Consider the following 72089-nt stretch of genomic DNA (forward strand, 5'->3'; position numbering starts at 1 on the left):
ATGCAAACAGCATTTGTGTGTGCCTGTATTTTTTCAATAAAACCCAGGCTTTATGCTGATTACTACCTTTGGAGTCACGTCTGCCCCCGTGCCCTGCCTGCATCGACCTTCTTTCCCTCCCATAAAACAAAGGTTGCTGGGGCTGCAGCTGCTGCCCTGTGGTGTTTTCACACCTCTTAATAAACATAGGCTGCTTGCAGCTTCCAAAGAGGAGCTGGAAGTCCTCCAACTATATACACTTTACGGTCATGTGTCTTAGGGGCTCATTAGGATGGCGGAGGGTCCGCCACCGCCAGCTATGCTGTGGCGGTCCCTCTGTCATCAAACAGCCATTTACCCCCACCACATTAGGATGGCGGGGGAAATCGGTGCGGCAGTGTGGCGGTCGCAAAGACCGGCCGCCACGGTTCCGCAAGGCGGACCTTTTCGGACCGCCTAGCAGAACTAAACTATAAGCTAACATTGCAGCAGTGCCTTGCAGCCACAGCCGTAGGGATTACGATATCCCTTTCCGCCACGAAAAGAACTGTGGAAACTGATTCAGGGTCTCGTAGTGGGCCCCCCTTCATCTCCAGACCTCAGACAAGTGCACTGGGGGGCATCTATGATGTCCCCCTACATATCCCTGCACCATGTGGCAGGAACCGCATGGTGCCTGTCATGTAGTGCAGGAATATGCAAGTGCCTCTCATATGCATTGTGGCGGGGGTTGCTGTACGCATCCCCCGCCACAGTGCAAAGTATGGGCAATGCGACCGCCACGGTGGCAGTCGCATCGGGGTTGCGGGACCGCTGCCTTACAAGCGGACGGTCCCAGTCCCCGCTACGATGGCGGTGGACTCAAGTCCGCCCACCATCGTAATCGGCCCCATAGTTAGGCCTGGGAAAAAACGCTGACATTTTAAACATGTACACGTTTCCTGACTGACCCGGGACTTTTACACGTTAGAGGTTCAAGAACTCTAAGGAATTATCACTTTTTAATAAAATCGATACGAAGAATCTAATAGCAGCGTTGCTGAGTTTATGTATCAATGCTTACTTTCTATTATAAGATTTTAAATAAATACAGAATATCCGAATGAGAAGTTCCTTCCTTTGGTTTCTTTATCAGCATCCACGCCTCTCTATTAAAAAGTGAGATTGTTCCTCTATATCCTGGGGTCTTCCACATTCTACAAGACTCAAGCCTAATATATTTTTAAGACAAGTTTATTGGTGGCAACTCCTGACGAAGGCACCCACAGTGCCGAAACGCGCGTCGAAGAATTTATCTCTGCCACTCATTGTTTTTAAATCATAATAGATATTCTTTGTAATATGAATTTAATTATGTTAGAAATTTGATGCATTTTTTAATGAAAGGTCAATGTATTTGCTCTTTTGATTAAACATTATTGTTTTTATAATTTACTTTTTATACTCATTTCCTGCACCATATTTGTACTTGTATGATTATATGTTGCCTGGGAACTATACTCTCCATTGCACGTTTCCTAAGTTGCCTTCCCTTTCACACAATGACTTTTAACACACATTTGCGCTTGTGACAATGCAAGGCTCATTTCTATGCAACTACATTGCTTACAAATTCCACTTAGTAAGAACATTATCATAATACCTTGAACATCCCGTACAAGGTCTGAACATATATTGTGCAAATGCGGTTGTTTATTCATCCATGCGACTTGCAGCTATATATATAACATAAATAATGGCTGCCTGACTAGAGGTCTCAGTTCAGAGCAAGGATGATTTTTGTTATAAATAAACAAACATTTCTGGCTTTTAGGCAGAGAAGCACTTGCTGTCACTTGCGAGGTCACTACATGCTTAAACGTCAGACCGGCTGTTTGCTGATCCCTCTGCAAGGAGGGATGTCCGACTCGTGACCAAGACGGGGACCTACATTTTTTCCCTTCAGTTAACGGGGGTTGAATCATCCAATAGGGGATTCTTGGCAGAACGCATACACACCCTAGACACCTATGCTAGGGAACACATAATAGGAGTGCGCTATCTATATACTGTTTTATATGCTTGCATATATACATTGTTTAGCAAGATGGTGGAACTGTTCATCCTGTTCACTGTCCTTATATTGCTAATTACTCTTATCTGCTTTTGTCTATTGATCATTGCAGCACATATACTCTATACAAGAATCACTATGGCTCAATAAACATTGAAAAATGGCCCTGCATGTATTCCTTGCATATTTCACTGAGATAAAGAGAGCACGAGTTCCTGAGCGAAAGGATTCTAGATGTGTTACCACAATTCCTGGGAGGGATCAGTTTGGCATGTTCTGTGGTTGCCAAACACGTTTGCTAGCTATCTATGTTTAGGGGTACTTATGGCAGCACTGTGAGCTAGCTGGCCTTTAGTGCAAATATAAATGACCCCCTGTAATACTTCTAGAACTCCTAGGACAGGGTAATTAATACAGCAGAAGGCAAAACTCCTAGGCAGTATAAAGAAGACTAATTCAAACACTCATTAACTCAAACAAAATGATAAAGAGAGCTCAGTGCGAAAATACTTAAACTACATTAAAATATGTTGGAAATTTATTTTATTCATTTATAATCAAAAAGGTTGTCGTGCACATGATAGTATACAAAAAATTGCATAATTCTGATACAACATCATTTCAGTAGGTTACAAAATAAACCCAAATGTCACGCAATCAAAAATTGACAACAGACAAATTATTACTACATATATTTCAACAAAGTGAGGACAAAAATGAGAAAATATACTGAAAAAATGACATGGACAATTGATATGAGGTGGCTAAGAGATGGGTCTTCTCAACGCATGTTTTGGCCCTGATAGCCCACGTCTGGGCATACCCTGCCAACTTAGGGCGAATAAAGCAAAACCAAAGGGGATGATGGACGGAGTGTTGAACATTGCAAGCACTCATCCCCAGTCAACTGGTCTGGGTTTAATCCATCAAAGCAAAACCAAAGGGGATAATGGACGGAGTGTTGAACATTGGAAGCACTCACCCCCATCAACTGATCTGGGTTTAATCCATCATCATTCTTTAGCTCACTCTGCCACCCCAGTTCAGACATAACCATATGCAAATCAGTCTGACCCTGTGCCTCATAGGAACAGTGCAGACAAATATTACAAGGTGTCTGGGCAAGGGCGGCGCATTCACACAGTTCCCATACTTCCACCCGAAGGCAGGTGTGAAAGCGTCTCTCTACGGTAGGGTTGGTGCACCCGTCAATGAATCGAGGAAACGCAGCTACTGCTGCTCGTCTCTAACACTGCTGAGGCACCTATTTAACAAATGCATTAATTACCCAGTCTGCATTTATGGGAATGAAGTCTTTCTTATGCCAAAGAAGCTGTTTGAACTAGCGCCCCAGTCTGTTATTTATGGGAATGAAGGCTTTCTTATGCCAAAGAATCTGTTTGAACTAGCGCCAAACCTACTTTTGTAGATGTACCCCGGGTCTCGTCGGGTCCTACATGGACATGGTTTGTTGGGAAGGACCTGTGTCAGGTGGGCCCAGGCTGTGACAGGATGTTTTAATTTCCTGCCCGCCCCCGCCCAAGGCACCCAGGAATTAATTGCTGTTCCTCTGTACGCCCTGCTGCATGACCCAGTGAAGCTAAATAGGAAGCCGGTGTTCGAGAATCAATCGATCACCTGTTCACCTCCTCCTGACCTCGACATGTACTGTTGCTCTGCCCTGCCCAGGCAGAGCCCAACTTGCCCCCAGACTCACCACGCCACCCTGAGTCTCATGGTGAGAGCAGGTGGCACAGGCTGTGGCAGTGCACCATGGCTCGCTCTCTGGCTCTCGTAAAGAAGACAGGCTAGCGATCTCCGCTGTAACACGCAGGCAGCGCCTCTCAGATCATTCTGACTTTCAGGAGACCAGACCAGGTAAATTAGATATTAATTTAATAATCTGCTGCTGAAATTCAAAATGTTTATTAAGAGAATGGGGAGGGGGGCTTCAGCACAACATAGCGCCTTGCAAATGGGTACACTAAATGTGTCTGTCTGTGCTGTAAATGCAGGCCACCTCCGAGTTTTGTCTGCACTAATAAATCATCAAAACTGATAATTTAGGAGGAGCCTAGCGCGCAACCAAGATGGCCGCGTAGGTGCGAGGCTCCCGAGGACCTCCGCGACCTCCTACGAATATCCTGACATTATCCTGCCCTGGATGAGGGGAATAGGTTGGTGAACCTGAGCTGAGGTGGCACCCGTTTCCCGCTTCCGAATCGGACCTCGGACACCGGAGTGAGCACCGATTGAAGTGTGCGGCCTTCCCCTCGCCGGACCCCGGATTTGCGCAGTGGGGTGATCCAGTGACAAAGTGAACAACAGCGGCAGGCAGGGCCTGGCGACTCGCGTGCCCCGCACTTTCACTTTCGCTTTCGCACCACCTTGTTGTCTCTGCAGGGTTGGGTCGCGGAGGCCTTGGTGTTGGTGTGGTGTGGCCTTGCTGGGAGACCCTGCCTGCCTGCGGGCTGTGATCCACCCCGCTGCCCCGAGGGGGCCCCCCCGGAGCCTGTGTCTGTTTTCCTGCCCTACACGACGTGGCTGGTGCGACTGGGAGACTGGCGGCCATGGCCACGAAACAAGATGGAGACCGGGTAAAGACCAAATCGACCCGGCGCGGCGCCGTCCATCAGGCCAACAGTATGGACCGCTATACCCTCCAGAAGGGATCGCCCGATGGACCGCGCAAGCCCCCTGAGATTCCTCCTGATGCCCCAGACCTGCCCGCAGATTTGACTCTGCGAGATGTTATGGGCGCCATTGCCAAGATGAAGGCCTCGGTGGGCCAGCGGTTTGATACACTGGCGCAGAAGATTGACTCGGTCCTTGTGGATGTTGGCCTGGTGAGGGCCGATCTTTCCAAAACCAATGACCGAGTAGATTCTTTGGCCCACACCGCATCGGGCCTAACGACAGATGTGGCGGCCTTGCAAACGGAGGTGCGCCGGCTTAGTCGGGCGACGGCGCTAATGGATCGACGCCTGGAGGACTCCGAGAGTCGGGCACGGAGGAACAACATCCGCATTATCGGGGTGCCCGAGGGACGCGAGGAGGCGGCGGCGGATCTTTTTGTGGAGGACCTGATTGCTACCCATCTCCAGCCACGGGGGCTGAGTAAATTCTTCGCTGTGGAGAGGGCTCACAGGGTTCCCGGGGGTCGGCCGAATGTCGGAGCCCCTCCGAGACCTCTCATCGCCCGGATTTTCAATTTTCGGGATAGAGACGCTATCCTGCAAACCTCCAGACTGCATGGACCGGTCAAGCTAGACAATATGGAGGTTAATTTCTATCCTGATTTCACTCCAGCGGTCCAGAAGCAAAGACTGAGCTTCCTAGGTGTCAAACGCCGTCTTCGGGACCTAAACCTCAAGTATGCCATGCTTTTCCCGGCCAAGTTGCGTGTGGAGGTGGATGGTCGCACGCATTTCTTTGATCGTCCCGAGGCGGCCGGGGACTGGCTGGATACTCTGCCTGGGGATCGTGATCGGGGGGGCGGGGGGGGGGCGGCGGGGGGAGACGGCACGCTGGATCAGGACTGAGGGTCTCATAATGGGCCTCACTCTGGACGAAAATGATGCCACTTTTAATTCTGCGTCAGTTTTTTGTAAGTTCCCCTCCTATGGAGGTTGTGTTGGGTCTCTTGGGGGTTCTCCCTCCTCCTCTAGGGGGCTTAGTTAGTCTATTTACACATGGGGCGACAGGCACACTGCACGTTGGGGGGGCTGTTTGGGCTCATGCAGGGGTGCAGGGAGGGGGGAGTTCTGTTGGGGTGGGTGGGTAGGGATGGGGTGTTGTTCGTTTTTACCACAAGGCAAACGTATTATTGTGTTGGTTTTAAAGTGCTCTCCGGGGTACGAATGATGGCTTTTGTATATGATGGGGGGTAGGGAACTAACTTTGTTATCCTGGAATGTGAATGGACTGGGGGACAGGATCAAACGGGGTGTGGTCCTGCAATTTTTGAAGCGAATCTCGCCTGATGTAGTCTTTCTGCAGGAGACACACCTCATTGGTAACTCCTTCTGCGCCATGAATCGGCGTGGCTATCGCCTAGTGGCTCACTCGGGCTTTACGTCCGGCTCACGGGGTGTGGGCATCATGGTGAAGAACTCGCTCCCGTTGGAGATTGATGAGGTGCTCCACGATGATAGGGGACGCTATACGGTCTTGGTGGGAAGACTGGAGGGCAAAGTGGTTGTCTTTGTGTCAATATACATCCCACCGGGGCTGCAGTCGACCACTTTTGCGGACCTTGGGCGCCTTCTCCTTGGCCTTCCGGGGGGGCTTTTGGTTGTGGGGGGGGATTTCAATGCGGTGGTATCTGGATCTTTGGATCGTCACCCCCCTAGGGACCTCCCCCGGGCACAGGCGTGGCTCCCCGGCCTCTTAGATACATTTGGATTAGTGGACTGCTGGCGTTTAAAACACCCCGCGCAGCTACAGTATACCTTCCACTCGGGAGCCCATGGTAGTCTCTCACGACTAGACTATGTCCTCGTCCCGGCGGCCTATGTTGGGAGGGTGGGAGAGGTACGCCATTTGCCACGGGGTATTTCGGACCACTCCCCGCTCCTACTGCACTTTGATGTCTTTCCGAGGGGTGAGGGTAGGGTGGTCCCAATCAATCCTTGGTACCTGCGCGACCCCTCCATTCGCGCTGTATTGATTAAATCCCTTCAGCGATATTTTGATGAGAATGCGGGGTCTGTGCCTTCGGCCATACCGCTATGGGAGGCCTTCAAGACAGTACTCCGAGGAGAGGCCCTATCCCTCATTTCCCATGCCAGGAGGCGCGAGCGGGAGGAGGTGACCCGGATGGAGGCTGAAATAGCCGAGTTGGAGGGGAGTTTAGAAGGTGGGGTGACGGATGCTGCATTACATGTCCTCCAACTCAAGCAGGCGGCCTACAGGGCCCTCGTCACGGAGGCGGCCAGGGGCCTCAGTAGAGAGCAACAGGGGCGTTTGTATGATGTGGGTGATAAGGCTGGTAAGCTTATAGCGTGGTTGGACAAAAAAGAGAGAGCGAATCGTGTGGTCCCGCTGATTGAGAAAACGGATGGTGTGTGTGTGACTGAGCCAGAAGAAATTGTCTCCTGCTTTGCGGATTATTTCCATGGGGTGTATTCCCCGGTGTCTCCCTGCTCGGAAGAGGATTCCCTCGCCCTGCTCAGTGATATCGCGCTGCCCTCCCTTTCTGGGGAGGACAGGGTGTCGTTGGACGCCGCTCCCACCTCCGACGAGATTGCCCTCGCCATACGCTCGGTCGCTTCCGGCAAGGCCATGGGTCCGAATGGTCTCCCTATCGAGTTGTATAAGTTACGACCGGATACGCTGGCACCCCACCTCCGGGCTATGTTCCTGGCGGCGCACTCGGTGGGCTCCCTCCCGCCGGACCAGCGTCTGGCTACAATCGTGGTCATCCACAAGGAGGGGAGACCTCGGAACCGGGTTACATCCTATCGGCCCATTTCGCTGCTGAATGCGGAGCCCAAGATTCTCGCTAAGGTACTGGCCAATCGGCTGGTCGGCGTGGTGGGCGATCTGGTTCATCAGGACCAGTCTGGCTTTATTCCTCATCGCAACACGGCCCTTAATTTGCGGCGTTTGCACGGTGTGCTCGCACGTGCCCCGTTTATACGGGAGCCGGCCATTTTGGCGTCCTTAGACGCCACCATGGCGTTTGACACGCTTGAATGGCCATATATCTGGGCGATGCTTGCGAAGTTTGGATTTGGCCCAGGGTTCATCAGTTGGGTCAAATTGCTATATTCGGGCCCATTGGCGCAGGTGGTGGTGAACGGAAGAGTATCGGCTCCGTTTGAGCTGGGCCGAGGCACTCGACAGGGCTGCCCCTTATCGCCGCTCCTTTTTGCTCTTGCCTTGGAGCCCCTGGCGGAGTGGCTGCGGTGGGAGCCTTCCATCCGTGGTCTCCGCTGGACCCCCGAGTATGAGGACCGCGTATCCTTATACGCTGATGACATCCTCTTGTACCTAGCTTCCCCACGTAAATCACTCATAGTACTAGTTGATGTTCTGCATTCATTCGGTCGTAACTCCGGTCTGGTCATCAACTGGGCTAAATCGTGTGTGTATGTTCTTTCTGGGGAGGCTCCTATCCTCCCGCGGGGCTGTCCGATCCAGGTCGCCCCGCAGGGATTTAGGTACCTGGGTGTCTTCATTACTCTGGACCCGGAGGCTCGGTATGATCGGAACTTGCTTCCCCCCCTCCAGCGTCTGAAAGAGGATGTCGCGCGCTGGCGGCGTCTGCCGCTTTCGCCGCTCGGCCGGGCGGCATTGTTTAAAATGATGTCGTTGCCGCGTTTCCTATACGCGTTACAGAACACGATGGACCTTGTCCCAGCGCGCTACTTCCGGGAAGTGGAGAGTTTGCAGCGCCACCTGTTCTGGGACGGGAGGCCACGTATTGCCCTGGCTAAGCTGACGCTCCCCTGGTATGATGGGGGGATTGCCCTCCCGGATATTAAACGGTATTATTGGGCCTCCCAGCGAGCCGCAATTAATCAGGGCCTATATGGGCCAGCCTTAAACCCTGCGTTTGAAATGGATAGGATGCTACTTCCAGGTGGTGACTATAATCGAGCGCTCTACTCTAGCGCGCCCGACGCTCGCCTGACGGGCCCCACGCGTGTCATGGTGCAAGTGTGGCACGCGGCTAATACTGCAATGGGGTGGAAGGACCGTTTGACCCGGGCGTCACCACTATACGCATCTGAGCGGTTGGGCTCCTTGTGGACCTCGAAGGGCTTTGAGAAGTGGGATTTAATAGGCATCAGCAGAGTGGGGGATCTCTGGACGAGGGGAGGATTTAAAACGTTCGAGATGCTGCAGACGGAATTTCAGTTGCAGGGCAGCGAGTACTTTCGGTACTTGCAGGTCCGGCATGCGCTGGGCTCCGTCTTTCCGGACGTTGCCTCCATCCCGGAGTGCTCCCCCCTGGAGGATAGAGTGCTGGACGGACACGTCCCTGACAGCACGATCTCACTGATCTATAAAAAAACTAATCAACGATCGCTCAGACTTGCTGACTGCCCTTCGTGAGGCTTGGGTAGCCGATGGGCTGGAGCTGGACGACGAGGACTGGATCTCCGCGGTGGCCTCCCCGAAAGAGGTGGCCATACCGGCTCGCCTTCGTTTCGTCCAGCTCAAGATACTCCACAGGGTCTATATGACGGGGCCAAAGCTCCTGCGTATGGGCTATGCTGAGGACGGTTTGTGTAAGCGTGGGTGTGGTGCGCTGGGGACCTTTCTGCATATCCTTTGGGAGTGCCCGCAAGTGGAGGGGTTCTGGCGAGGTGTGCATGAGGTGCTGCGAGTGGTCACGCATGTGGCGCTGTTGCCCGAAGCGAGGAGATGCCTGTTGAATGTGTGGGAGCCTACCGATTACTCGGTGCCGCAGACGTGGTGGGTGACTCTGGGATATATGGTTGCCAAGCGTGATATTGCCCAGCTGTGGGGATCCCAGAGCCCCCCGACAGTCTCGGCCTGGAAGGAGCATATGGACTGGTGCATGTTTCGGGAAAAGGTGGTGTATGTGGCGAGAGGTAAGCCTGCGACATGGGTGAAAGTGTGGGGCCCCTGGAACGCCTACCGCGGGGGAATCTGTGCTCCACCCCTACTGCCTGATCCATCGCCGGCCCCGTCCCCTTAGCCAACTCATCCCCCCGGTACCTGGGCATCGGGTGTCCCCAATCCTAGTTCTGATCTCTCCCCCCCCTCTTGAGATTCCTATGGATGGCTAGATTCCCCCCTCTAGGGGAGCACGTGTTGCTATTTCGATTGAGGATTGCCTTGTGGGTTTGTTTGTGTTTGCTGTGCTTTAAATTTAAAATGGAACCGTATGATGGGGGCTGCATAATGTGACACGCAACGATGTTATCTCCTGTAAATGCTCGGCAGCGGCACCATGTGTTTTACAAATGTATACCGTATGCTCCTTTTATTGCTAGCGGCCGGCCGGAAGGTTGTAGGCCCATACTTGTACAATTTTTTGAGTCCTGTAATAAACGGTTTCAAAAAAAAAAAATGATAATTTAGTTAAAGGGTTTAATATCCTACTGCAAAGGAAAGTCCAAGTCTACCAGCGTTATCCAATTGTAATGAGCTATTATATGTGGATAGCTCAGTGGGTTGCTGCTTTTGTCACAGAGAACCCTTTGTTACTTGTGGTGCAGCCGCATCTGAAGCTGAGGTTGGGGTGCTATTTATTTTTTAAAAAATATTGCTTTAAAAGCAGCTGCTGCAGAGTTCGACTTTCGTATTGCTCAAATCAGTGTGATTTCTGACATTTGTCTGTATTCGTGGACTTCATTGCATGATTTTGGCCACAGCCCACAAGACAGTGTCGCTCTGTCATGCATTTAGACGTTAAACGTCTGTCGTAAATCCACTGAATCTATAAAAAATGTCACACTTAAGCAATCTGAAACATTAGCAGCTATGCTCAAATAGGTGTAATTGCTGAAATGTACATATTTGCCTTTTCTCCACTAATTGAGTTTGCTCGCGAGAAAGTGTCCCTCTCAGTCCTTGAAATGTCACTCATAATTACACTGAAATTATGAAATTGTCACTCATGGCAATCTGAAACCTTGGCAGCTGGCTAAAAAGCGAATAACGTTATGCAGAATCCTCGTCTCCGCGTTCCTATCAGAAGTACAAGTTTCCTTCACTACACTAGCACATTTCTCAGTTCCGTAGCACTCCTGGGATATTTTAAAAGCTGCGATTAGAGGGCGGGCGGAAGGTACGTATCTGAAACGTCACCACGACCTTTGCTTGCGGATTTCCTCTTCCGGGAATGCTCCAATGGCTGTGCTCTTCGTGGAGGTCAGTGTCTGCGGCGCCGCGCATGCGCACTGCGCTCCTCTCTGACCTCCAGGCGTCTTTCCTGTTGGTCCGGTGTCAGCTGCTGTCCGGGCCGAGGCCTGTGGTCGGGTCTTGTGCCCCCGAGCGTGCGTCTGGAAGCCGGGCCCGGCCGGGCGAGAGCGTCGCTGCCGCAGGTAAGGAGGGGGCATATGTGCGGGCTCGCCTGGCGTCGCCGCTTGTGCCCCGGTGCGGGCGGCTCGCAGACCCGGGGAGGCTGCAGGGGCCCTGGAGGGCGGCGGCGAGCCAAGTGTCTGGCTCGGCTCCTCGAGCCCGTGCTCGAGCCGAGGCCTGAACATGTCTGCCATGGACTCATCCAGCGGCCGCCCCTTCAAGCACGATCCAGCTGCTCTCCGAGGCTCACAACGCGAGGAGCTGTGACACGAGCATGTCACAGGAGAGCACCGCAGCTAGAAGCGCATAATAGGAGTGATCGCTTGTGAACTTGAAACCCTTCCGTCCCCGTGGCATAGACCCCGTGCAGGCGGGAGACTCCCGCTCTCTGAAGCAAAATAAACCTTTTGTGCTCTCCCGCCTTAATAATCCACATTTGTAAAGCGCGAACAATCACCAGTAAGGGTCTCTAGGCGCTGGGGCCCGTCGGGAAGATTAAGCAAGCTATTGCCCAGAGTCACATGGTGCTGGGCTAATCAGGCGTTGGGGATCGAACCGCGATCCCCAGATTCCGGAGTCAGTTGCCCTGGCCGCAGCGCCACGTCCACGCCTCATCCCTCTGTTCAATAGAATTTGAGTGAAAATACATTCTCCAAATTTATTATTTTTAAATCTCCCTCTTGCCTCTTTTAAAATGTTGTCATATAGCATTAGTGAACTAAGAGGCAAGACGCTTGCCACGTGAACCGTGTGTGGACAGGTCATTATCAGGCAACATTCTAGTCTATTATATAAAGTACAGGTTTTTATACAGCTGGCATTCTGACTTATACTAACACTCTCGTCCATAATTCTAAAGTAAAGGGAGTTTTGGGTAAATAAAATATGTGCCCAAGATCACACAGTGTTAGATGGGAAGCTTCGATGTATCCAGGATCTCTGGTTTCACTGTGTAAAAATTAGCCACTAAGTGGGTATTTATTTGGTCTTCCTTTTTAAGGTTAATGATTTGTTTTTACCCTTTTCTGCAGTTTTTATTTGTTACATGCTCAACCCAAAGTTATTTACATGACCACTAGTTACATTACACATGGTCACATTAATTTATTTTAGGCACAATAAGATTAAGGTGTTTGCCCGGAATCACAGGATGTTGAGCTGACGCCGAGAGTCGCACTTGGTACCCAAGTTTCAAAGTCACATTCAGGTAGAGCAAGGATGGCAGGCAGAAGCCACAAGAAAGCTCGGCTCGTTATAGGCTTGAGGTTCCAGCAGAATCTTGAGCTGAGCCAGAGGCTGGCTCGGGTTTACAGTGGCACGTCCACCTCTGTCTTTAACTTGAAACAGCGACAGGTGCTGAAGCTTACAGCAGATGCGAGTCGAAACCTCTGCTTCATCTTTATTTATATGCGGTCACGCATCGTTTCCATGTTCAAGACGACTATAACTTATTTGTGTGATCTGTTAAGTTCCTGACAAAACCAATAGAATTTTTTTAAAAATGACAACTATTGTGACAGAGCAGTATCCATTACAGTTTCGCTCCTGGAACATTAATCTTTATGTACTTTCAGTACATCTCCCTCACAACCATAAAGTGCTTATTCTATTGATTTTTGTCAAAATAATGCAGTACGAGGAGAACAACAAACCAAGATGTGAACAAGTGGCCAAGTTGCTGATGACGGTATAGGGAGACATCCTTTGAATCCTGGATTCTCCATTTGTGTGATTCTAGGCAAAATCCACTCTGTATCTGATTCTCAGCAGGTGCCTAGAAATGAGTGTTCATTCGAGCAAAGAGCATGTGCAAGAAGTAATCTCCTTTATGACACTTTAGAAAACTATTTGTCTTACACATTAAGTTACCCATCTGTGTTATTTATATTTTATGAGAGAGATAGAGACGCTGCTTTCTGCTCACTAGTCCTATATACACTTTATTTTGGCATTGTTTCGGCGTGTCAAATGCCAGTTCAGAGTTTTAAGTGGTTCATATTTGGGGGTGGGAAATAATTTGACAAGTCTTATTTCAATGTTGAAATTAGATATACAGTTTTATCATAGCTCCTTTAACGTTATTATGAATATATTGCCATTCAACAATACTTTTGTATTTTCTAAATTTGCCAAGAAGCAAATGTGAGTGAGTGAGCCGTGAGTCTCATGGCTTACTGACATATTAGATTAGGGGAATAACTGCCCAGTAGTAATACACTTCAGTGTCCTTTACCATCCAGATGTTAATTTCAGGCCGCATGCTGCCAGTGAAGTGCAGGTTAGCTACATAGAGATCTGGGGTTCAAATGCAAGATGATGAATACTCCCAAAATCTTCCACATGTATCCACAATTCAACCATTTTGTGACCGATGTCAGTTGGGGACATAGCAGTGCCCACCGGCTGGTGGAATTTGAAAGTGATGCAGCGTAAAACCAGTGAATGAATTGTGGTGCAAGCGAGGCCAATGATTGAGGGTATGTTTCGTGGGGACGGAGGCATGGCACACAAACAGTCCACAACGCTGCCTTTCATGAGGCTTAGCTGCAGCTCTTCAGATAGTCTCTCTGCATTCATTCTGTAAACGGAATACATGAGGCGCAGAAGCATGCGCAGTGCATTCTGTTTAGAGCACATACTATTTTGCAAATGCTGCAACCCCTCCCTTTCCAAGTCGCACAGTGTGACGACTTGGAAAGGGAGGAGTCGTAAAAGGCTGCTGATATTGGACAAGCAGCTCCGGGAGTACAAGGCTGATGCTGTAGACACCCAGTGCTGCATTGGAATGTGACTCTTTTAAGCTTCATTTGTGTGCAGGCCCAGAGCAGGGACGTAGAAATTAATAGAATACTTGTCCATGGGACTAGTTGGTTTATAAATCCACTTGTCCTATAACAAAATCCACTATATATAATCTATTTCCCCCCCCCCCCCCCTTTTCTCCTCGGGCTGGCTTCACTGTGAGTGACAGCATTCTGCTCTTTCACAAGGAGCATGTTGGCACACAAAGTAGATTTGTTCAGTGGCAGTAACTGCTGTGGCAACGCATGTTTTTTGAGACCAAAAACAATATTTGCTTTTTGCCAATGTTTGTTATAATGGTGAGGCCCACGCAGCTCCCACAAAATAAGGTTTTTACAAAAACCATGCCAAACCAAGACGTGCATTGACCAAACCAAAAGGCTGACCACCGATTTTAGACCTACTGGCTTTGCCAATGCTCGTTTATTTTTGTTTTCCATAATCTTATTGAAACTTGTTACATTGATTTTCCATTATGATTATTTTGGGGAAATACTATCATGCATCAACACATTTTGCTAAATGATACTGCAAGGAAATGGGACCTAAAAGTTTACAGTAGTTTAGCAAAATGTTTTTTTCCTAGTTGCATTAAAAAAAACAATCATTTTATTTTAAAAGCAACGAATCGTCAATCTTGCTTTGAAGCTTCTGCATATATTTGCATGTGATCAGAGAGCATTCTGGGAGCATTATACATAGCCTCATATTGCTACACATTGAAAATGTGTGTACACATTTTTACACTGGAACTACTGTCAGTAGTGCAGCCCGAGCTTACAACATTTCCTTAGAGGGCTCACCCTAATGAAGGCATTTCATTAATAAACCTTAAACACAAGTTGGAACAGCATTAACATATGGACAAAAAGATTACCTTAACTGCAGACAGCGCCCTTCCCTGATCCATAATATGGAACTGTAAACTGGCAACTAAAGGGTTTGAGCTGCTTGAGGTTGGGCCTACTTGTCCCAGGGACAAAATACACATGAAAACTTGTCAATGACCCCAACAATATGTTCTGGGCGTTGTGGTATTGGAATTCCACATCCCTGCCAGAGGACCCTAATTATTGCAGAATCGGGCTGACAGTAGGTCAGCCCATACTGCTTAACGTTCACATCCATCAATGCTGTCAACTAGCTCTTGTGTACGTGTCTACTTAAAACTGCCTGACGTCCGTTTTGGAGAACGGAACAGGCTGGCCATGACAGTGTGTGCTTTTCACATAATTTAAGTAGGATGGTAAGTGCTTTTAGCAATTGCCTTCCATGTCAGGTTTAATTAGAAGGGTGTAGCCCCATCCAACCACTCCCAGAAACCGCCGCTGCAGCAGTGAAATCTGTGATCCGTTTAATTAATATATGCACATTTCCTGCAGCTTACCTCCTACCAAGCGAGTTAGGTAACATGGATTTTTCTTTGTGTGCATGCCACCTTGCATATGGCTCGTACGTAATTTAAGGTACTCCTGTTCACTTAATTATAATCGCACATCGGTTCACTCATGCTCCCCCCTCATTGTCTTTTTCTTGTTCCATACAGGATGTCCCGTTATTGTCATTCCTGATGACACCCCTACATCTTATTGTACATCCTGTATGGATATCACAATGCAAGAGCATAAGCAGCCAGTTTCAATTTGCCAATATTAGCATGCTTTTCCTGAAATTGGTCTCCGAGCATGCAATTTCTGTTTGACCATTCAGTGGAAAGTTTCCGTTTAAAGAACCCCTGAAAGGGGTCTTTTTACAGACTGCATTTTGAAGTATGTGAAGCAGAACTATTCACTAACCTAGGATGGAGACTTCCACTTCAGCGTCCCCTTTCTTCTCTATTGAAAAAATCTCAATCAAAAAGGCAGAGATCTCTGCACTTGTAAGCCTACGTTTGACTAGTAAATGCACGAGGGCATGGGGTGGCTAGAAAATGGGGAATTTTTACTATATAATGGGAGGGGGTTTAGCAAATTTTGAGAGGCTTTCAGGGAGTGCAGCCTATGGTAGGTAGCAGCAGGAATGAGATGCAAGTAGCACCGCCAAGAGCTCCCGCAGTAACTGTAGGAGTTTAAATAAAACTCTGAACAAGTTATAGGTAGAATGATAACGGATAACTTCCTCAAACACTGGCTCAATTATGAAAATAGGTAAGTGAGTTTAACTTAACTATTGTTAGAGCGTTTCAAAAATATTTTCGCTATCACTACGGTCCTGAAGAAAGTCCACCGATCTTTAGAGACACCTACAGACTGAAACATGTCGACCACCAACGCAGTAATCATTTAGGTGCAGTGGGCCATTAATACACCCACCCAAGCACCACACACAGTTTTTTAACTTTACCACATCCTGGCTAATAAAATACAGTACACAGGAAAGGAGGTATTTTTAACGTCACTTTTTTCGCCAATACACAGGAAATCCCGACCGTCATAAGAACCAGATGGTCTCCCTCCAGGTGGAGGAAGGTTGACTGCCTGGAGAACGGGCAACTCAGGCGGGAAAGGACCCAGTGATAAAACCGATCACCTAACCGCTCCTGGCAGAGAACCAAGATTTGCCGCCTCTCACAAGATAGTGTATGAGGGCCTTTTTACAACACTTGGAGACCTTGGCATTTCCAAGACACACTATTCTTTCCCTTTTTGATTATCGACTAAGCATAGAAGCAGAATGAATCGCTGCTTCTTCCTCCCGAATATTGATCTTTGGGTATATGAACCATCAGTGTCCCAGTCACTCACAATCTCCCCTTCATACCACTTTTTGCTGCAGTTTTTCACACTGTTATCCCCCATGTCCTTTTCTCCCCACATCTTGCATGTACGTTTGGGATAATGAAAAATGGGCATGTTCTAAATTTGAAGGAGCTGCTTAGGAATTCTGAAACAAAGGTTTGACCACTAAGGGTGATGTGGCATGTCTAGGGCAAGAAGTTGGCAAGGAAGAACCAGAGGAGAAGTTGATGGAGTCAATTAACAATGCCCCTCCGCCCAACAGTAAAGGAGATACAAGGGCTCTTTTATGCCTTGTGGAATTTTACACAAAGTTTGTGAATAGCTTTGTAGAAAATACTTACACTGTCAGGCGATTGCTAAAGAATAAGTCTAAATTTGAATTGCCAGTAGTGTTGGGAAGGGTTTCGTGAACGAAATAAGGACATTTATAGTGCAATGCCTGAATGTGGTTTCAATCCTGAAAGGTGTAGTAACTATTACTGCAATTGGTACTGGTTAAAGAACAGTCCTGACCCAAGTGGTAATAAAGGATGTGAAATAGTTATCACCTTTGTCTTTCGCTCTGTTTCACCTGCGGAAATAAAATATTCCTTGCTAGAGATAGAGAGAGAGAGAGGGCTTTGAACATTTCCACCAGTTTCAACCAATCAACGGGTTGGTGAAGTGCAACTACTCACCCAAAAGGGTCTCAAGGTGGCGGGGGGGGGGGCACTTGGAAGTTCAGTTATTTGTCTAAGAGCCAGGTCTTGAAGTCCTTCCTGAACTTGGAGAGTCTGCCAGAGGTGAAGAGGGAGGGCATTCCATTCCTTGGCCGTGAGGAAGGAGAAGGAGTGACATCCTGTTCTGGTCTTCTTAAAGCGCGGCACTGTCGCAAGGGAGAGCTGAGCTGAGCGAAGGGATCTTTGGGGTGTGTGGGCGAGAAGCTTGATGGTGATTCTCTTCTCGATGGGGAGCCAATGTAGTGTCCGCAGATGTTGAGTGATGTGGCAGGGGAGAGGTTGGTTGAGGACTAGTCTGGCGTTCTGGGTGTTCTGGATTTGCAGGTGAGGTTCTTGTTGATCCCGGCATAGATTGTGTTGCCGTAGTCCAGTCTGCTGCTGAGGACATGGGTGTCGGTCTTCCTGTGCTTGAGATGAATCCAGTTGAAGGTCTTTCGTAGGAGGCAGAAGGTGTGGAAACAGGAGGAGGAGACTGTGTTGATTTGACAGGCCATTTTGAGTTCGGAGTCCAGGATCATTCCGAAGTTGCGTGCATGGTCGGTGGGGGAGGGTGGATTCCCGAGGGTGGGGAGCCACCAGGTGTCGTCCCAGGCATCGGGATGTGAGCCCATGATGAGTATTTCGGTTTTGTCCGTGTTGGGTTGTAGACAGCTGTTCTTCATCCACCTGGCGACAGCTTCCATTCCTTCTTGAAAGTTTTGTATGGAGGTGTTTGGTTCATTGGATAGGGAGAGGATGGTCAGTGTGGGATCTGAGAGGAAGGGAGGGAGTCTGACCCGCTGTGTCCTGCTGTAGAGGAAATGAGCGGATCCAGCTGAGGGCCATGCCCCAGATTCCTGCGTCGTGTAGTCTGTGGGCTAGGATGCGGTGAGAGACCGCGTCGAAGGATAGGTCCAGGAGGATGAGGGCCACAGTCTCTCTTCTGTCAAGGAGTAAGCAGTTGTCTGTTGCGGCGAGAAGGGTGGTTTCGGTGCTGTGGTTTTTCCTGAAGCCGGATTGGGAGGAGTTGAGGATGTTGTTTTCTTCTATGCAGATAGAGAGCTGGCTGTTGACGGCTTTTTCTATGAGTTTCGCCGAGTACGGGAGTAAGGAGATCGGTCTGTAGTTTTTGAGGTTGGTGGGGTCTGCCGTGGGTTTTTTCAGAGGGTTGATCTTGGTGTGTTTCCAGTTGTCGGGAAAGGGGGGATCTCGAAGGAGCTGTTGATGATTTGACGAAGCTCAGGCAATGATGTCACCGGCTCTGTGGTAGATGTGCTGGGGGCAGGGGTCTGTGGGGGCCCTGGAGTGGGTTGGAGTCAGTCTTCAGGGTGCCTTCGATGGTGAGGGGTGTCCAACTGTCTAGCATAGGATGAGTTGTGTAGGGGGTGGTGGGTGTAGGTTCCTCGTGTAGCTTGTCTTCGAAGTTGTCATAGATGGTCTTGATTTTGTGGTGTAAGAAGGCGCTGAGTCTGTCGCAGAGGTCCTGGGAGGGGAGGGGGGTGTCGGTTGTCTCACTGTTGGGTTGGGTGAATTCTTTGATGATGCCGAAGAGTTCCTTGCTGTTGTGTGCGTGCGCGGAGATTCGACCCTGCAGTGCTTTCTTCCTAGTGTATCTGATGAGGTTATTGTGGGTGGCGGTGGCTGCTTTGGCTTACATGGCCATGAAGTTGATCGACTAAATCACACTGTACAATATGTGGGGAAAAAAAGTTGCTGACTTAAGTCTGATGCCATTACCTATCAAAAAAGTACTAAAGAATGGATGGGGATTTTTGTTGTTGCAGGATTATCAGGGATGTGGGATTCCTATAGCCCGACGCCCAGAACATATTGTTTGGGGTCAAGGGCAACAAGTTTTAATGTGCATTTTGTCCTTGGGACAAGCAGGCCCAAACCCCTGCAGCACAAACCCTTTGGCTGACAGTTTGCAGTACACCCTAAGGGAAGGGCATGCCTGCAGTTAAGTTAATATTTGTGTGCATATGTTAATGCTGTTCAAACTTGTATTTGTGGTTCATTAATTGAAAGTCTTTATTATTAGGGTGAGCGCTCTCAGTAAATGTAAGTTCTGACTGCACTACTGACAGTGGTTCCAGTATAAAAATGTGAACACACGCTTTCAAAGTATAGCAATATGAGGCTATGCATAATGCTCCCAGAATGCTATCTGATTAGATGCAAATATTTTCAGAAGCTTGAAAGCAAGATTAATGATTCTTTGCTTTCAATATAAAATGTTCCCAAAAATTGAAAGTAGGAAGTTTTTTTTTGCTAAACTACTGTAAACTTTAAGGTACCATTTCTTTGCAGCATCATTTAGTAAAATGTATTGATGCATGCTAGCATTTCCCCAAAATACTCATATTAGAAAATCAGTGTAACCAGTTTCAATAAGATTTTGGGAAACAAAAATAAACAAGCATTGGCAAAGCCAGTAGGTATGAAATGGTGGTCAGCTTTTTAGTTTTGGCAATGCGCGACTTGTTTTGGCAAGGTTTTTGTAAAACCTTATTGATGTAAGAGCTGCCGGACCCTCACCATTATAACAAACATTAGCAAAAGCAAACATTGTTTTTGGTCACAAAAAAGCACACACTGCCACATTAGTTACTGGCACTGAACAAAACTACTTTGTGTGCCGATATGCTCCTTGTGAAAGAGCAGAATAAGGTCACTCACCGTGAAGCCAGCCGAGAGAGAGAGAGAGAGAGAGAGAGAGAATTTGAATAAACACAAAAGGTCATGGTTAACACCAGACCAAATTAGGGGCCCAAGGGTGCACCCTTGGTATATGCCATTGCATTAAGGGCAGCTATATGGATTTCGTGAATTCACAAGAATTTACAGCAGTAGGGCAAGAAATAGTACTCCTAGAAAATATTTGTGAACTGCATTTTAGCATGAGCAAATATACATGTGTAGATTTGCTCATACGAAAAAAACCTGAGTGCTTGCAAGTTTATTTTCCCTCCAACCACTTTTTTCCCCAACTCTGGAAGAAGGTTTAAGTCTGCCATTGTCAGGAGTAAATTTCCAACATTTCTCAGTATTTGGAAAAGATTAGAGAAGAGTTGTTGAAAACCCTTAAAACATGCAAGTTAGTAGGTTTGCACAGACTCAAAAGGACATTCCAACCCTGAAACTATTGTTTACCACAACCTTCAGTCCCAGTATGTAGATCTGCGGAAACGTAGCAACATAAACGGATTGCTAGTATTCAAACACTACTATGGTATGAGCCCTGGCATAATCAGAGAGGCTATACAAGAGCTCTTATATAATGAGATTGCTGCCATAATTTGTCGCCGCAAAACATGGCACCAAAGGGACAAGTAGATTTATGAAGCAACCTGCCCCATGGACAAGTAGATATTTTCATAAATTCCACACCCCTGATTATAAAAGGCAAAACATCCATGGTCTCAGACAGGAGGAATTGGGGGGGGGGGAAAAACGTAGGGAAGCCCAAACATTTCTACGCATGAATGAATATATTAGATGTCATTGGCTTATGAATGAGGGACTGAATAGGAGGTGAGGAAGTATTGGCTGAAGAGGATGGATTATTGTTGCGGAACGAACTTGTGATTTCCCTGGAAAGTTTGCGAAAGAGGACTCTTGACACTTACCATTTAGATATATGAAAAACAAAGGGCTAATCAAAGAATATTGTATTGGGGGGCCTAGGATGGACAAGGAAGATGAAGGATTCTGTGGAAGCATAAATTCTGATAATCCACAGCTTGCATTCAGACCACCTTTGTTCCCAGTAAACAATTCCCGTATGTCTTGGTAAAGTTAGTATTGAGGTGACCCATATGGGAGAACGACCGGGAAATGAAATGCATATTAGGGATCTATGGTCCTTTCTGAAAATGGCCTAAAGTGGAAGTTGTGATGTGTGTGGACTCTGGGTTCCTGGATACGTTTTTTCACAGGGAATATGTGCCAAAGTATCTGAGTGGTAATGGCCAACAGTTCTGATAGGAAAAATTCCAAAGCTATTTGAGGAGGAATGTTGCTATGCACAGGACCACATCTATTTATCACCCAGAAGGAAATGGAAGTGTTGAGCACTTCAGAAGTAGGATTCAGGGTATAAAGCTGGCAAAGAGTAATAGGAAGTGGAAAGAATGGCCTGTGCATACCACATCACACCATGTGAGGTCATGGGCTACAGTCCTTTTGTCTTGAAGAAAGGGTGGCTGCCAGTCACCATGGGCAGCCGTGGGTGAAGGCCAAAGGCTAGACGGGCGGAATAGTCCTCAGAAGAGGTGTAAAAGAACATTGTGGAGGCACAGCCTTCATATAAAATTCATTAGATTCACGTGTTACAGATTTCACAGAGATCATACATAGTGTGACATCACGAAGGGTTATCTTTCCCATATAAGTTTATAATTTTGAACTATAGTACGCTACAAGTTTGCTGTGGTATTGCCGCTGTAAAACCTTTATTGTGCCAATTAACAAATTGGTACAATAACACCATTTAAAATCACAGTATTGTGTAAAATAAAATATTATAAAATGGATATAAAGGTGCAGCCAAAAAGTTTTTATGCAGAGGTCTCAAATTTAGGGACCCAGCGTAGATGGCATTAACCCTCTGTTATGCATAGGGGTTAAGGCAGTTCATTGCAGCGTGAAAGATTTTCTTTTCTTTTTTGAAAAATATTTGTCTTTTTTGTTATTGATACAGGTATGACACGCATATCAATCAGGATAATTGCATTAATGCCCAACTCTGTAACAAAAAACAGTATGTCCTGAAACCAGTTCTTAATTAACATCCCAAAACTCCCTCTGTCCCTTCCCCTCCCATCACCCCAACATGGACCAGCCAGTCGCCATATGTATCCACAAAGAAACCTAGAATCCATGCCTGCTGTATTCAGTTCAACTCATAGCAATTTATATAGTGCAAAGCTACCTCCAAAGATGTGTCCCGGTATTTCTCCACCAGAAGTCATTATTAGTCACTACAGCATCTCCTGATGTTGACTCCCAACTTCTCCCAGCATGTCCAGGGAGTAGCATTACATCCACCTTCCCCACTCTCGTCTAAACTTTTAAGGGCACTCCCTATTTGCATATGTGACTTTGTCCGCTACCATCTACGTATCCAATCTGATTTCCATAATTGAATAGTCGAGCAGACATGCACCTCCCAGTACCTGGCGATATCTCACTTGGCCACAACAAAACCCAGACTGCAGAACATTATTTTGGGCCTTGGTAGATCAACATCATTGGGAATCCCAAGGAGAATACATTTAGGGAGGGTCCAGTAGGATCGAGTGCTTAAGAACTCTGTGAAGTTCTCAGCAATCTTTCCCCAGTAGGCCTGCATCAAAGGACCGCTCCAAACAGTATGAAAGAAGGAACCCTCCCCATCTAACCCTCTCAAACAACAAGAATCTTGTTCGCTACCTATGGTGTGAAGTCTCCGCCTATCATAGTATGCCCTATGAAGAATTTTGAACTGTTTTAAGTGGAGCCTTAACTTTATGGCTACCTCGCTTCGGTGCATTAATGCTGCCTCCTAATCGATATCTTCCAACTCTCCCACAAGGATGAAAGATTTTTGTTAACTATCCAAACCGGGCTCTATCCATCAGTCTGTTGATACTTAGACAATATACCTAGCCCACCTTAGAGGCGTGAATTTCATGAAACATTGGTCTCAAAGTGCGACATGCTTTTAAAAATGCTTTAAGCACTCATTCTCGCCTATAGCTACAAAATCTGTAACATTGCCAGTTCAGTTGTTTTGCCCAGTTTGTTCGATTTTCTTTGATGGGAAGAGTCCTTCGCTTTAGGCATCAAATTTGGGCGTCTAGTCATTTTATTTAATAACTCTTTAGGATAAGGCTGGATCTTTAAGTTTTTGTAGGAATTAAAGATTAGAAGTTCGTAGGGAGCATCTCCTACTTTTTCTGTATCAGCTTTACGAGAGATTGCCGTAACTTGTTTTTTCAGAGTAAACCTGATAGATGAGGACGTAACAGTTGATGCAGAGACTGACTCTAAACTGATCTTTAAATCATTGGCCGTGGCTGCTAAGTTTGACCCCCCAAGGGGTCTATATATCTCAAGTAGAGCCTTCTTTAATGTTCCTGGGTCAGCAGTAACTAGAGAGTGGTAGTATTTGATATATAATAGTTTGCACTCCAGCTCTTGCCTAGTAAAGCTGAACTTCAGCCGTAGCTCAACTGCCCTGTGTGTTTTAGTAGACAGAAAATTTACTTGTAGGCATTACACTGTATCTAGTGTGATTGACAGTTTCCCAGGGTATGTTTGATGGCCGTAGGAAACTGTAGGCAGTAGTTTGGCACGCACAACTCAAATTATTGCCTCGGCTGATGGACTGTGCAGGTGTTTATTTAATTTGCAGAGATCAAATATGACTGCAGATGCTATTCTCTTAAGATACTGTAGTTGTGTGCTCTGCTCGCGTTTATTAGGGAACCATACTACCAGATAGTTATAATTTGATGAATTATTAATCTTCAATTCTAACCTCCAGTGCTTATTCGACTTACGTTTTTAGTTGCCGAATATCACAACCATAGTGTTTTCAGCTTTAACAGTAAGCATATTATAAATGTTAAATGAATTCAACTGGTCCAATGCTTCCTGCGTTTATTTCTAGTGTGGTCCAGGAAGATGAGGTTTTCTGCATATTGAAGTACAGGGACTCTGTAAGACCCGATCCTTGGTGGTATTGTTTTATCTTTTGTATACGACTTGGCACAGGTCTGCTGTATATAAATTAAACATAATCTGTGCTAACACACTTCTGTTTTAGGCCTCGATTTATCTATATTTCAAATGTTACTCTGTTTTACGTTGTCAAGCTTAATGTGGACTCGTGTTAGAATAGAGAGAAATAATTGCCTTCTGTAGGGAAGAATGCCTAAAATCGGTTTGGTATTACGGAATTATATTTTCCTCTACAGACCCTCAAGTACTTAAAGTAAAAATTTTGCCTACGATTTTGCTTCTAGGTCTAACAGTGCAATTCATCGATACTTCGATGGATCAATGGTGGATCCCTTTTTGTTGATTGGGTGTAATATGGATTCTCTCCATGAGTGTGGAATTTGAGCTGACTCGGAGCAGTAATAATATTGGTGACTGAGGTGGTTGGTCTCCGTGTCAGTATCGGTTTTAAACACGGACCCAGACAGTCCATTCGGGCGCAGCGCCTCATTCCCTCTGAATGTTTTTGAGACTTTACTAACAGCTTTCTTATTAAACATGATCAACTTGTCTATCTTTACCGATGTTTTGTGTGACCTGCCAGCGCTTTAAATGCGCCGGTACTCACCGGTACTGAGTACCGGCATTTCCGATTTTTTTTTTTTTGCCTTCAGTACCGGCACTTCTCTGGAGCCAGGGAGAGTACCGGTACCCTGATCCAGAGGACGGCCGGCGCAGGTAAGGTTGCTCCTCCAGTGCAGGGCAGATGCCGCTCTGCTTCCGAGGAGCATGTCGTGTAATGGGTTAATCTGTTTTACTGCCATAAACGCATTTCTCGTGTGTTTTGACATGTGCTTCAGCTGGTACAGAAGTCATTGGGTATGATCATATCTTTCCCTTCGCCCGCCCACTTGCCACACCTCTATTTTAATTAGTACCTGCACTTATTTTTTACCATTTAAACCACTGGTGATCCCGGTGTTCGTCATCTCTTCAAAGACTTCAAAGGAAATTTGATTGGTTTGTAGTACAGCTGGTGGACAGCATTTGATAGTGTGGGGTGCTGGTTTTTGTTCATTATTTAAGACTTCAACTGTTTGAACCCATGAGTCCATGGCAACCCCATTTCCCCTTATGCAGGGTTTACTATCTAATTTTGTAAATATATGAATTTACTATGTTTGCTGGTAGCAGCTGGTCTATCATTCATAGTCCAGTTCTGGGTTATGGTATTGATCAGTGTCAATTGTGGTGGCCTCTGTATATCTGTTCTTATCTGTGACTTTGCTCTGGGGTTATGTTGCGGGTTCTTTGAATGATTCTGTTAGTTCATTCCAGAGGTCTGCTGTTTAGTGCTTATGGAGCCCCCACCGTTCTTCGGTTTGGAGGGCTGTGCCCTCAGCTCATGCCCTTCTATGAACTTCCTCCAGCGGCAGTGGGGAAGCCCTTCAAGTGATCTCCAGCCCATCGCTAATGCTTGGCGGGCCATGATCAAACCTAAGTCCCTAAATCTAGACCGCACGTTCTGGGGCTGCGAGGGAGGATACAGGCCCAGTAGACATTTCTCCATGGTTAACACATGGGTTTCCCCCCGTTGCCCTCTCCCCAAGTCTGCTGTGACCTCTCGCAAATGGATGGGCAAGCCCATATCACATGTATAAAATCTGCATCTGTCTTGTGGAACCGTTTTTATTTTGTGTCTGTTGTCAACAAAATAATGTTCAGTCTGTGAAGTGTAAGTACATGGTGTGCAAATTGTTAAATTGCGTGTAGTGGAATCTAGTGTGTCTGGAGACCTCACATGGATGTGACCGTATATGACCCCGCTCTTGTCTCTGTTTTCGTCCTATTGCTTTTTCCCCAGTATGGCCTTAGTTTCGTCAGTGGGGTTGTGGTCAATGCCTATAGGTTTGCATAGCCAAGATATGAGCTTGCACCCACTGCCACATGTATGTACAACCTGTAAGACGTCATGTGTTTTGGATTCGATGTGGCTGCCCTTCCACAGTGTCTGTAGGGAGCGTATTAGTGTCCCATTGGTCACAAATTGTGATTCTGGGAGTGTGTCCTCATCAATCAGGGAGGATAACTCTTGTAGTTGCCCCTCTGCGTAGCAGTCACCACAGTGGCAACCATCAGAAAGAACTGAGCTGGACCCAGAGCCAAGTCACCAGATTTCTGGGCCCTGCTGACCCTGACTGGGCCACATTAAAAGGTTGCCAACACTAAAAAGTTGACTTTACATATGCTGCACTGAGATAAAAGCACTACTCTGCCAAGTGCCACGCTTGCAGGGATAAGCGCCTTGAGCAATCAAGAGGATCTAAATATGCATAACATTTGCATTTTAGTAGGGTGATGATGGGCATGCACTTAAATGTAGGGAGCGTATTAGTGTCCCATTGGTCACAAATTGTGATTCTGGGAGTGTGTCCTCATCAATCAGGGAGGATAACTCTTGTAGTTGCCCCTCTGCGTAGCAGTCACCACAGTGGCAACCATCAGAAAGAACTGAGCTGACCCTGACTGGGCCACATTAAAAGGTTGCCAACACTAAAAAGTTGACTTTACACATGCTGCACTGAGATAAAAGCACAACTCTGCCAAGTGCCACGCTTGCAGGGATAAGCGCCTTGAGCAATCAAGAGGATCTAAATATGCATAACATTTGCATTTTAGTAGGGTGATGATGGGCATGCACTTAAATGGTAGTGCTGAAGAGACCTTTGCAAAGCTCAGTGGCCTTATCTGCTACTGAAGATGGCTCTTCTCACTGGGAGTGGAAGTTGCCAGATCCAAACCTGTACTTCACAATTTTACCCCAATCAGCACAGAGGCAACTTACATTAAAAGAACATCTTGGGAGGAAATATGTGCTAGTGTCTCAGCTGACGATCGTGGAACCTGGGGATCTGGGTTCTGATTCCAGCTTCAGCGCTTGCCTGAAAATCTTAAACTCTCTTAATCCTCCTTTGCCAAAATGGTAATTCAAGAAATTTAAAACAGCTGTGGATTTCGAATATGTAAATCCTCATTTGATGGCCACAATATTGTTCTGTCTGGAAACACTTGCATTAATGTATAGTGCTCTTTCTCTTTAGCTAGGGTAGCAACATAAAAATACCAGTACACACACCTACACACAGCAAGGCGGACATCTTAACATGCAAAGTGAGGCATATAAACTCTTCCTAAACCTTTTTGTGTTTCTTGACTGCTGTCATTTCTTCCAAAGTTGTAACACTCACCCCCCAATTGACCGCTTCTGGTCAACGTCTAGTTAAAGGTCACTCATCTATGTTCAGCTTGCCTGATGGTTACAAGCCTAGTCATCTGTCCATATTTGCTGACACTGCTCTGGAGCTCAGCTCTTTACTAATTTTTACAATTCATCATAATAATTTGGAATCTGCAGTATTACACCCCCTGTCTGCAGAAGGTGGGTCCCATTACTTGCCTCTAATGAAAATTAGAATTTATAAACAAATGAGGAAATGATACATGTTCTCATCAGACAGTGCTCTAGCTCCTGATATGTTTGTTTTAATAAAACAGCCACTCATTGAACATGGTATGGCATTTCCTGAAGGGGAAAAAAAACAACAGCTTTAAAATTATGGTACGGTGTTAATAAAAATTGTTGTTTTTATTTAGAAAAGTTAATAATCTTATTTGTAGAGAGCAGACTGAGATGTGTATTCAATAACACCTCTGTTTCAAGCAATACTAAAGGAGAAAAAACTAAAATTGAGTGTGTTCTTGAAATGTGTGGCTGGTCCCAGCAACCTTGATGGTTTAAAAGCTAAACCATAATTCACAACATCAATCAATCATTTGTAAAGCGCACTACATACCCGTGAGGGTCTCGAGGTACTGGGGGGGGGGGGGGGGGCACTACTGATTGAACAGCCAGGTCTTGAGTATCCTCCTGAAGGTCAGCAGGTCTTGGGTCTGTCATAGGCTCAGTGGGAGGGTGTTCCATGTCTTGGTGGCGAGGTGGGAGAATGATCTCCCGCCGGTGGTTGTTCTTCTGATGTGCGGGACGGTGGCGAGTGAGAGGTCGGCGGAGCGTAGCTGGTGGTTGGGGATGTAGAAGGAGAACCGTCTGTTGAAGTAGGCTGGGCCGGTTTTGTGGAGTGCTTTGTGTGCGTGGATGAGGAGCTTGAAGGATATCCTCTTGCTGACGGGGAGCCAGAGCAGGTTTCTCAAGTGGGGAGTGAAGTGGCCATGTCGTGGTACGTCCAGGATCAGTCGCGCCAAGGCGTTTTGGATGCGTTGTAGTCGTTTGAGCTTGGTCGGGGCTCCCGCGTAGAGGGCGTTTCCGAAGGGCCTGTGTGATTGTCTTTCTTGTATTTGTCGGGATCCATCTGTAGATCATGCGGAGGGTGTTGAAGTAGGAGACTGCGTTGACTTGCTTGGTCATTGAGAGCGTTGAGTCGAGGATGATTCCCAGGTTGCGTGCATGGTCGGTGGGTGTCGGGGCTGCCCCCTGTGCCGTCCGCCACCAGGAGTCGTCCCAGGCTGCGGGGTTGGAGCCGAGGATGAGGACCTCCGTCTTGTCCGAGTTCAGCTTCAGGCGGCTGATCTTCATCCAGTCGGCGACAGCCTTCATTTCTTCGAGGAGGTTGGCTTTGGCGGTGATGGGGTCCTTGGTGAGTGAGAGCATCAGTTGAGTGTCGTCTGCGTAGGAGATTATGTTGAGGTCGTGCTGTCGGGCGACGTGTGCCAGCGGGGCCATGTAAATGTTGAACAGTGTCGGGCTGAGGGAGGATCCCTGGGGTACGCCGCAGATGATCTCTGAGGCTTTGGAACGGAATGGGGGGAGGCCGACGCTCTGGGTTCTGCCGGAGAGGAAGGAGGTGGTCCATTCCAGAGCCTTGTCTCGGATACCTGCGGCGTGGAGGCGTGCGCGTAGTGTGCAGTGGCAGACGGTGTTGAAGGCGGCGGAGAGGTCTAGGAGGATGAGTGCTGCAGTCTCACCGTTGTCCAGCAGGGTCCTGATGTCGGTGGCGGCGATGAGGGCAGTCTCGGTGCTGTGGTTGCTGCGGAACCCTGACCGGGAAGGGTCCAGGATTCTGTTTTCTTCGAGGTATCGGGTTAGCTGTCTGTTGATGATTTTCTCGATGACCTTGGCCGGGAAGGGGAGCAGAGAGATGGGCCGGAAGTTCTTGAGGTCTCTTGGGTCTGCCTTAGGCAGTGGCGGCTCCTTCAATGGGGCAAAAGGGCAGCGACCCCCCCCCCCAAACCATCACGTCTCACTCTGCATCTAATTGCTACGATATTGCAGCTTTTACATGAATGGAACGATCTCACCGATCATTTTGCTTACATGTAAAAGCTGTAATATTACCCTGCACCACAAGAGGGCTCCCGGGGCTGTATTGCGCATGAGTCAGGCGTGGGCTGTTACAGCCCGTCCTTTCACATAAGCAATACATATCTGACATGCTGCACTAGCGGAAGGCAGTGCAGCATATCAGACAATGGTAAATTGGGGCCTGTCAGTCTTGCGCCCTTATGCCCCATCAGAAGCCACGATAATGGAAAAGGACAGCCTCCCATCCTATTTGAGCTTCTGATTGGGCATAAGGTTTTGAGCCTCGCTCTGGCACCCTGTTTGTTGAATCTGGGCACTTGGGCTGTTGGGAATGGTGATTCGCGATGTGCGTGTTAAGAACTACCTTAGGTAACTTTCACATTGTGTGCATGACAGAAAGCATGTCTATATTATGTGTGCCTGCACCAGTGTATGTGCGTGAGTTTCCACACAATTCTCTGTGTAAATACATTAAAAAATGTCCTTTGTGGTAATGCTGCCTGCGTCGCTCTTCCTCGCCCCTTCACTCAGGCAGTGCAGTCTAGGTACAAATCATCAAACCTACCAGGACGCCACGGAAAACATTTTAAACGTTCCACCACCCTCCCAAGAACATATTCGGACAGTGCACCATGGAGAACAGATAATACCAGAGATAACGGTGTAGAGCGGACTCTGGCCTCCTGATCTAACCTCCCACCAGAGCCTCGGACTCTGGCAGGATTTGTGTGACGGTGACGCATTAACTTTTACTGCAAAACGCATGGTAGGGACATCTTTGAAAACACATGGATTAGACAATTACTCTGCAGAGACAAGGTAGGCCATTGATTAATTATCAAAAGGCAGCACGGACGACAAGTAGTTAGGAGGGAGTAGGGGGTGACCTGAGAGCGAGAGCTGAGCACCAAAGAAGGAGGCCTTGGGTGTGACTTAGCCAGGGCCTCAAAGCGACTGCTACCAAGCCATACAGAGGGTTGAAATAAAGACACCAAAGGCCAGTAACTGGATGTGTGTGTGCGCAAAGGACTGTCTTTTCAGCTAACGTTTTTGACCAGACTGAAAAACAGACGTACCTTGCCGGTGTTAAAGAAGTGTATCATGGTGCTGCTGGATGCATTACTACTTGCAGCCAATTCAGAGAATACGTTACATTTCCAGGCAGGCACAGACAGCACTACTTGATCAAACTGAAAAGTAAACAGGTGTCGGAGCCAGTGCTACCAATGAGATGAGATGAATTCTTGTACACGTCAGAAACAGAGCATGCTCGCACAGCCATAAACATTTTTGCCTAATGATCCATTCTAACATGACTACTTTTCTCGAGTGTCATCTCTGCAGTATTTCGCTTGAAATGATTATGCTATCTGCACGATAAACAGCAATTCAGGGTGAAAATAATATTAGTTTCATTTTTAGTCAGAGACAACAATTAATTTATTATCCTGCGCACATTTTCTATAATGTAGTTGTAATGCGAGATAGCTAACCCACACTTAGGAAACTTAACAGGATTTGCTTTTTTTTTTTATTATACCGTGTATCCATCTTCAGATGATGTCCTCATCTTGTTGTGCATTCTCTATGCTCTCTCCATGTTCTGCCAACATAAAATATGTACTTTTTTGGCCTATGACCCCCATGCAGACCCAGGAGTGCTTTTAGAGAGAGAGTCTGATGTGAGTGAAAAACTGCAACTACTCTGTGCACATTAATAATCCTACATCCTGCAGGTTATCCTACTTTGGGTGTCTTTTTAAGGTTGTGTACTGCAAGAGGTTAAGTTATCTTGCTTCACTTGCTTGTTTCAACATGAGTCAGGCAGTACCGCCCTACCATTTTCAGAGTTCACCAGCCGTGACTGGCCTTAGGTTTTTTGAGTAGGACATTTATCTCGGCGTGTTTCCAGCTCTCTGGGAAGGTCGCGGTCTCGAGGGAGAGGTTGATGACGTTGCGCAGGTGGAGTGCGATGGAGCTGCTTGCTTTGTTGGCGTGGTGCGGGAATGGGTCTGATGGAGAGCCGGAGTGGATTGTGCTCATGGTCTTGATGGTGTCATCGACGCTCATGCTAGCCCAGGCTAGCAGGGAGTCGTGGTCGATGGTGTACGGCGGGTCTGTTGTGTTGCTGTCTGTTGGGGCTGTCTGGGTGTTGAATCTGTTGTGGATGTCTGCTGTCTTGGGGTGGAAGAAGGTGGCGAGGGAGTCGCACAGGGCTTGCGACGGGATGACGTTGGTGTTGGAGCTGGGGTTGGAGAGTTCCTTCACAATGTTGAAGAGCTCCTTGCTACTGTGTGCGCTGTTGTCGAGGCGGTCTTTGAAGGAGGTCCTCTTGGCCACCCTGATGAGGTGGTGGTGGTTGCGGATGGCGTCCTTGTGTGCTGCGTGGCTGTCCGGAGTTTGTTCACTGTGCCATTCCTTCTCTAGTTTACGGCAGGCTTGCTTGGAGGCAAGGAGTTCTGGGGTGAACCAGCTTGCCCTCTTGTTGGTGTCTCTTTGGGGGGGTTTCTTCAGCGGGGCAAGGGTGTTGGCGCAGTCCTCGATCCAGCGTCTGAGGCTGTGGGCAGCGTTGTCGGCATTGGAGGGTTCGGTGGGTGGGCTGAGAGCCAGGTTTGCATGTAGTTGGTCTAAGGTGATATTGCTCCAGCAGCGGCGGGGGATCTGTTGGGTGCGGTGATGTGTGGTGGGTTTCTGGCAGGCGACGTGGATGCAGCAGTGGTTGGCCCAGAGGAGTTCGGTGGTGTGGCTGACGGAGGCGTACGGGCTTGAGGAGAAGACTGGGTCGAGCGTGTGGCCGGCGGAGTGGGTGTGCATTGTGACGAGTTGCTTCAGTCCGAGGTTGGTGAGGTTATCGATCAGGGTTGTGGAGTTGTTGTTCTCAAGGTGAAAGTTCAGGTCTCCGAGGAGGATGTAGTCGGTGGAGGTCAGGGCGTGTGTGCTGATGAAGTCGGCGATGGAGTCAGGTGGTCGGTAGACGAGGGTGCCTCTGAGGGTGGAGTTAGAGTCTGTGTGGATCTGGAAGTGCATGTGTTCGGCGGTGCTGAGCGCGTCGTCGGTGCTAGTCGAGACCCTGATGCTATTCTTGTGAACGATGGCGATTCCTCCTCCGACTCCGTTGGTGCGGTCTCTGCGGGTGATCTTGTAGCCGTCTGGGATGGCTATGGCGATGTCGGGTGCGGAGGCGTAGTTCAGACAGGTCTCTGTCAGGACGGCGACGTCCGGGGATGTTGTGTTGAGCAGGTCCCAGAGCTCGACGGCATGTTTGCCTGCGGAGCGGGTGTTCAGTAGTATGCATCGGAGGTGGTTGGGGTCTTTCTTGGCGGGTGGTTCGTCGGCTCGGAGGCTGGTGTAGCTGCAGTTCCGGCAGGCTCAAGGAAGCCGAGACAGAGTCTATGAGAAACCCTAAGAAGACCATCTGTTGTGCTGGCCGTAGCTCCGACTTCCGTGCGTTGATGACCAACCCGAGATCTTGAAGTACAGCAATAGTCATGGTCACGTTCTGGGAGAGATGTACCAGAGACTGATCCAAAATCAGGATGTCGTCTAGGTAGATAATCATTCTTACCCCCTTTCGGCGGAGAGTCTCCACCACGGGGCGCAACAGCTTTGTGAAGCACCACGGAGCTGAAGAAAGGCCAAAGGGCAATGCTTGAAACTCGAAACCCTGTCCGTTCCAGGCAAACTGAAGAAAACGCCTGTTAGGGGGGGAAAAATGGGAACCGTCAGGTACGCATCCTTCAAGTCGATGCGGACCATCCAATCGCCCTGAAGGAGGAGATCCCGAAGTAAATGTATTCCCTCCATCTTGAAGTGGCGGTAAACCAGCCACTCGTTGAGCTCCTTTAAATTGATAACCGGTCTGAAACCCTTGTCCTTTTTCTCTACCAGGAAAAGATTGCTGAGAAAACCTTGCGGATGAAGTACCGACCTGCAAACCTCTTCTTTCCTTAGAAGATCCGAAATCTCGGACTCTTATCAAACTCTCCTCCTCTGCCGAGAAATGTAAGGGTCTGGGGCATATAGTCTGAACAGGGAAGCCGTAGAACTCTATATGGTAACCCCTTACTGTCTGCAAAACCCACGGGTCTGATGTGATCTTTCCCCAATTGTGAGCGAAGAGAAGGAGCCTCCCCCGTAGATCGTGAGGGAAAGAAAGGGTAATCCTTACCAGAGGGGCCTACGGGGGCGTTCGCACCACCCCTGTTGGTCTGACCTTTCCCTCTTCCGGAACCTCTACTGGGATAGAAGGTTCCCTGGCGACCGTCATTCCAGCCGTTGTTCCGTCACTGTTGACCTCTACCGGAGGGTCCTTGTTGCTGGGAACGGCCGGAGGAGCGACCCCTGCCTCTTCCGGCCCTGGCAAAACACGCCTAGGAAAAATCTTCTTTATAGAGGCCTGAGCCTTGTCCAGGGCCGAAAAGGAGGTGACAAACTTGTTCAGCTCCTTAACAAACGGATCCACAAACAGCTTACCCTGAGACGGACCCGCCTCCGAGGTAGCTAAGTCACCTAGCTTTGGATCCACCTTTATAAGGAGTGATCTTCTCTCTGCCACCAGGGCACAGTTCGCATTGCCCAGAAGGCAAATTGCACGCTGCGCCCAATCCGCGACTATTATCAGTCAACAAAGGGTCTCCAGATTCCTTCGATCGTTCCGCCAGTTGGATAATCTGGGTTAATGGACCTACCACGTCAAGGAGTTTATCCTGACAATTTCTCCAGGACCCATCTATACCCTTCTTGGGATCACGCATATATTTGGAAAAAAAGGTACAAAGCTTATCAATCTCAGGAGTATGCGCTACCTTTCCTTTAAGCGAAGGCCGGGGACATTCGCCCCTCATCCGTGTTCTAACCTCCCTCTCTAGAGGCTGGCGAATCTTGGCCACCACGTACTCCGCCACCTTGGCGTCAGGGAACTATTCGGACGACCTGGGATGGTAAATCTGCGCGGGCTCAAACATGTCCGAATGCCCCCAGTCCCCGTCCTGGGACTCAGAGGAACGGGAACCCGGGCGCCATGGACGACCCGAGTCCTTATCCTCGTCGGAGGAGACGTCCCCTTCCGACGCACACTCCCCTTCAAGGGAAAGACTGCCATCGGGGTCCAACTTTGGGGCGACCGAGTGGCAAGTTTCTCCGGGCTCCTCTTCCTCCCGGCAGGGTGCGTGTTTAAGCATCCGTGCACTCTTAAGGAAGGTGTCTCTCAACTTGTCAAACCCTTCCAAGTGCCCCGCGTGACGCTTTATGGCCTTCCTCCCCTCCCCCTGAGAACCACTGGGACCTGCCCCCGTCGAACTAGGGCCCCCAAACATCCCTGGGATACTTCTGGCTAACTGATCTACCCTATCCTGCAGGGGGGGGCCAGCGCCCTCGAGATAGGCATGGTCCAGGCCATTCCTCTTCAGCCCCCTGAATGGAGGAGTAAAAGTGGTCTTCAGAAAAGACATTATTACCAGGGTGAATAAAGAGCACAAAAACGCCTGAAAGATAAGGCAGGCAGCCCCCTCTCCAATGCTCAACACGGCGAGGAACAAATCCCAGCTGTCAGTCTCTCACAAACGAGAGAAAAGCAACCAGCAGGTGGCGCTGAGAGCGCGCAATGGGGGAAAGCACCGCAAGCGGAGAGAGTTGGACGTGTAATGTAAATACGGTGCTCATGTAAAGCGCTCCAATACCTTTGGGCCGAGTTCGCGCTATATAAATATGCAAAACAACATTACACATTCAGGCACGGGGAGATTAGGTGATTTGCCCAGAATCACAGGATGTGGACTCGACCCCGAGGCTTGAACCCTGGTTTCCAGCACCAAAGTGGGCAGCGCAGCCGACGGATCATATCCCCTCCCCAATTGAAATTGCTTTAGGTACGTTTGTCTTGGTGTGAAAAACGTAAACAAATATGATGCATTTAAATCAATAAAATGAATGGAAATAGGACATTTGGAATTTGTGGTCACCGGTAAGAGGGGCAGTTCGCCCCTGTCAAGTTACTCCCACATTCGTACTGGACCATGAGACCCTATTAATAACAACTTCCTTACCACGTGTTTGGTCTCGAGCTCTCGCTGCAGTTTTTCTCTCAAGTTCTCCGCACTAAGGCTCCCGGTAACCGCCATCTTTCTGCGGCAAAACCAAATGACTTTACTCACAGTCCTAACACTGTGTTAGCGCATGCAAGTCAAGCCTTGACCTCACATATGAGATGTACTTCCGTTACGCCTGGTTCGCACACTCATAGTAATAGTGGGGGACATTTTACATTGGGAGGATTCAACAATTTAAAGGCCGAGACCATGGGCTCTCGCTAGGGAGAAGTTATCTACCCCTATAGAGTAGAGAAGAGATGGGCAGGGATATTCCGGTAATTGTAGAATGGGATGTTCACATAATTTCACTGAATTGAAACACCCATATCGATAATTTTTTAAGCAAATTTGTAGGCTAAGAGTCAGTACCTCTTTTAAAAGTCCCATACTTGCAAGTGGCGGCCATTTATTTACAGCGAGCTCGACCCGGACCAGACAGTTACATTACACAAAAGTCAGTACCTCTTTTAAAAGTCCCGTACTTGCAAGCGGCGGCCATTTATTTACAGCGAACTCGACCCAGACCAGACAGTTACATTATACAAAACGGGGAGGACAGAAAATGTGCACGCGGCAGCGAGAAAAACCAGGCCTCGCCTGCTAAAAGGTTTCTTATCTTTATGGGGCCATGTGTTTGGCCCCATAAAGATAAGAAGCCTTTTACCACAAACGTGTAAACCAAGCGAGCCAGTCCAACTGGGACGGCTCGAAAAGAGAAAAGTGTACGCCACTGTAAGCTCTTTTCTAATGGCAGGCCACCGTTTAGCATAAACGGTGACGCCGGCCAATGGGAAAGAGGGCGTGGCTTAAACCCAGCTAGTGAAATCTTCCCTAACTCATTAAATCTCGCCAGCGAGACTGCGCATGTCTGCGCAGCCTACGCTAGCGGAGACCTAAAAAGCCCGGCACCACAAATGATACTGCTCAATAATATATGTACAGTGAGCTCCTGTGTGCACACACACGCACTCTGTGAAGGCATGCGTCTGATATTCTTAAAAGCTGTTGTCTGCAGAAGGCAGCTGCACTGTTTACTACCACCACCCAGCCTGGGGACATACAACAGGCAATTACTGAAAGTGGGCAAAATTATTTCGTCTTGGAGTAAAAAAACACACCTTCTGACAAAAACATGCATCAGTTTAAGTGCTTACGTAGTGAAAACTAATAAATACATACATGAATAAATAAAGTGCCTGGTGCCCAAATAGTATATAGGAAGACCACTTCCTTCTCAGTACTGGTACCACCCTCCTTTTTGAGACTATAAACCACACAACTGCGTATGTATGCTACTTCTCATTTAGATGCGACTCCCAGTAGGCATAGTCCATATTTTCACTTTCTATTTCCATCGTAATGTCTGCTGTAAAGCAGCTCTGTCTATACTCTTGCTAATTAAATTGCACCAAAGTGACCCGGATACAGTTACACTGTCAGAGGAAGTGAACAAAGGAAGTGAACAAATGTCTGCAAACTTGCCACGTGATCACGAGTCCAAAACGGCTCATGATGCGAGTAAAATCAAGCGACCGCTCCCGATTATTAACTGTAACAGAATCTCTAAAAGCTGTTACATCGGGTATGTCTCTAAGTGCAAGAAAACAACTGCCAATGCATAAAACATTTATACTGCAGGAGATTTGTTCCTCGCCTTTTTTTTTTTTTAAGTGCTCTCTATAGTTTTTGTGCTGTATACCATTTCAAGACCAGAGACCGAAGCCAGATCAGGCAGGCAGTTGTTGGAATCCGAGAGTGGAAGTCTCACCACTAACATGCTGCCGCCATAAACGAAGTGCCCCAGACAGGCTCCACTGCTACTGGGAATGGGGAAGGATAGCAGGGAAGGCACTGCTCCTGTGGCACAGGACGAAGTTGTACGTAAGGAATGGCGTGGCTGTCAAATGAAGGTTTTACCTGCTTGTTTAATCCTCCTTTTTGGTGCTTAGGTGTGCAATGCGAGTTTATTGTTGCATTCCAGTGCAACACATGCATTCATGCAGTAGTGGGGTCGGCTATTTATATAGGGCGCAAATCGCGTTCATGGTAAATTTGACGCTGGGCTTTTTGCTGCAGATGTTGTTCAATAAAGCTGGCCCGTTACACAGCGCACTCGATAAACTAGATTTTCCTATAGAACAGGGTGGTGGGCTATCCTCATGCTATCGACCCAGGAAGGACAAAGCCTTGATCGGTCCCACCTTAGACTTTTTGCAGCAAGTTTTACAAACGGCTTCTCAGTAAATATAGTTCTGTAGACCAGCTGTCGAAGTTCTTTAAAAAAAAAACATACGAGAACTGTAATCATGAGTCCAATGTGGAAGCAGTGGCAACATGCAGAAATGCATGACTAACTGCTGTTCTCTCAGCAATTTATTTATATCCCATTACTCGAAAGTGAAAGCACTCAAACCACAAGACCAGACTGAGTGAGGCAGGGCCATGGGGAGGGCCGGGATGTTGTTGGGTGCAGGCTGACAGGAGAACCTGGGAACTGAGCGTCCTGAAGGCTCACCCAAAACAAAGTGCATGAACTGCTGTTCTGCTCTTTTGTGGTGGTGAGGCTTGCTTATCATACTAAGCGGGCGGGTTACTGTTAATCACGTTTTTGTTAACTAATTTGATGACTGACCCTAATCGGTATCTGTGATGTCTGGTGTCCTTGAAGAGCGACCCTTGACCCTTATAGGCAGGTCGCTCCCCACGCCGCACAGCACCACCTGTGTGCCTGTGCCCTAAGCCCATCTGCCGCTGCTGCTGACGGAATTCAAGGCCCTCCTCCACTCACAGGCTACCACCTGCGCCTCATCCCTGGTGGCCAGTGGTAGGCTGAAGGTTTGCTCTTGCTTGTGCTCTCTGCATTTGTTTTATTGTCTTACTGTCTTATTTTGTTTTTCCTCCTCCCCTCTTGTGCCAATACTGTGCCCTTTGCCTGTTTGCCCTTTCTTTGCCTTCTGTACCCCTCGCCGTTCCTCACTCCCGTTTCCCACAGCTGCGTCCTCTGCGGCCCCGCCCCCCCGCTCGTGCTCTCTGTATTTTGCTTTATTTTGCTTACTGCCTCACTTTGTTTTTCCTTCCCTCTTGTGCCATTACTGTGCCCTTTGCCAGTTTGCTATTTTTTGCCTTCTGTACCCCTCACTTCCTCACTCCCGTTTCCTGCCCCTGCAGCCCCGCCCCCCTCTCTCTGTATTTTGCTTTATTTGCTTACCGCCTGACTTTGTTTCTCCTTCCCTCTTGTGCCATTACTGTGCCCTTTGCCGGTTTTCCCTTCTGCACCCCTCGCATCCTCACTCGCGTGTCCCGCCCCTGTAGCCCTGCCCCCCCCCCCCGCTTTCCCATTTGTCCGATCCCAGCTGCTCCTCCCTCCCACCCACCTCCCCTTCTTATGGTGGCCGCGCCAATGGTGCTCCAAAGGCGTGCCTAAGCCAAGCCCATCTGCGTCAGTCCGTGCCTGTGGCGTGCCCAGCGCCAGCGAAAGCCACGACGCCAGTCTCTGCTACGATGCCAGCACCCTCCACGCACTCAACACAGGACGCCCACACACCTGCTTTCTGGCCACCGCAAAGCGCACCCAAGGACCCTTCTCCTGCCAGAACTGCAGCTTTGCCAGCATCCGACCCGCCAACCCACCCACCGGGAAAGAACCAAACTACCTCAGATGCATTCTTCTCAACACCCGCTCCGCATGCAAACACGCCGTTGAACTCTGGGACCTACTTGACTCAACCTCCCCAGATGTCGCCTTCCTGACGGAGACCTGGCTGAACCCCTCCTCGGCACCCGACATCACCATAGCCATCCCGGACGGCTACAAGATCACCCGCAGGGACCACGCCAACGGAATAGGAGGAGGAATCGCCATCGTCCACAAGAACACTCTGAGTCTCTACCAACACCGACACCCTCAGCACCGCCGAACACCTGCACTTCCAGATCCAGATCCAGATCCACACCGACTCCAACACCACCCTCCGAGGAACCCTCGTCTACAGACCCCCCCCCCCCCCCCCCCCGGACCCTGGCCACAGTTCAGCGACTCAATCGCGGACTGCATCAGTACACACGCCCTCGCCTCCACAGACTACATCCTCCTCGGGGACCTGAATTTCCACCTCGAGAACAACACCAACTCCACCACACTGATCGCCAACCTCGGACTGAGACAACTCGTCACAACACTCACCCACTCTGCCGGCCACACGCTGGACCCCATCTTCTCCGCAAGCTCCCACGTCTCCTTCAACCACACCCTGAACTCCACTGGACCGACCATCGCTGCATCCACTTCACCTTCTGGAAACCCACCACTCGCCACCGCACACAACAGACCCCCCTCGCCGCTGCTTGAGCAAAGTCACCGAAGACCAGCTAACCACTGCCCTCGCCCGGAGCCAACCCGCCGACCCCACTGACACTGCCGCGCGCAACCTCAGGCACTTGATCGACGAATGCGCCAACACTCTCACCCGATCAAGAAACCCTCCAACAGTCACACCAGCAAGAGAGCCAGCTGGTGACTGAAGGCATCCAAGCAAACCTGCCGAAAGCTAGAGAAGAAATGGCACCGTGAACAGACACGGACCGCTACGCAGCCCACAAGAACGCCACCCGCAGACACCATCACCTCATCAGATCTGCCAAAAGGGCCTCCTTCAAAGACCGCCTAGACAACAACGCACACCACAGCAAAGAGCTCTTCAACATCGTGAAGGAACTCTTCAACCCCAGCTCCAACACCATGACATCTCACCTTCGTAAGACCTGTGCGATGCCTTTGCCACCTTTTTCCATCGCATGATCGCAGACATCCACGACAGTTTCAACACCACGACTGCCTCGACAACCACTGAGATCTCCGCCCCCACGGCCACCATCCGCACGACCCCCTTCTCTCCTGGACCTACATAAACGACGACACCAATAAAATAATGAACACCCTCCACTCCGGATCTTCGTCAGACCCATGCCCACACCACATCCTCAACAAAGCCAGCAACACTATCGCACCCCATCTCCGGAAAGCCATCAAAATCTCCTTCGAGACAGCAACCTTCCCGGAGAGTTGGAAGCACGTCGAAATCAACACCTTACTCAAAAACCCAAGGCTGACCCCAAGGACCTCAAGAACTTCCGGCCCTACTCCCGGCGAAGGTAATCGAGAAGAGACAACTGACCTGCTACCTCGAGGAGAACAGCTTCCTGGTCCCGTCCTAATCCGAGTTCGGAAGCAACCACAGTACCGAAACTCCCCTCATTGCCGCCACGGATGACATCAGTGCCCTGCTAGACAGCGGTGAAACCGCGACCCTTATCCTCCTGGACGTATCAGCCGCCTTCGACACGGTCTGCCACTGCACCCTACGCACACGTCTCCACGACGCTGGGATCCAAGAGAAGGCCCTGGACTGGACCACCTCCTTACTCTCTGGCAGAACCCAGAGCGTCTTCTTCCCCCTTTCCACTCCGAAGCCACCGAGATCATCTGCGGCATACCCCAGGGCTCATCCCTCATCCCAACACTGCTCAACATCTACATGGCACCGCTCACCCACGTCGCCCGAATGCATGACCTCAACATCATCTCCTACGCCGACGAAACCCAGCTGATCCTCTCCCTCACCAAGGACCCCAACACCACCAAAACCAACCTCCACGAAGGAATGAAAGCCATCGCCGAGTGGATGAAGGACAGCCGACTGAAGCTAAACTCGGACAAGACGGAAGTCCTTCTCCTCGGATCCACCCCCTCGGCCTGGAATGACTCCTGGTGGCCGACCGCACTGGTAACGGCTCCAACACCCACCGACCACGCACGCAACCTAGGGTTCATCCTCGACTCTTCCCTCTCAATGACAAAGCAGGTCAATGCAGTCTCGTCCTCCTGCTTCAACACCCTCCACATGTTCCGCAAGATCTACAGGTGGATCCCCAGCGAAACAAGAACGGTCACCCAGGCCCTCGTCAGCAGCAGGTTGGACTACAGAAACGCCCGCTACGCAGGAGCCTCGGCCAAACTCCTGAAACTACTTCAACGCATTCAGAACGCCTCCGCACGCCTGATCCTCGACATCCCTTGCTGCAGCCACATCACACCCCACCTAAGAGTTGCACTGGCTCCCCGTCAACAAGAGGATCACCTTCAAGCTCCGCACACAAGGCACTCCAACACCGGTCCAGCATACCTCAACAGAAGACTCAACTTATACACCCCCAACCGCCACCCCGCCTTGCCCTCGCCACAGTCCCCCGCATCCGAAGAGTGACCTCTGGCGGCAAATCGTTCTCTCACCTCGCCGCCAAGAACTGGAACACCCTCCCCATCCCGCTACGGCATACCCAGGATCTGCTAACCTTCAGAAGACTCCTCAAGACCTGGCTATTCGAGCATTAGCAGCATCCCCCCCCCCCCCCCCCAGCTCCTTGAGACCTCACGTGTAAGTAGTGCGCTCTACAAATGTTCAACAAGAAATGGCAGAGGACATTTGGACGTAAAGAAGAAAATAGTGCACCAAACACACAAGAAGAAAAGCCAAAAGTAGGGGGATAAGTGACAGGGCAGTCACCACCAAAAGTAAAACCCACCCAAAGGCGGGATAATAAGGAGCCTTTAACAAATTAGAATAAAGCAATTTTCACAATCAAAGGAAAGAACAAATGGCAAGTTTAGGAAAGTGGGTTTTTGTTGCAGTAACCCTCCCACTTTTTTGACTACTGATGCACTTTGACTTGATGTGCCCTAGGTCCCTGCCAATCAGGTTCCCAGGGCCTGTGTTCTTTCACAAACCTAACCCAATTGGCATCTCTAGCCACAGGCCAGCCCCTGGTAAATGGTACCACAGGTACCCAGGGCACTGTGACCAGAGAAGGCCTCTAAAGACTGGAGCACTTATTGTGCCACCCTTAGATGTCCTATACCTTTAAACACACACTGCCTTTGCAGGCTGCGTGTTTTGGTGCAAAACAAAGTGAAGAGTCGACATGGCACACATCCCTGTGTGCCATGCCTACAACCCACTGCCCTTGCATTGATCAGTCGCCCATCTAGCTGGGTTCCCTATACCAGTGGTGAGGGTAGAGGTGCATGAGCCCTGTACCCCTACAGTGTCTAAGTCCATTCGTAGACTTTGTAAGTGCAGTGCTGCCATTAAAAAGTATATGGTGCTGGGAGCTTGTCATTAAGAACTTCACAGCACCACAATGGCTACACTGAGAAGTTTGGTATCAAACTTCTCAGCACATTAAACCCACACAGATACCAGTGTGGGATTTAATAAAAAATGCACACAGAGGGCATCTTAGAGATGCCTCCTGGTACATACCAGCCTACCACCACGAGACATATTTCTGGACCCCTAGGGTGGGAGCCTTCGCTCCTTGAGCCCAGAAACAAAGCCTTTCCTGCGCGGAGGTGTTCACATCTCCGTTAGGCCAGGAAGAGCTATCTGTGGCAGGGGAGCTTCAAAGGCCTGGCAGCCTTTGTAATGCAACCCCCAGCCTCTCCTGCTAGCAGGAGCAGGCCCCCTTCCTGTCTCCCCTCCTTTTCGACGGGAAGACAGGTGGGAAAAACTAGCCACCCAAAATGTGTGGCCACCTCTGCCAACTCCACCCCTCAGGTGGGGGTGATGAGGTGAAGCCATCTCTGCAGTGCTCACCATCTGGCAGATGGCAGGCACTCCTCAATCATGATTAGGGATTGTGCTCACTCCCCCACGTGGGGTGAGCACACCAAGGATGTAGTTACCCTAGAGTCAGTAGCTCATTGGCTACAGACCTCAAGACCCCTAAAACGCCCCCTAAATACAGTATTTAGCGGGCAGCTCTGAACCAAGAAAGCAGATTCCCGCAACCTAAGAAGAAAAAGGACGAAAGAAGACGCCCAGCAGAGGAGACTGCAGAGAACCACTGACTTTGCCCCAGCCCTATCAGCCTGTCTGCAGTTTCTGAAGATCCTGTGACAAAAATCGTCTTGTCCTGCAGCCAGCGACCTCCAGAACCCCGGGGATATCTGACTGCCTTCAACAAATACCCGATCGCCTGTGAACAGCAGCTATGTTCAAAAGAAACACCAAACAAAGACTCCGAGCCTGCTGAGGAAAAAGAAACCCAACGCCTGGAACCCCCACTGCACCCGTCGCCTACAGCCAGAGTTCAAGGGGCCCACCGGTCCCAGCAAGGTCCCCCAGCGCTCCAGAGTCCAAGTCAACCGTGGGTTGACCCCTCCAGGACTCCCCGACATCGCCTGCAGCCTCTCCAAGGAGACCCCCTCCAACCGCGAGTGGCCCGGTAAGGTACACCTACGTCCCCAAGTCCTCCAACTTACCTGCGCAGCTGTTGGTTCCTCCCGGAAGTCTCCCGGGTCCGAGTCTGCAGCTAAAAACCAAAAACGAAAATACTCATTGAAAATAGGGCACCCGACGCCAAAACAGCTCCCTGCACCCAGCCGCTGCTACGGGTGCACTTTGTGCGCTAAACTGGATTCCCCCTTTGCCCCGAGCCGAACACCAGGAGCTTGGCTCCCACAACCTTGTGGCCTGCTCACCAGCAGCTACAAAGCGGAGGCCCCCTATCCCTCATTGGATAACATTGGGCCTCAGCACTCTGCACCCTGCCTCCCTAGTGCCGCTGAGGGTGTAACGAGAGTGCATCCTTGACCCTGGGGGAATCCTTGTTCCATCCCCTGGAGCTCAACTCTAAAGGCCGATTACTTACCTGGTAACTGTTAACGGCATTTCTCTCCATAGGAACCTATTGACTGTTTTTCTCTGAAAAATGTTGTGCGTGGAGTTGATTTGTATGGAAACCTGAAATATAACAATTGCGCAAAACTGATTTTACTTAACTATTCTCTAGGAAATGTCCCAGTGTGATATCTAGGAGTAGAAAAAGTAATCTAAAAAGTAATCTCAAAAGTAAAGTAAAAGTAGTTTACCTGTAATTTGCATTGCAAAGTAGATACAAAGTATATGTACAGCATTTCACAGAATTGCATTACCAGTAATTCAAACTGTACCCATTTCAAAGTACCTTTACAATTGCATTTCAAACAGTATATTTACTGCAAAGTATTACTCAACTTACCTGTGCCAGGCTTGCTTGGTTCTAGAAAATAAACTAACTAAAAGAACATTTTTATACAAAAGCGATTTGTCTGAAGTACAGTCTTTGAGTGTGTGAAATCATTTGCTCATTAAGTGGGTACAACAAATGCTTAACACTGTCCTCTGATGCTGCCTAACTGCTCGCTCACACTACCACAAATAGAGAGTGAGGTGCTATCTAACTTTACCTCTGCCTACCTTTGGGGAACCACTGGACTCTGTGCACACTATACCTCACTTTGGTATAGTATATACAGAGCTAGCTTCCTACAGCAAGCGGTGGGCGTGGTCTATGCCTCGCAGACAGCACATGCGCACTGCTAGGCTCGACCTAAAACTGGTGTTTTGCCATATTTCTCCCAAATCATGGGTTGCTTAACCATTAAATGGTCTTTGAGTGCTATCCAACTATAGATGCACTCCTAACATGCATCCACTTAAGGTGGGTAAGGTCGAGGGCCTCCCTTTCCCGCCAGCCAAGTTACTAGCCAGTCTCAGAGGCTCCCCTAGCATCCTTTGTGAGCACTTCAGTGTCAGATTGTACCTAGGTGCTCCTCAGTGGGTTGTGTCCGGAGGCAACCTTACTCGTTCATATCCTAGATGATATGTTCTTTCCCCCTCAGTTCTAGTCTGATATACCTGGGATAAACACTCCTATCCATTGTTGGGAGCAGTTTCAATGGAAGCATGTGCAGACCTGGAACTGCTCAGGATATCTTTTTCCTCCTTTGGCACATTGCAGCATCTCTCCAATCACAAAGTTCTCAGAGGGACTGGAATATCCATGCTGCAGAGTCTACTCCTTTCACTGGTGTGGCCAAGTTTTCTTCTGCCGTATGACCACTATTGGTAAGTTCATCCATTGTGTGCTCAAGAGAGTCGGTAATCGCCAGGGTACCATCTTGTTGCACCTCTATCTGCAATGTGGGTTGCTTCGTCATCTTACCCCATTGCCTTTGCTCATCCAACCCGATAGGTCTGTTGTTGCTCTTAGTCCCATGTATCAAGTGTCATTCAATTGCCTTTCCATTTGAACTCTTGGTGTAGGCAGGGAAAATGTTAATGCTCTGTATCTAAAATCTAACTACTCCATGATTCCTGGGTCATTTCAGAGTACTTTCCCTCCCTCTATAATTAAGTATACATGCAAATATCGCTCTGGGCGGGCTACAAGGAGGGGGCCTGGGGACCTGGGGACCGAGGCACAGTAGGCTCTTTCAGTTACAAACAATGGCTATAGTTGGTCAGGGCTATGCAGTTTCCTAAACCAGTACTCCATAAACTGCTCCAGTGTGGTTCCCTCCTCAGTTTCCGGAAAGGCCACAAACAGGAGGTTACACTTTCTCGATTTACCCTTTGTATCTAACAGACATGTATCCAAGTATGATGTTCTGCCTGTAAGGGTAAGTGCCGTGGTTCGTAGGTCCTTCAGGTTAGTAGTGAGCTCAACCACATTTCGTTCTGTCTCCAGCAGTCGCTCCCTCACCTTATGGTGATCCACACGCAATCTATTAATATGAATGAATATGGAATCCATTTATTCTTCTAGCATCTGTTTCAGTTGGGTCATAGACATCAGTATCTGGGCATTGGACCTTTCATCCGCCGGTGGGAATAGGCCTGTCTCCTCTGCGTGTTCCATGCAGGGCCTCCTCCCGCCTCTGTATATCTGTACATTTTTGTTTGTGGACCTCTTCTAGAAGATCTATCTCGGCTCATAGCTGCACAGAATAGCTAGTTTCCTCCAAATTTCATGTCCCGGCAGGTGCTCTCCTATTCCCTGGGTACCCTCTCAATGGCCCAGCCCTCTGTAGGTAAGACTGTCTTCTTTAGCGCTGTCTACTACTTACTACCTCCAGAACAAGAGGATGAAGCAGAACCAGGCAATGTCCCCCAAGGCATGAGTAGGGCCTAGGCCTCAAGCCTCCCTCTCATCCACTACGGCCCATGCCTCAAAGGTTAGTAGCTTAAAGATCCCTTCTCGGCAACCTCTTATCAGTTGGAGGCTCAAGGTTACCGGGGCGCAGTCCCCACTGTATGATCACATCAATGGGGAGGGAGGAGGGGTGGCACAGCTGGCACCTGTATGTCAACTTGCATGCACCTCGCAGGCCCCGGCCCTCTATGCCTTCTCAAGCAGGCCTGCTGCAACTGTGCACGCTCTCTGCATTAGCAGTCCGCAACGCAGGAAGGGCAGGGGCAGTTACCGTCTGAGGACTGTGCTGACCTCTTCTCCATTAGCCAGCCGCTGTCATTGTGGCAACCATCCTCCAGGTTACGCAAGCTTCTAGGCTCCAACTGGCATTGCGTTGGGTGCCCCGCGGTCAGTTTATTTCTAGGCAGCCGTTCAGCCCCACTGTGCTCTGCCAGTACATCTCAGCTATGCCTCCGCAGGCGTCTATGCGGTTCCCATCATGGTTTCGTGGGGTGGGGGAGTGGAGAGTGGAGTGTGCGGTCCGCTTGCGTCCGCCGAGCTCAGTGTGCAATTGTCGGGCTGCCACTGTATGGCTCTCAGCTTGGCATCCGTGTGCTTGATCAAGGTAGAAAGTCAGTCCGAGCCCCCTCTACCAGCTGGAGGGCTCTAAGCGTGGGATCGCCTCAAGGGGCCCACAGTCTGACCTCTAACTCCTGGGAGAGTACAGGTTTCCGTAGGATTAGACGGTGTGCCTGGCAGAGCAATCGCTCGAGGCTTCCATTCAGCCATCATCCTGTGTCTGCCTTTTTACAAGATTATGCAAATTTCAAGTTTAGTTTATTCAGTTCGGTATTATTCAACATGGCAAGACATTTTTTTAAAGTTCTTTTACGGTCTATACAAAATTTAAATCATTATTTTATATGTTACTGATATGAGTGAGTGCACACTTATTGTTAACATATCAATCTGCTTTATTTTATCTTGGTCTCATTTATCCTTGCCTCAAAACCCGACCAACTCTATCCTATCGGAAAAGTACATGCATTACTTCCAGAATGCTTCCATTGACTGTTGAATAATTTCGTTAATTAGTTTTACACCTTGAAAGATACTTCATTTTAATTGTTTTTATTTTTTTATTCTGCAGGTGGCTTCAAGTGTGGACGGAAACAAAACTTAAGGATTCTGTAATTTGCAGCAAATAGATTAAAATGAGAGATGTTCCAGAGATTTTAGAAGAAACCAATTTCTGAAAGCTGGATTTGGCCAGGAAGTAACGACAGTACAGATCAGTCGCCGACTGATTGTAAATGCAGTTTCTGGAGCCTCTCTAATTTCTTATACGTCAATGAACCCTTAAGTTGGGAGCAACAAGGGCACACATGATTGGGGAGATGGAGGGCTTTGTGACTGTAAAGCAAGAACCGGAACAGCAGCACAATTTGAATCAAAAAACTGTTTACATTATTTATAAGACTGTGCAGATTGCAGAAGTAGTGTACCCATGCTCTTCACAAGAGACAAACCTAACTTGTAATTTGAACAGGACAGTACAGAAAAAGAGGTGCACAGGAGAGATACCTTATCAATGCTCAGAATGTGAAAAAACCTTTACTCAACAATCCTACCTGACTCGACACATGAAATCGCACTCGGAACAAAAGCCTTATCAGTGCTCTGATTGTGAGAAAAGATTTAGTCAAAAACACTATCTGACACGACATGAAAGAACACACCTGGGACAAAAAATATATCAGTGCACTGAATGTCCAAAAAGTTTCAGCAAAAAAGCGAGTTTGATTCAGCATGAAGGTGCTCATGCAGGAGAAAAACTGTATCTGTGTTCTGAATGCGGTAAAACCTACCGTCATAAAATCAGTCTCACATTACATGAAAGATCACACTTGGGACATAAACCTTATCAGTGCACTGAATGCCAGAAAAGCTTCCACGATAAAAGTACTCTTGCTAAGCATGAAAAAATTCACACAGGAGAAAAGCCGTATCAGTGCAGTGAATGTCAGAAATGTTTTACTAAGAGATGTAGTCTAACTCAGCATGAAAAGACACACACCGGAGAAAAACCCTATAAGTGCACAGAATGTGAGAAAAGCTTCAGTCAGAAAATCCATCTCGTACATCATGAGAGAACCCACACAGGAGAAAAACCCTACCAATGTGTAGAATGTCAAAAAAGCTTCAGTCAGAAAATTCATCTGACCCAGCATGAGAGAACTCACACAGGGGAAAAACCCTACTGGTGCAGTGAATGTCAGAAAGGATTCAACCACAAAATTAGTCTTACTCACCATGAGAGAACGCACACTAGGCACGCCTCCACTCAGGAATGATGTTTCTTTACATAATTCCATGTAAACTAAAAGAAATTACAACATGTGGACATTAACCTGAACTGAACCCCTACAAGTGCAGTGAATATTACGCAAGCTCTAATCGTGAAATCAGTCTCACTTATGAGATAACATGTACTTGGCCAAAAAAGCTAGTAGTGTGCTGCAAAACCAAGCGACTAGTCATAAGTGTTTGAATGTGTGAATTACTCTGCCTTGGCATATGAGGGAGAAAAAATCCTGTTTCCATGTGAAAAAACATCTTTGAAAAACTAAAGTTCGAATGGTAATCTGACTTAATAGGTGAGCACAACTCTAGCTTGGTTGCAAACCTTTACAAGGTGGAAACTCATAAGGGCTTTTTTATTTTTTTATACAAAATCCCAAGACATGGTGGATAGAACTAAAAGCCCTGTTTATCGTCTGAAAACAACAACCAGAGACGAGGTTCAGCTGTTAAAAAAAATAAAATGCAATAATTAAATTGTGTACTGGACCTAGAGGGTAAAGAATAAATGGCCCAGTACTCCAGCATGCCTTAAATGGGGAATGCACTCCACAGCCACCATGACAGGCCTTCATAAATTTACTTTAACAGGAGACACCAATACCGAGAACATGTTATCATTTTAACAAATCCCCTCACACACAGTCGCACTGCCCACCCATTTTCACCCCCACCCACTTTCACCCCCACCCACTTTCACCCCCACCCACTTTCACCCCCACCCACTTTCACCCCCACCCACGCACTCACCCCCCCACCCACGCACTCACCCCCCCACCCACGCACTCACCCCCCCACCCACGCACTCACCCCCCCACCCACGCACTCACCCCCCCACCCACGCACTCTCACCCCCCGCCCACGCACTCTCACCCCCTCACACCCGCACACCCCAAAAACACCCTACCCCCCCAACACCCCCCACACACCACCCCAACACACACTGCACACACACAACCACATATACTGTTTCATAAACATTCCCATGCCAAATTTTCAACAGATTAATTGCATAAAATAAGTTTAAGTAGTAAGAGCTGCTCCCACATTTGACTTTACTCATGGAAAAGAACAAGGAGATTACATATATGGAAAAGAAAATTGAGATGAGCAAAAAAGTGAACGCAGTTAACTGAAATGCTCTTCTCTAAATTCCTACAACAAGCTTAAGAGTAAAGCTCAACAGGAGAGACTAGACTTGGCTCGTTGTCGTACTAGTAAAACAAATTAAAATTAGTGAAATGATTTAAGCGGATCGTTATTGAAACGTCCTGACACTGGTGAACAGTATAATAATTTAGCAAGTTGTGCATGGACTCTAGTGTGGAAATATAAAATATGTACCAGAGAACAATGCAAGGAGTTTTTGAAGAATGTCAAATGTCGGAATATGCCTTGATGGACAAAAAAATGAAAATGTACAAATAATTGTAATCAATTGCGACCAGTTGTTGCCCAGTATGACCTATTAAAACCACTTCAAGATATTGCCCGTGAAAGTGAAAACCAAATCAATTCTACGACTTTACATATTTTGCACAACAGATGCTACCCATAGTATTTGTCAATAGTGTAAAGATTAGTAATGTAGAACATTTCACTAACTTGTCCTTCCTCATGTAATCTTTTGTCATGACTCCTGCTGTGTGTTAAGTTTAAGCCTATTTAGAGATCTGAATCAGAAGAAAACCTAAACAGTCGATCTATAAAATCGTGCAAACATCTGAAATATGGTATTATTGGCCCTATGCACAAATTAAGAAGTGCAGGTTTTAGACCAACTGCGAAACAGATCCTAATGTTTCATAGTGCAGAATAAAAATGGTCCGTAATTTTTCAAGAAAGATGCAACTTTACCTCGGGGTGGGGGGATCGTCCAGCACAAACAACCCGAACTGACATCTGTTACCAAAACTCAGCACTGACATCAAACACCAACATCCGGGACTCGCCTCATTTACCATCATCCAACAACCAGAGCTGACATCAGTCCATAACATCCAGCACTGATATTAATCACCAACATCCATTACTGACCTCCATTATCAGCATTCGTCAACATACCCATGAGTGAGACTGAGACCCAGCTGCCTGACAGTTGTTGAAGCTTAACTCACTGGAAATTAAGTACATGTACAAACCCTTTTTGTGGTCTGGTCGTTTCTGGCCTCAAAACATACTTTTACATATGTACAAAACGCATATTGTGATTCAGTAGCATGTGTTAACCCATTCGTCTATGAGAATAAAAAAATAATACATTTTAACAGCAGGGAGTGGTTTAATATATTAAACTTCCAAGTTTCATTTTTTTCTTTTTAAATGCATCCTGTTTAACTTTAAGAAAAATCGGCTGCATTGTTTTTTCTTTTTACAAAAGGTTGCTTCATTACTAAGCAATCAAACATGGTGATCTATGATGGCGGCTATTCCCAGTGAGTCGCAAATTGCGACTTACCTCATTAATATTCATGAGGTACGGAGATTTGAAACAACCTAGGAATCGCTGAATGAAACTGAAAGTTTCATACATTTGGGATAACGATTTCCTAATTGCGCTTCACAGAGAATCGCAGTTAGAAAATCGCTATTCCTAAAATCTGTACTTATGGTCCTAAGCTGCTTCTTATATCACCTGAACCTGCCAGAACACCTGAAATACACCCATTTATTTTGTTCTTATGTGATGAAGTGAACACATCCATAAATGTTAGCTTTCATTTGATCAGGCAAAGTTATCTACTGAATCAACGCAGGCAGCTTATTGGTGGTCTGCGTTTATCTGACCCCAGTCCCTTCTCAAAGAAGGGTTAGTGCTGCAGCCTGCTGAGTATAAGGGGTTAATTACTGGGGCCTGTTCACCCTCCGTTACAGAGCTCTGTAATGTGTCGGAATAAAATTAAAATGTCTCTGAGGCAAAGAGTCTTTTCACTAATGTTCATTTAAAAATAAAATGAAGAACTCGGGAAGCACATGAGAGCCGAGACGTTCACCGGAAGGCTGTAAAACTCTACATTTGGTAACCAGACAGTATTCCGAACATCTTGGCTTCTGTGGTGTGGCTTGGAGTCACCGTCCTATAAATCTCCCACATACTCAGAAAAATGTTACTGATTTTGTATATCACAGACCCTGAACGTGTGGAATGTTTCTACTGTGTTAATATTTTTTTTAAAAATCCATTCATCATCCTTTACCCTGGTTTTTCTGCATAATGCCAGAAGCTAAGCGGTATACATTATTCAGTCTAACAAGGTAAAGGTCATTCAACTAGCGTTTCTGCCCCTCATTCTGTCTTTATGTAATCTGCTCTTCCCTGCTGTTCCTCCTTCGTTTTGTAAGCCTTTCTGTTGTAAAACACAATGTTTTCATTTCAGTCCTTTGAAACAAATAAAGACAAGAAATCGTACTTTGTCATGTGTATTAAACAAAATATCCTCTTGCAGGCATCGACATGGAGAAAAACCATTTCCATTGCCCTATATGGATGGGAGAATTATTTATATTGTTACACTCATTGTGGCTGCACACAAGATCCCTCATTTGTGGCACTTCATCCAGATATTGTATGATCACATGTATTGGTGGCCTGCTTCCTTCAATGCAGGAGATGTTCTGGTATTGCTCCCTTAAATACATTTACTGGACATCATTCCGCTGTTTCTTTTGAGGAGAGCTCTTTGTTTGTTTCCTGCCGCGATCTGACGCCAACCAAAAGGGAAAACTGTCTACTTTTGTATTCTGAGTGCATTTGCACAGCTGCGGGCGTGCCATGATGTGGCCGGTGCACTAATTTGCCCTAGGATCAGTTAAGTCACCATTTTTGTCCCTCTCAGCTAGCTTGTAGATGCATAGCCCAGTCATCTTTTTGCTCTACATACTAGGCCCCTTCTAAAAACAAATGCTAACATTTTGATGCCTTTAAACAAGAGTTGCATCTCTGAAAAGCTTGGATGTGTTTTAACTCTTTACAGATTGATTTAGAGTTACTCACCAGTGTTACTCTAGTTCTCCTTTTACAAGCTCCTGCTTGGCCCACTGGGATTTTATGACTAGTTTGTACCCAGAAGAGGGACGAGTCCCTGCTAGAGTTAAAAGGAGGTTGTTGCATCGAGAGGAACATTGGAAAGGCGCTCTCTCCGTCTCCCTTGAATCTTTGCCTTCAGGGCTTGATTCTGATTCACAGGATTATTTGACCAGATTCTGTTAAATACACTGTCAGTTGGATGAACTTGCTTCAAGAAGCTGTGAGATGAGATGTTGCAAGGGTATTGTAACCAGAGGAGTTCAGATGATCGCACAATACCCCCGAATGGGCTCTAGTTTTGGAAAGTCCTAGGACTCTACTGAAGAAGAGAATTATGTTAAAATGGCTTGCCCATTTTAGACCAGTGACAACATGCTTGTTGAGTAATGATCCTCCTCCTCCTCCTACTGTGTGTACAGCTTTGAGCCAAGCCAACAGTTTTGCTTCTTTGCCAATGATCTTCCTGGCAAGAGTTTTGAATGATGGACTCCAGCTGTGATGCAGAGGGCTATATTGAATGGTGCTCGTTCCCACCCACGTCTTTAACATCAATCAAATGAGCGTTCAGCCCACAGGGCCAATAGCCGCTTCCTCTCCCTTCACAGAGGTGCGTCTACTTTTTTTATACATGTTGTTTGGCACCTTTGAGCTGAACTGCAAGCACCTGTACGCTGCCGGGCTCCTTGCTACTCTGCCACCCACACCTAGGTTGAATATCCCCTCAGGATTACAGTTCGAACTGAGCAAGACTCCCCAGCATAAGTGTAAATGCGCTTTACTTCCATAAGATGTCTGTAGGTGTTAACCCCGGGTCAGGGGTTATTTTTATAGACTTTTGTACATTTTGAATCCCAAAAATTAGCTCCAGGAGCATTATTTGTAGCCATTCATTTTTCTCTTGCTAAATTATAATCTGGCCTGGAAAATTACATTCTTTATTTCAGAACTGTATTGTTTGTGTGGCAGAGAACACATCTCACTACAAATACCCACCACTCCCGTTTGAAAGAAGTCGTAAGGTTCCTTTTGACTGTCATAAATCTCACCATGTGGCCAGTTCTGTTCATTCTGATCTGACACTAGATAGTCGCCAGATGAGGACATTCCTCTCGTTGAGCTGCCAGCAACCCAAGAATGCTCAGGAACGCACAACACAGAATATTTCCCACAAGTCGCTAGTTCTGTTTTCACAGCCCCAATAGCTCCATGCTATTCTCGGGAACCGCCTCTCGAGTACTTGCAAATTAGAAGTGTGATTATTAGTCAGTGTGATTATTAGTCAGATGGTAAATGGATATTACTTGGCAGGTCGTCTACCTCTAGTTCAAATCATTGCAAAGCTCCACATTTCACATCTAACTGTGTGAACCTCACTGTAATCTGCAAGAGTTTATCTTGTACAAGCCTAAAGTCAACCACCAGATCTAGGACTCACAGACGGCCCAGGTACCACAGCTTTCATCCTAATTTGAATGATATCGTCTCTTCAGCACCTTATACAGGTCCATGTGATAGTCCTTCCATTAAACAAATATTGTATAACTTAGTCATCTGGATCAATTGAAGATAATTAGCCCTGTTCATTGATTATTACAAAATGTGTATTGTTACAACTGCTATGCCTATTGTTATATACACCGATATATGCTTCACATGCAATTTATAATTACAGTAAGCGTGTGAATAATATCCTTCCTGATCCCCAACTAACATACCAAATACTACAGCTATTCTTGTTACTGTCGCTATACAAAAAATTGGTAAACTTTCAGTTGTGGGCTAAGTCAGATTTAGTTGCATCTATTAAATTTCAGATGCAACAAATCACTGACGGTTTGAACATCAATAATCTTATTGTGGCTCTTTTTAGTCAGTGAAGTAAAAAGTGAACTTATTACTCCCTCGCTGATTCAAACGTCTCACCCATACTTTCAAGGCAATAGATAAGACTGGCCCAGAATACCTCAGCAATCACATCTGCTTTCACAAACCTTCCAGACACCTCTGCTCATCCAGACTCCTACTTGCACAAATCTCAGGCATAGTGAAAACCAGATTTGGTGGTCGAAATGTCTCGTACATCGGTCCTAAAGCTTGGAACAAACTTCTGCTACACATAAATACCTCCTTCTCAGTTGGTTCTTTAATTCTGCAAGTAGCTGAAGACCTGGCTCTTCGAGTAGTCCCACTAGGACCAAGGTTTGCCTAGACTCACTCCTGCTCAGTGTCCGACTACCCTGCTGGGTGATATAGTGCGTTCTACAAATCTGCATAACATGACAACATTGTACTCCTGTTACAAAATGAAGCAATTGAACGCATCAGGACAATCAACAAACATTTTATGATAGTTTTTATCTGTTATTGTAAATATCATGCATATTTGTTCTAGGAAAATATATTCACCATAGCTTTATTTGATTACTAAAAATATAATAAAATCATGAAAGCAATAAAAACATACATAATATTAAATATATAATGCATAAAAACATCCAAAGAGAAGTGTGGCCATTAGGTCCTATTAGCATAAGCAAAATCATAATTAAAAAGGTTACAACAAAAGTTTTTTTCCCAATTACAAAGTACAGATGCTGAAGACATTGTAGTGCAGCCTTGCATGTGACAAAGCCTGATCTTCTCAAAATTGGAAATGAAAATCTTTTTGCGTATGGAACAAAATTTACAGGCGAAAGTAAAATGCAATAGGGTTCGGCTGGAATACTCCTAACGTGGGCAAATAATAATGGAACACCGATCAAAGTGCCCCAGCGGGAAGCACATACCAAAAGGAATAAAACCAAATCTAAACTTGGTAAGTAGTCCAGATAATTGACTACCATATCCAAATCGGATTCCACCCCCGCCGTGAAATATATTCTTTTTCAGGTCCTAATTTCATTAAAGAACACTTGCATTCTCTCAGGGCAGAGCCATTACAAAGCCAAAGTGAAATGAACAATTCATTCGGATAAACCACACCGATCTCTTTGCTTAGTGATGACTGGGTGTCAATAGCTCCCTAAGATGCTTTTTTAGACGTTAATGTTAGTTCAACTACTGATGATTGTTCAGTTGGTGTATTGAATCAATACTGTTCTGTATGACTTATTGGGCATATCATTACCTGTGATAACATTTAAGGACATATGTTGTTCATAAAACCTTAAGTTGGTCCCAGAACATTCATGATTCCTGTCTACACCATTTTTCAGGTCCACCTTCTCAATACCATTGCCTCCATTTTCTTTGTAATGTATATTTTAATTTCATTATCATTAGTAGTATGTTATCTTCTAGTAGCAATGAGCATTATTTCGACAATTCATGTCATGAAAGCATTTTACACATTTTGTTTCTGTGATGGAGTTCGCAGGCTCATATGCTGCTTTCCAGACCAAGCAAGCAGTGCAGTGGCAAGGCAGTAAGCCAGACCTAGGCAACCTCGTGCAATGTTTATTTTTTATTCTTAGTGTAAGCATATGCCATGAAACTAAAGAGAGAAAAAAGAGAACATGCACTGTCTAATTGTGGCAGCCGTATGCTTGCAATATTAATGTTGAATTTAAAAAATGTTATTGTATATTATTTTACTAGACCAGTACTGGGGATTCCTAGCAGGCAGGTGTACTTAAAACGGGCGTAAAAACCATTTTAGTTTTAGTTCATATCACAGGAAAATTGTAATCATATTTATTGGCCCAAAGAAAAGAATTACTGAGACCTGAAGAAATAGTTTAAACACACATGGAGTCCTAAAAGTAGAAAGTTTGATTGGAAATAAAATACAATTAAAATCTAAATCATTGGCCCAGTAGCCCGAAGTGCATTTCATTTCAGGTGAATAGGCACGTGATCAGGAAGAAAATGCCTTCAGGAACCGTGGAAAACAGCCAGTGCCTAAAGTGGGTCGACCCCATGTGGGGGCGGAATAACAATGTATTGACAGTTGAATAGACCAGTGGATAAGTAGGGCTGAGCTAAAGCCAGTGCAAATGTAAAGACTGCTGCAGCAGCTGCAAAATTGTTCAGCGCTTGGCAGCCAGTCGGGTGGTCAGCTCACATTCAAATCTCAGTCTGCAAAATGGTTTGCAAACCCAACTGCTATATATCTATTCATATCTAAGCGTTTTAGCATAAGTTGAGGAATTTCACAAAAACACTGGAATGTTTTCCATAAAACTAAAGTCAATTCAAAGCACGTTAGAAGCGTTTTTGCACTAATAGTGAATAAAATGGTGAAGCGCAACTCCTGGCTTGTGAATTGTGGTGTGTCCGCCACAGTAAATAGTGTTTATGGATGAAGGTTGAGAAAGACACAAAAGCCATTTAAGAAGGTCGTACAATAATAAGCAGTGTTACAACTAAGCCTGGGTGTAGTTTGCAGAGTTCCGCTACGCAGAACTCCGTGAAATGCAAAAAAAACCTCCGCGTGATACGCGGAGCTTCGCAAGCGGCAGAGTGCTTTAGATAAATGCAGTTTCGCAGTGATTTTCAGTGCCAGATGCTTGTCCAAACTGTGCAATCATCGCGAACGGCACCATGCACAGCGCAAGCAGGCACTGCTTCCTTTCTGCCGCTCGAGTAGATTTTTACTCGAGTGGCAGCTTTCTCAATGCGAACGGACGAGCATACGCAAGCACTCGCATTGAGAAATCTGACCACCCCCGTCGAGAAATCTCGCCGGGAGGTTGATTTTCCATATTTGCGCTCGCCAACTTGATGTTGACAATCACAAACGAGGAAAAATCTCGCCGGGAGGTGTATTTTCCTTGTTCGCCAACATGACGAACGCAAGCGAGGGGAAAAGAATCCTCAGCTATGCGGAGTTTTTCAGAACTCCGCGTAACGTGGAGTGTGGAAAACTCCGCGAGCGGAGTTCACCGCCCAGGGTTAGTTACAACATGCATGTCTGTTGTCATATTTGCATAAGATGAACCTAGCGGAGAAGCAAAGGAGCCCTGGCAGCTGGCGAGAGCCCTGCAATATCATTTAGGACTATTTGGAATGAGGTGGGTCATTTGTGTGGTCCTTTTCTGCATGGGGTATTGCCCTCTACAGTCGAAGGTCAGGCAATGGGCTAGCGCATGCTGTGGCAATGGCTGCCTGGTAGTTTTAACATCTTGGGCAGATGTGACGGGTGCCAGTTCTGAAGGATTTGGCGGTGATTCATCTGGTCTTGAAGATGATTTGAGCCTCAAATGGGTGCATCTGTCGTTACTGCAATCAAGATGTGGTGGTGTTGAACTGCTTCATGCTCCCGCTGAGGCACACTCCACCCTGTAGAATGCCTTTTAGAGGTGCCACTTTGGTGGGAAGGACGATGACTCCTGAATGGTTTGTGTGTAAGAGGTTTAGGGCCAGACATGGAGTTTGATGGTGAATAAAAATCCTCCAATTTCTGGAGAAAGCTGTAGATATGTAACAGAATCAACTGACTGAATTTTCTTCTTTTCATGGCCTGTACTGTGAAGGAACTTCAGGTGGTGAATTGTACTATCTACTTTGTTTTTTTCATTAATAGGAATTAGGGTGACCAGACGTCCCGGTTTTCCCCGGACGGTCCCCGTTTTGGGTGAAATGTCCCCGTGTCCCGACACTTTTCTCCAATGGAGTCAAATGTCTCCGTTTTAGAATCGTGTCTGGATTGAACACAGAAATGTCCCGGTTGTTCACTCTTCCGTTTGCGCGCATGCTCTGTTTGCACAGTGCGTGACGTCACTGAGGTGAGCGCTGTAGCAGGAAGGGAAATCCTTTGAAGAGAAACATTTTCTCTCGGGATTTCCCTTCTCTTTGTCTACACAGCGCCACCTATGTCATCATGCAGCTGGTTAGAACCACCTGTGACCGGCATGACCCTGATTTTACAGCCTGCAGCAAGATTCCAGTGTGACCCTGCTCTGCCTTAAAGCGAGCGAGGGTCGGACAGTCTCAAACTACAGCAGAATCCAGCAGCAGCTTCGTTACTCCTCCCCAGCCCTACCAGCACCGTCGGGACCCTGCCTAGCATCAGAGCTGCCTCATCCAGGAATCCTTGCCCTCCCAGCCTGCCAGCCCGCAACGTAAGTATTTTAACCCTGAGAGTTTTATATCTTATATGTTCTAAACTATTTACTATGCTAATGTGCATATATGTTTCCACGTAAACGTGAGCCCCATTGACAATATTGTTTTTAACGTTGCATTTCTGATTCGGATACACCGCATATATTTTTGTACACTATGTAAGTGAACCCTCGAGCCAGAATCGAAGCAAACAGCAAAAAATAACGGAAAAAAACTTCTTTATATAGCGCTTTTGCGGTTTCTAGGCGCTGCAACAAATAGTTTTGGTACTTTGTAATGTTGCCCAGTTTTGCCGACACAGGAATCATCTAAACTGACATCTTTAATGTACGTTGAAAAAGCAAAACAAGAAGTTTCTCGTACTGTTTGCCTATGATCATATATTGTGCCTCGTGCATACTAGAAGTTTGTAGTTAGAGAGTGGCGCTTGAGTAGGTCGAGAATTAACCAACGTTTCAGTAGTGTTTTTCCTAACTAGGTCGATACGGTTGATTTGAAATGAACATATTTACTCTAGAAATGTATTGTAACACTTATTTATCTTTGAGTGTTTCACACATTTTATAACCTATGACTGTTTGGAAAGGGTTCTCAGAGGATACTATGCTCCTGTTTCAACTCGTCTCTTTTAGTGACTGGTGCAACTTACTTTGACCTAACAAACTTGGATGGCTTTTTTTGTACCCATGACTATTGATGTATGTGAGAAGAAAGGGTGTACTTGCTGAAATACAACTTTTTTTTTTTTTTTTTTTTTTGAAACCGTTTATTGCATGTTGAAAAAGTTACAGGTATGGGCCTACAACCGTCTGGCCGGCCGCTAGAGTGGCAAAAGCATATGACATATATACAGAAAATCTCTTGGCGGTGCAAAAAGGTAAATCAGGAGATATCAGTAGTGCAGGCCACATAACTCCAAACCCACAATACGGTTTCCTTTTGTCGAAACACAACAACACAAAAAAACCACACCCGCAAGGCAACCCGCGATCCCAAGTGACAGAACGCGCTCCTTAAGTGGGGTCCCCAACCAATCGCCAAACTCTGAAGAGGGGAATGAGAACAGATCAGGGACTGGGGAACCACGTGCCCGTGGCTGGGGGAGGGGGTCGGCTAGGGGGACGGAGCTGGTGAGGCAACCGGCAGCAGTGGCGGCTCGCAAATACCCCCGCGATAGGCGTTCCAGGGGCCCCAGATTTTCACCCACGCCCCAGGCTTACCCCTCGCAACATACACCACCTTTTCACGAAACATACACCAATCCATGTGTTCTTTCCAGGCCGACACCGCCGGGGGCCTCTGGGATCCCCACAATTGAGCAATGTCACGCTTAGCTATCATGTATCCCAGAGTCACCCACCGCGTCTGCGGAACCGAGTAGTCAGTTGGCTCCCACACATTCAGCAAGCATCTCCTCGCTTCAGGCAACAGCGCGACACGCGTAACCACTCGCAGGACATCGTGCACACCACGCCAGAATCGCTCCACCTTTGGGCATTCCCACAGAATATGCAAGAAAGTTGCCAAAGCACCACAGCCACGCTTACACAGCCCATCCTCAGCTAAGCCCATACGTAGAAGCCTTGGCCCCGTCACATAAACCCGGTGGAGGATCTTAAGCTGGACGAAGCGAAGGCGAGCCGGGATGGCCACCTCCTTCGGAGAGGCCACCGCGGAAATCCAGTCCTCGTCGTCCAATTCCAGCCCATCGGCAACTCAGGCCTCGCGGAGGCCAGTCAGCAGGCCCAATCGGTCGTTGATCAGTTTTTTATATATAAGGGAGATCGTGCTGTCTGGGACATGGCCATCCAGCACTCTGTCCTCCAGGGGGGAAGACTCCGGAATGGACGCGACATCCGGGAAGACGGAGCCCAGCGCGTGGCGGACTTGCAAGTACCGAAAGTACTCACTGCCTTGCAACTGAAACTCCGTCTGCAGCGTCTCGAAAGTTTTGAATCCCCCCCTCGTCCAGAGATCTCCCACTGTGCTGATGCCGATCGTGTCCCACTTCTCGAAGCCCTTCGAGGTCCACAGGGAGCCCAACCTCGCAGACGCATATAGCTGTGACGCCCGGGTCAAACGGTCCTTCCACCCCATAGCTGCGTTAGCCGCGTGCCATACACGCACCATGACACGCGTCGGTCCCGTCAGGCGAGGGTCCGGCGCGCCAGAGTAGAGCGCTCGATTATAGTCACCACCGGGCAGGAGCATCTTGTCCATTTCAAATGCCGGGTTCAGGGCGGGCCCGTAAAGGCCATGATTAATAGCAGCTAGCTGGGAGGCCCAGTAATACCGTTTAATATCCGGGAGGGCAACCCCCCCATCATACCACGGGAGCGTCAATTTAGCCAAGGCAATGCGTGGCCTCCAGTCCCAGAACAGGCGACGCTGCAAACTCTCCACCTCACGGAAGTAGCGCGCCGGGACCAAGTCCATAGTGTTCTGGAGAGCGTACAGAAAGCGCGGCAACGACATCATCTTAAACAAGGCCGCTCGGCCGAGCGGCGAAAGCGGCAGACGCCGCCAACGCACCACGTCCTCCTTCAAGCGCTGGAGGGGGGGTAGCAAATTCCGCTCGTAGCGGGCCTCCGGATCCAGAGTAATATATATACCCAGGTACCGAAACCCCTGGGAGGCAATCTGGATCGGACAGTCCCGTGGTAGGACCGGAGCCTCCCCGGCAAGCACATATACACAGGATTTCGCCCAGTTGATGACGAGGCCTGAGTTGCGACCGAATGAGCGCAAAACATCAACTAGGACGATCAGTGATTTACGCGGGGAGGCGAGATATAGAAGGATATCATCAGCGTAGAGGGACACACGGTCCTCATGCTCGGGGGTCCAGCGGAGACCACGGATGGAAGGGTGCCACCGCAGCCACTCCGCCAGGGGCTCCAGGGCCAGTGCAAACAGGAGAGGCGACAGGGGGCAACCCTGTCGCGTGCCCCGTCCCAGCGCGAATGGGGCCGAAACTCGTCCGTTCACCACCACCTGCGCCATTGGGCCGGAATACAACAACTTGACCCAGCTGATGAAGCCCGGTCCGAAGCCAAACTTCGCCAGCATCGCCCAAATGTATGGCCACTCGAGCGTATCAAACGCCATGGTGGCGTCCAAGGACGCCAAGATGGCCGGTTCCCGCACGAACGGGACACGCGCGAGCACCCCGTGCAAGCGTCGCAGATTAAGGGCCGTGTTGCGATGGGGTATGAAGCCGGACTGGTCTTGGTGGACCAAATCGCCCACCACGCCGACCAGCCGGTTGGCGAGCACCTTGGCGAGGATTTTGGGCTCCGCGTTCAAGAGCGAGATAGGCCTATAGGATGTGACCCGCTCACGGGGTCTCCCCCCCCTTGTGGATCACCACGATCGTGGCCAGACGCTGGTCCGGCGGAAGGGAACCCCGCGAGCGGGCCGCCAGGAACATCGCGCGCAGGTGGGGCGCCAGTACATCCGGTCGCAGCTTATACATCTCGATTACAACTTTTAATATAAGATATTTACAGAATAGAATTGCTTGCGTTATAGAGTTGCCAGTTCTTTCAACTCATTTTGACTATTTCTTTTATCACATGGGTGTGTGGTTTGTTACTTTTGGGTTATTATGATTTCTTCGTTCATCTTATTGTTTAATTGCAACACTCTGGATTTCATTTTTTGTTTTACGATCTTTGGATTTTCTATGGGACTCTTAGCACTGGCTCTTCTGCCTAAATGACTTTTTCTTATATTTTTGTTGGGACTGACTCTTTTTGGCACTTTTGATTATTTGACGTGTATAACAACACTGCGGAATACTGTAATGCTGCTTGATTGTCAGATGTTATATTTAAACGTGTGCAGCCATCCATAAGTCTGTTAATATATTTGACACTTGTGCTTTACATGTTTTTCTGCTTTTATTTGGAGCTTCTGTTTGACTCAATCTGAGCTTCAGTCCATGCTCGGTATTATGTTTGTAGTAGTTAATATCTTTGTTTCTTGTTGGAGGTTTTGCCTATCTCTGATTGTTAGTATGGGTGTCTCTCAGGTATTTTGTTTGTGCATGTGCTGTTCGCATTTGACCTTTGTTTGGCAGCAGACGTCCAGCACCCACCCGGTAGCCACAACTAGAATATTGATGTTTCTGAAATACAAATTTGTCTGAAGGAAACAGATTTTACGATCATATTGCTGTGTATCTTGTGTCAAGTTGTATTTTTATTTGCCTAACAAAAAAATGAATGTGTCCTCATGTAATGCAACTGCTCATTGGTAATGCTGTTCTGCACCTCTTTCATGTGAGTGCTGTGCTTGGAGTGGTGCATTGGCAGGAGAGGCAGACTGGCACACAGGCAAATAGAGTGGTTTGGGAGGTCTGTGCCTGTACGGTGGTCACATCAATCACTGTCAGGGTCTTTCTTGGGACAACTTGGTGTATTCTGGGTGTTGTGATCTTGGTTTGCTTCCATTGAACTCCTCAGATGAGCAAACCGGATAGCAATGAATTATCTGAAAAGCCCAGGACTGCGTCAATGTGTTCTCGGTGCCATTGTGTGGCATGTCTGGTTACATGTCCCTGTGCCATCTTATGGACTTTAGGGCTCTGACCAAGACATATTTGGGGCCTCCTGTTCAGGAAATCCTTCCACCCAACTTCAGCTATTTCAAGCCTTCATGATGCCAAACAATATTGAATCACGTTAAGCTTTTTCAAAATTCGGTTACTCAAAACACCCAAAAGCTCAAGCAGCATGGCGTTCCTCAGCCTAAAAGAAAGCTTCAACATGCCCTTTCCTTTTGTACTTGGATCTTCAATATTTTTCTCATGTAACACAAGTATATAAGGTGGAAATCAATTGTCTGATTTGACTGCTTCTCCTGAAACCGTCAAATTAATCGCTGATACCTCAACTAATTAACAAATTGAACAATAGTAACATCCCAAAATGCTTTTTCCAATCATACATTGAGCTTCTAAGTTGGCAACACTTTACTGCACTGTGGTATTTGATACCAGAATCTCCAATTGGCAAGGTTGATCACACAACTGGCAAAATGGTAAAAATGACTTCTTGGACATTTTTCATCTGATTTTTATCTTCAGTGTTCAAGACATTGCTGCAGGTATTTTCAACAGTGCTGATGAATGCTCCCTTCTGAAATGTTTTTAACTTATGGGCACTATTTTGTCCTTGGAGCTTCATTATGGAAAAGAAGAATGTGTTTGCTATGTGCATAAACGTAACTTTTTTAAATTTTATTTATATGAAACTTGGTTACAGTTTTTTGTCAGTAGGCGTCATAGTTACATGACTTTTTTTTCTTCTCCAAACTAAAACACAGAAAGGATAGCTAGCTACCTACCGGAGAGATGCCTAAGCGACGGTGTTCCGTCAGCGAGGAGATGCAAAGCTCTTTCCCCTTTCTGAGCAAGGTCGGGAACAGTAATGCCACCGTGTTCTGCAAGATCTGCATTCTCCATTGGCCATGGTGGAAAGGCTAATATAAAGGAGCACATACAGACGAAAAAACACAAGTTCTGGGCCGCATCTTCAAGCAGCACCAGCAACATTATCACTTTTTTGGGTAAGGCAACCCCTGGACATGCTGAACTCAGTAGGGCTGCTGCTGAAGGTACATTAGCATATCATCTTGCTAAACATAACCACAGTTTTTGGTCAATGGACTGTACATCAGCATTGATTCGGAAACTGTATGATGAAAAGTTTTGCTGTGCTCGCACCAAGACTGAAGCCTTGATTACAAAAGTACTGGCTCCTCTCGCTATGATGGACCTTAATTCTGACTTGAGTAGTATTGCTTGTATATCTGTGTCTATTGATGCTTCCAATAGGAAAGAAGTTAAATTGACACCAATTGTGATTCGGTATTTCAAGTATTTTGAGGGTGTTTAGGTGAACATTTTAGAGTTTACCTCCGTTCCTGGTGAAACATCTGCAATACTCTTTGAACAACTGTACCATGCCCTTCAAAAGTGTAATTTGCTTGAAAAAGTAGTTGGGTTTTGTGCAGATAATACTAGTACAAACTTTGGGGGAAAGGTTAGAGCCGGAAAGAACAATGTTTTCTGTAAGCTTAAGGAAGCTATTCCTCATACTAAAGTACTTGGGATAGGTTGTGCGGCACACATTGTCCATAATGCAGTGCAATCCGCTGCTGATGGGCTGCCAATGGACACCAAATCTTTTTTGTTAAAATTGTACAAATATTTCCACATTTACACTATCCGAACTGAACAACTGAAAGAATTTTGCGAGTTTGTTGATATAGCTTATCAACGACTCCTAAGTACAAGGAACACTCGCTGGCTTTCCCTACTGCCTGCAGTTGACAGGGTGCTAAAACTGTTCCCAGCCCTAAGTTCGTATTTTTTTGTCCCAAGCAAATCCCCCCAACAGCAATTGTCAAGTTTTTTTGAAAACCCTCTTGCTGAAATCTGGCTCTGGTTTTTGCGCAACCAACTGGCTCTTTTTAGTGACACAATAAAGGCGATGGAAAAGCAGCATGCAAATGTCATAGATGTTGCAAGACAAATTACACAATTAATAGAAAAATTGAAGGAAAGGAGAGATGCCTGCTTCATGGGCCTTAGGGTGAAAGAGCTTATTAAATCCCTCAAAGAACAAGGACTCTCACCAGAAACAAAAATATGTCACTCTGTATGTGCTTTCTACAATTGCAGTATTGATTACTTGGAAGAGTGGGGGGCATTTTTTTTCTGACTTGAGCTCTTTTTCCTGGATCCTTCTTGATGCTGTTCCTGTCTGGGATAATGTTGAAATGTCTGTTATTTGTACAATCTGTGTCAAGCGCACTTGAGATGGATGAAATGGAGCTTTTTGATGAAGTCACCTGTGTACGAAAATACACAGGAGATGGACTCGCCGCATGGAATGACCAGAAGAAGACTGCAGAGGATCGGTGGCTGGAAATATTCACCCGTTTCCAAACTCATAATATGACGTTTAAGAACATTGGCCTGATGGTCCAGTTTGCATTATGTCTGCCAGGAACTAATGCTCCAGTGGAAAGAATTTTTTCCATTATGAATAACACGTGGACTGATGAAAGAAACCAAATGGAACTGGAGACTGTAAAAGCCTTGTTGATCACTAGGGTCAACTTTGAACAAAGCTGCAGTGAGTTCCATGATCGGTTAATGCAAGACAAAATGCTGCTGCGGCAAATCCATTCTTCAGATAAGTACTGTGCAATGCAACAATAGGCCTTGTACATCAAACAGCATTTTTAGCTGTCTTTCAGTTTGGTCCTACTTTATGGATTTTTACCCTGTGTATATAATTCTTCAATCAAGAATGTCTTTAAATGTGAAAGTGTTTTTTTTAATAAAGCAAACATTATTTATATTTCAGTCAACTGTGCTGAACGTAGGGGGGAGTGCTTTATGGGAAGGAGTATTCTACAAACGGCAGTATCTGATTTTGGCGACGTGTGTGTGTGTGTGTGTGTGTGTGTGTGTGTGTGTGTGCGTGCGTGCGTGTGTGTGTGTGTGTGTGTGTGTGTGTGTGTGTGTGTGTGTGTTGAAAAAACCATAGGTTTCAGGGGTGTTATAGTTAGCTGGACTTTTCACTTGTACAAAACCATTGAAATTCCCCCGTTATAGTTAGTTCAGCTAACTATAACTCACGCGCCCGCAATGCACTGCTGATGACGTCACATATTACATCACTCATGACATGGTCAGTGACATCACTGATGACATCATCCAGGGAATGTGTGTTTTTCTGAAAATTAAATATGTTTGATAAATGTATATCTCAAGGTCGATGGAAGAATAAATGGGTATATAAGTGTCTAAATGGATGATTTGTTTTTGAAAAATTGATTGTGTAACTGACTGATTAAGTGTATCATAGTGAATACATGGCTTAGTGAGTAATGTTTAAATATGTAAATATCTGTATCAGTCTCTCACTTTGTGTATAAGTGGCTGCATGGGTTGGTGAGTAGCTACATGGGTGTCTATATAGGTTATTAGTTGGTTTTTTGAGTATCAGTCTGAGTGTCTGCATGGTTCGGTGGGGGGTATTACGTAGTGCATAGGTGCATGAATGAGTGACTCACTGTTTGTATGGGTTGAACACAGCATGTGTGCAGGACTGTATGGGTGGATGAGTGTGTGTATGGGTGTGTTAGTGAGTGAATGACTGTCTCAATAGTGTCTTTATGAGTAACTACATATGTTTTAAACTAGTATATGTGACTATTGGTGTATATAAGTGAGTATATGTGAGAGTGAGAGATTGAAAGAGTTCCTGTATGAATAAGTATGTGTTTCTATAAGTGATTGTTTAAAAGACTAAGTATGTGTAAGTTTCCGTAGAAGTAAGTATGGTGGTGTGTGTATAACTGTATATGCAAGTAAATGTATGTTTGATTCTTTATTAGCATGAGTGACTATGTGTGTGAGTAACTCTATGGATGAGTGGCATTGTGTAACAGGATGTATAGGTGTATGAGTACATATGATGAGTGAGTACATGTATGAGTGACTGTATAGGACTGTTGGTGAATGAGTGGATGTGTATGTGGATCTTAGAATTACTGAAGAGGTTGTTGTAACTGGTATTGGTATGTCCATTGTTTTGAAAATTTTAGTCTCTATTTTTGAATGTGTGTATCAAAGGTTATATTAGGGTGAGAGGAGGTCTGCCACTCTATCACAAGGATGATGTCATCAGTGATGTCATTTGAGATGTCATCAGTGATGTCATGAGTGATGTCACTGACCATGTCATGAGTGATGTAATATGTGACGTCATCAGCAGTGCATTGCGGGCGCGCGAGTTATAGTTAGCTGAACTAACTATAACGGGGGAATTTCAATGGTTTTGTACAAGTGAAAAGTCCAGCTAACTATAACACCCCTGAAACCTATGGTTTTTTCAGTGAATTTCTGAGGTTTTTTAAATGCTAATTCCTAACTATAACGTGCCTGAAACCTATGGTTTTTTCTGTGAATTTCAAAGGTTTTTTAAATGCTAATTTCTAACTATGCCTACAGAGATAGGACATGTGAAGAAAGAAGAAAAAATGCACAGAAAGAAACAAAAGAAGTGCAGAAAGAAGCAACAGAAGTCCTCAAATACGAAGATAAGTGCAGGAAGAAGGATAACGTGCAGAAAGAACAAAAAGAAGAGCAGAAAGAAGCCTTGTTGCAAAATCATCCTGTACCCTCAACTTTTTCAGACGGATACTGGTGGTAACTGAGTCTGACTAACCAGTCCTAGAGCCAGTGCTATGTTAAAAGACACTTAGAATACAGTGAAAACACCTACATACACTAGGGAACATTATGCGTTGGGGTCCCCCTGTGATTAGCATGACCTCCTCTGTAAGCCCCTAGTATATAATAGGGCATGGGGATTAAAACTACCTCTTAAAACAGGCCACAGGGCGTTTTTGCACACGTTAACTCAGGCCCCGTCCCCTCCATTCACCACTGTGTAAACACGCCCTGTGTCCATTTTTAGTTGGGAGATTAAGTTCATTTGAATCCTGAGGGTCCCTAGGGTCCAACTAGCCCACTAGGTACCTCCAGTAAGTGCCACAGAGCTGCGTTGCAGAGAGGTGTAAAAAGTGGCACGGCCTGGACCACCTCTCTGCAATGCAGCTCAGTGGCGCTTACTGGAAGCACTTGGTGGGCTAGTTAGCCCCCAGGGGCCCTCAGTATTGAAGGGAAATTATATCCCCAATTTAAAACGTGCCATAGTGCGTGTTTGCACACGTCACCTCAGGCCCCGTCCCCTCCCTTCACCACTGTGTAAACGCGCCCTGTGGCTGTTCTAAGTTGAGAGATTAAGTCCCCTTGAATCCTAAGGGTCCCTAGGGTCAAACTAGACCACTAGGTACCTCCAGTAAGCGCCACAGAGCTGCGTTGCAGAGAGGTGTAAAAAGGGGCTTGGCCTCAGAAAACCTGGCTGCAGCGCAGCTCCCTGGCGCATACTGGAGATGCCTGTTGGGGGCGCGTTTGCAGAGTGCTGCACGGAGGGGGCATGGCCTCCGGCACAATGCCAGTCTTTTATTTATTTTAGTTTTTTAAGAAGGGGGGGCTGTTTGGTTCCCCTTCTTATTCTAATTTATTGGCCCTGATGACCCCATCCCCCAGGGCCAGTCTCCTAATTATATTTTTTTGACCCCAATCCCCAGGGCCGGCCACTGTTTTTTATTATTTTTAAAAAATATATATTTATAGACACACCTAGGACATGCTGGACAAACCGTACGTACCTATCACCATGACGATTTGCGTGATATTCATTAAAAGGCGACTATGCATGCAATGAATCCACGTGGAATGTATTTACACCACTAGTGAAGCTCTGACATGTCTGATGCCCTACCGTGCCTAATCCTGGTAGACACCCTTGTCGTTTATTTATACAAACATGGGTAGCTATTGACGGGCACATTTAATACACATGCACACCAAGCCATTCAAAGGGGATTCGACAAAAATTCGACCAAAACTATGCAAGAAACCCCCCTCACGGTTAATAAAACACACATCCACTGCCGGATGTGTAATACTTTTTATTTTACTCTCTGGAAAGGGGACGAACATCACTTGAGAGTCACAGCGTGCTCCTGACAGAGCCCAATGCTGTGTTACACCCACCATTGCCTGCCAAGTGCCACACACCTCTGTGTTGTATTCCACTAGCTAGTGCATATGCTATGACACTCTCTAGCCCATGTGCACTGTAACACCACCCCGTGAATATGTCATGCCACACTTGTCTTCGCACGGGTTATATTGCCCCATCTAACGTGCCTTTCTCGATGCCTATGTTATAACGCACAGTGCTATGCCATACATATTACAATCTGGGATCCATATCTTTGTCACAGTGCATATGCAACGTTACACTCCCCAGCACATATTTTAAATTACAACTTTAGAGACTAGTTAGGTTACACAACACTGCCCTGTGCATATTACACTCCAAGGCGCATATCGCATAGCACGCGCTAGTGCCTGTGCTATCTCGCGCTCTCCAATGAATCTGTCATTGCGCACAATGTATTGCATATTATATTTCACGCCCGGTTCATCTTATATCACACTTTTTGGTGCATAGTTTATACCATACACTATATCTAGTTTTCATTTTCAATCGTGCTCTCAGGACTATGTTCTATATAACACTGTGTTCACCTACCCTTTTCACGGGCATTACATTTTGCGATAGGGGGTGGAGGGTCAGGGGGTGTTTCTGCGAAGTGAGCCCGGAGTCACAGTCACAAACGTCCTCTTCTTCCTGAATAAAAGTGAGATTATGCTGCATACTTGTTCATATTTTAAGTAGTTCGCACAGACACAATGTTTTAAAAACAATAAAGTTCCTAATACCCGCCTTCTCTGAACAGTTAGCTTGCTGCCCCATCCCCTTCCTCCCTATCCTCTGTTGTGTGAATCCATGGACTAGCCTCCTCCCTCCTGCCATGCATGGTCTGATGTGCTGCCACTGCCCTCAATTTAGTATGATGTACCAGTCCACTCCTCCTGCCCTCCATTGCCCAATTCTATGCCCCATCATTGACCTCCTGCTTAAACTCTGTGCTTAGCTTGCTGCCCCTATTCTCCTTCCCCCTGCCCTCCGATGTCTTTGTGCATGCCCCTGCTCCATCCTTTTTGCCCACCATGTCCCATGGACCTGCCACTCCTATCTACTCTGAGTGTTCTGTTGAGCTGCCACTCCCCTCCCACCTGCCTAGCATTGTCAGATGACTGTAACCTGTCCCTGCCACCTCCACCCTGCCTGTCCACATGCCATGCCCCTATCCTCTTCCTCCTGTCCTACATGGTCCATTGTACTGCCACACCCTTCTGCCCTCCCTGGTCTGTTGTGCTGCAACTGCTCCTCCTGCCTGCCCCGTGTGGTCTGTTGTGAGGTCCCTTCCCCTGAACTTTCTTGTCTGTGCATAGGTCCTGACCCTCCCTTCTATCCTCCATCGTCCTTTGTGCATGCCCCTCCACCCTCCTTCTTGCCCATCATAGCCATTGTGTTGCCACTAACCCTCCCACTTGCCATGCATGGTCTTCTGTGCTGCCATGGCCCCTCCCACCTTCCCTGTGTGGTCAGTTAGCTGCCCCTGACCCCCTCCCACCTTCCCTCCATGGTCTGTGTGTATGCCATCACAGTCTCACTGTTGCTCTTCATGGTGTGTCTTGCTTCTAGTGCCCATCCTGCCTGACCTCCATGGCTATCTTGCTGCTCCTGCCCTGCCCCCTTGCCCCCAGCCCTACTCCCTCCCTCCTGGCTTGTCTGTTCCATTGTAATGCCCCTGATCCGTCCCTCCTGCCCTTTATGGTCTGTTATGCTGCAGCTTTCTCTCCTGTCTGTCCATTATGGTCAGCTAGCTACCATTGCCTCTTGCCCCTCTGTTCTCTGTTGTCCATGTGCATGGTCCTGTCCCCTCCCTCTTGCTTTCTATGGATTGTTGTGCTGCACTCCCGTCCTGCATGCCCTGTGTGGTGTATTGTGCTGCTGCAAACCCTGATGCCTGCCCTGCAGGGTCAGTTTGGTGCACCTCTCCATGTCCCTCCTGTCCTCTGTTATCCAAGTCCATGTCCCTATCCCATTTCCTTCCATGATCCAATGTACCATACTTGCGAACATTTTGAACTTGGTAAGAGGGAGATTTTGAAAAATAACTGGGGTATTGATTTTCCCCTTTGAGTTACATTGCAAAAGAGGATATTGTAGACAGGAGACAGATCAAATAAAGCCCATTTGAGCTTAAAAACATTGGACGTTTCCTGGCTGAATCGGGTCTGTTGGCATGTATGGTTGTACTACCATTGCCTCTTCCTTCTGCCCACAATGGTCTATTACATTGCCACAGCCTTAAAGGAGGGTAGATTTTGTATCACAGGGGGCCCCTGGCACGTTCTGTCCACACCTGAAGTATGAGACCCTTGTCCTTGCCCTGCCAGCTGCATTTGTAGGCCGTATTAAATTGACCAGCGGGTCCTGTGTTGCTATATAATTATCCTGAGACATCCTTACCACTCAGCCAGCATAAAACCCCTGTGTAGGCCCTTCTGTTCAATATGTAGGCCTCTTTGTTAAATTGACCATAGCTCTGCAATTTTAGTGTATAGCAGTCTGAAGGCAGGTCTGCGAGGCCTTCTGATCCAAACTAGTAGCCCCCACCCTACCCGAGTGCTCCGTGCTCCGTATCAAAGTTCAACATCCCCCTGAAGCTGT

At 47.2% G+C, this 72089-nt stretch overlaps 1 protein-coding gene across 2 annotated transcripts; it reads left to right on the forward strand.

The window, feature by feature from the left end:
• The first annotated feature begins 10806 nt into the window (after nt 1-10806).
• Nucleotides 10807-52164, forward strand: LOC146839068 (uncharacterized). 2 transcript variants are annotated; one of them, XM_085603076.1, is made up of 2 exons: nt 10807-10882; nt 47545-52164. In XM_085603076.1, the coding sequence occupies exon 2, from the start codon at nt 47780-47782 to the stop codon at nt 48746-48748; it is 969 nt and encodes a 322-aa protein (XP_085459202.1). In that variant the 5' UTR covers nt 10807-10882; nt 47545-47779; the 3' UTR covers nt 48749-52164. The 2 variants fall into 2 exon arrangements, with proteins under 2 accessions (XP_085459202.1, XP_085459201.1); XM_085603075.1 differs by lacking the exon at nt 10807-10882 and adding an exon at nt 10899-11055.
• Nucleotides 52165-72089: the final 19925 nt, after the last annotated feature.

Source organism: Triturus cristatus, chromosome 4_2, assembly GCF_964204655.1.
Source record: "Triturus cristatus chromosome 4_2, aTriCri1.1, whole genome shotgun sequence".
NCBI lineage: Eukaryota > Metazoa > Chordata > Amphibia > Caudata > Salamandridae > Triturus > Triturus cristatus.

What these genes read in the sequence shown, in the direction of transcription:
- LOC146839068 (XM_085603076.1), top strand. Translation starts at nt 47,780, where the DNA reads ATGATTGGGGAGATGGAGGGCTTTGTGACTGTAAAGCAAGAACCGGAA.